At 38.2% G+C, this 72,089-nt stretch overlaps 2 long non-coding RNA genes across 4 annotated transcripts; one reads left to right on the forward strand and one right to left on the reverse strand.

Moving 5' to 3' along the window:
* Positions 1 to 15,696: 15,696 nt before the first annotated feature.
* On the reverse strand, positions 15,697 to 48,087 carry LOC111923406 (uncharacterized). 3 transcript variants are annotated; one of them, XR_015285806.1, is made up of 3 exons: positions 47,984 to 48,087; positions 47,450 to 47,538; positions 15,697 to 15,989 (listed from the first exon to the last, which is right to left on the reverse strand). It is a non-coding gene; the product is annotated as an uncharacterized LOC111923406 (long non-coding RNA). The 3 variants fall into 3 exon arrangements; XR_002861064.2 differs by lacking the exon at positions 15,697 to 15,989 and adding an exon at positions 43,883 to 44,149; XR_015285807.1 differs by lacking the exon at positions 15,697 to 15,989 and adding an exon at positions 43,883 to 45,483.
* Positions 20,812 to 32,590, forward strand: LOC111923405 (uncharacterized). The gene is made up of 4 exons (XR_015285805.1): positions 20,812 to 20,968; positions 27,961 to 28,020; positions 29,210 to 29,329; positions 31,812 to 32,590. It is a non-coding gene; the product is annotated as an uncharacterized LOC111923405 (long non-coding RNA).
* Positions 48,088 to 72,089: the final 24,002 nt, after the last annotated feature.

Consider the following 72,089-nt stretch of genomic DNA (forward strand, 5'->3'; position numbering starts at 1 on the left):
TTCTGATTATTTCTCTTGGTTTTTGCTGTGCTAAGCTCTGGTCCATCCAGGGGTTCTGGTTAAATTAGAAATGGACTAGAAATTTGGATCCATGAAGGGTCGTGCAGGCTCCCTAAATTCAAGTGCTGTAAGGCCAAGATCAATATGGATGCAAGCGTTGCCTTAGAATCAGGAAACAAACAAATGAAAAACCACAAACAATTCACAAGTTCTTTTCCAGGATTAAAAGAACAAAGCCCCTAGCTGGTTTAGCTAAAACCAAATTCCCTCACTCGTAAGGAAAATTTCCCTACAAAAAGTTTCCCTAGATAAAAATAAGTGATTTTTTTGTAAATGTTTACCCAGACTTGTAGTCTCACTTGGCTGATGAGGGCAGGGGTAGAATTAAATCTCAGCACTATGGGAAAAAAAGAGGAAACTTGATAGAAGTCACTTAATAGAACAGAACTGTAAGATAATATCTCTTTGTGGTCCCTTTCCTCATGATACAGATTAAATTTATGGCACCTGAAAGGGATTTCTGCTGAAATATATACGTGTAACACAGAACTGTTATTCATGCCTTGGAATATTTTAGAATATTCACACTAATTATGGATGATTTCGACTTCAAACTTCAGCAAAAACTAAGTAGCATTTTATTTTGAAAGTGATTTTGAAGCTGTAAAGTTGCATGAAGAAACACAAAGTTGTAGCCCCTATTTTTGTTTGACTGGTAGATATTCCATGATGTCTCACTTCTCAAACTCACTGGACAATCTGTGGCATCTGGATGTCATGCAAGCCATCCTCAAGTCTGGCACTGGATATAAACTGAAACAGGTGTCATACTACAAGGTATTCTCCTTTTGCCATATCCTTGTCACATTCTTCCACCTTTAGTCCTGCACTTAAGCTTGCAAGGTTTTCTAGGCTGGGATCATTTTTTTATTTTATTTTGCTTTATTATTTGCATGAGAACTCACCTCAAGTGGCTTCAGCTTCTAGATTTTCCTTTTGTTCCTATCATACATTACAAACAAATTTATCTAAAACTAATACAACTGCAGCAAACTCAAAGCTAGCTCGCCTCAGAACATGGAACAGGTCCCAGGAAAACACATCAGGGAAACAACTTTGCTGGGAACTACTTTGTCTCCTGGATATCTGCCTCAAAATGAAGAGGTGTCTCAACAGGTCAGTAATTGGGGGGAAAATATATGGTAGCTTTCACCTATCTATTAAACCAACATATATAAGGAGCTCATGGCTTCCCTGAGGAAATACCTAAATAAAATACAGAAAGAAAAGGAGAACAAAAGACCACAAAATATATCTAGCCACAAATAAACCTCTTCTTCTTCCTTCTGATGACACAGCATGACTGAAGCATGAAATCTCCTTGTGTCATTGCTTTCCTGAGATCACTCTGAATGGGGAAGCATCTTTGGCAGCTTGGCACAGCCAGTCAACTCTGATACCAGATCAGCTCAGGCATCTCCAAAGGACATCAAGTCTTTCAATAACTAGATTTAGTTAAGGACACAAGACTCAGCTGCAAACATTTCAGTAATTCTCAGTTTGTTCACCTGCTTGAGAATCACAATCATTTGTTTCCCTCTGCCTGCCAAGTTAAGAGCGCTGTGATTGTGAACATCTTTCAGCAGCTCCTGCTTACTCCTGAAGCTGCAGAAACCAAACCCCTCAGGACAACTCAACCTGAGTCTAGTTTTCACATGACAGTGCCAAGATTACCCTCACAATGGACCAAAAGCTTTCAATGGCAAATCAAAGTCTGTAGGAGATCCCCTGTGGCTGTTTGCTCAAGTTTTCTTTTTATGTGGCTTGGAACACCTCCTGACCAATTATCTAGGTACAGGGTCAGCTGCCACTCTGTGAAACCTCTGGAGACTTCTAGGTATCTCCAAGTTACATCCAGGCAGGATATTTTGATCCCACAGCCCCCCTGGCCAAGTGAGCTTTCAAACCTGTACTTAAAGAATTAACTTTTTTCCTTCCAAACATTGGGGTTGGTAAGCTAATACTGAAAATGTTCAGCTGTAGCAGACATTTAGCACACAAAGGAGAAGGCACCTTCTAATGCCTGTTTTGTCCCAGATGAAACACTCAGATAAACATTTTTTTTCAGATAAACTCTTTTGTTTTTGCTAAAGCACGTAGTTTGGAAGCAAGGTGATTTTTTTACACAGGACTCTAAGCCTGTGGGAAATTCACCTGTCTGATAAAAGAACCTCAGTCAACAAGGCTCTGTTTCAATAATCCAGGAATTTTGATTTCCTAGAGGGAGTCTTTGATGCTCAAAGGAAGTTTCATGGATAAGGAAAGTGCACACACAGAAAGAAAAAGTCCAAGTAGTCAGGTTTAAAAAGTCAAAATGGAAAACAAAATGTCATACACCGTACTGTCAATTACTCTAAATTTAATCTATTCCAGACTACTCGAGGTAATTTTGTATTAAAGGTTATCAAAGACATTTAATTACATACACATGGACGAGTGACTTTCTGTTTGAGTCAAACCAACACACATATCCTTACAACAGGACTGCAGCAGGAAGTTCCCTGTGCTCTCAGATTCCTGTGGTGTCTCTTTGAACCCATTGGGCTGAACGATTTGTGTCCAAGCCTACAGAACAACTTGCATGTTAAAGCTTGGACAAAGCCCTTTCACCCAGCCCATTTCATCCTGGCACACTCTGAGCAGGAGCCTGCACCTCATGAGGAGTGACACACGTGTGCTTGTGGGTTCACCTCAGCATTCCAGGATGGTGTTATCAAACACTGCTCCCATTCCACAGAGGCTGCAGGGCATTAACAAAATGTTCTGTAATGTTTGTTGTCTGCAAAAAGACAATAGCAGCCACTAATGTGGCAAATACAAACTCCACACTGCTCCAGTCAGGTTGGTGAAGGAGCCCAAAATCAGTATAATGTCACTTCTCTGATTCCCATACAAGGGATTATGCTTATTTAGGATAATTTTAAAGCACAATTCAAGCCAGGTACGTCATCGTATGGAGCTGGAATAGGTTTAGAAAAAAACTAGCTGACAGCAGTATTTTAAATTCTGCCAGTAATCAAGAGAAAAAAAGTAGAACCCTCAAACATGCAAGTTACTACAGGCCCATTTAAAGAACAATCCAGGCTTTAGAAGCATTTATAAGAAACAGAGGAGGAAAAAGGATTATGTAAAGACAAATATTTAAAGATAAGGCACATGGAAACAGAAGGCTAAATTATTATGCTCATTCTCAGGAAATCCATAGCAGACCCAAGAAAGCAAGCAAAAATTCTTTTTTTCCACCAGACTTTTTATTATGATATATATTTTTAAAATATACATAGTTTTATGAAGTGCATCAAATTTTATTATCCGGTACATCAAAAAGAAACACCTTGAGAGCTCACATATTCTCCTGATTTCCAGTAAATTTTAATACATTTCTTACATTTAAATATACAATACTCATTACGTAGTAAAAACAGTAAGGACTTCAGCTTAGTGTATTTAATGAAACACACACACATATTCCACACTAAAATTCCTGTTATAAGTAAAATAAGAACTACCTATATTATTAAAGTTCACTGAACATTGTTTCCCATTACTTAAAACATAAGTAAACCAACTGTTCTGGTTGAAAGTTTCCAGGCTCACTTTCTGCTTCAGATTGACTTTTTGTTTTAGTTAAATGGGAGGGAAGATGTAAGATTCCAGCCAGAACTGCCCAATAATTACTAAAAAACTACAGCAGAAAAAAAAATGAATTATTATTCTTTTTAAGAACAGCTTACTTACCTTCTTCCCCATCAAGACAGAACATTCTTATGAGAGCAGCAATCCTGACACAAAAGAGGAGCAGCTCTTTGCATTAGTCTTTTATTCATGCTCTGAAAAGTCACCAGATTAGACCAGGTTATAGCCATTTGAAAATTCACAGGTAACAGGAGCTCAAAAGAGATTTCTTTCATTTTACCAAATCAGATTCTTAAAGACACACTCTGTTATATATTTTCCAGGTGAGAGAACATGAATGCACCTCTGCTGATGGACTAAATTTTGTTCACCTCACCTGAAAGCTCTGGATTCTTGGCAACCACTCTGTTGCACCTCAGAGCCTGATTTGATTGCTGAGTTAAAGCTGCTCTAACCAGAGAGGAATGAAAAGTGAGACAAAGGAATGGAGACTAAAGAGGAAAACTACACTTGGATATTAGAATGCAAATAAAGAAACTGATCAGAGTTTTGTTCAGTAAAGAGTAAAGATTAAGACAGAGAAGATTGGGAATAGTAGTTATTGGAGAAAATTAAATGAGTTCATCATGAACTGAGGGAATTTGGAGTTCCAAATAAATAAATAAATAAACTGAGGCATTTTGGAATGCACAGGAACACTTGAAAGCAGCAGAAGAGGGGGCAGGTGAAGGTGGAGGGGTCAGTGACTTTGCCTGGCATGCAGAGAGTGGCAGATATGCTACCAGCTGCAGTTTGGAAAAGTGCATTTTCTCTATCAAGCTGCAGAAGGAGTCAGTGAGGAGCAAAGTGGGTGCTCACTACCTCTGGAGAAAGGACTGTGACATTCAGAGACTCTGGCAAGAGAAACTTCAGATGACTGGGCTGGATTACCCTGGCTGAGAGCTGGGCATTCTCCTCCAGAATTAAGGCACAAAGACACGGTAGAAAGAAAAATTACAGAAGTGTACAGTTCATCCATAATCTTCCTGGGGAATTTCTAGGGAAAAGACAAGGAAGTGACATCCAACTCACACACAGGACTATTCTGCTAAAGAACAGACCAGCAACAGTAGTTACTGAAAACCTAAACTGAAACCAGACCTGACTGACACACTCAAAATAGAAAGCTGAGCACTGAATTAAAGTACTGTGACAGTAAAAATGTACATTTTTATAATATTTATACATTAAAGTATAAATCTTCCAAGTATCTCAGAAATCAAACATCCCTTTGCCAAGATAGCAAAAGGTTTATTTTTTCAATTGTTCAGTGAACAAATAGCATTCTCTAGAGAGGTTAGTGTTTTTTGTTGATGCTAAAATTCATTGATATAGCTTAATTATTCCAGTTCCATTTTTCACATTATACACCTAATCTTAATCTGTTTTGTATCTTTGTGTACATGGGCATATATAGAGACATGTGTATATATGTATTCCTTTTACCACTAAGAAGTGGAAATTATTCCAGTTTGAAACAAATGAAAATATTTTTGCTACAGAACTATGATAGGAAATATTTTAAGCCTAACAGCTATTGATTTAGATAGCAGCTTTATCTGCTGAAGGATGAAGGAAATGGGAGTGGTTAAGAAGTGAATAAATGTGAACTCTGTCTTGAAACCCACAAACAAATTCCCTTCCTCCTTTCCATTATCACAAAAGCCTAGAGCATACATCAGCTTAATTCTTTTTATCTTTCAGAGTATTCACATTTAGAATACTTAAATGAAATTTGGAACATGCCACTCCACATTTTTACTCCTCTCTTGTGCTATGTGTCCTTTATTAAAACCAAAGACCTGAAAAAGCTGTTGGTAGTTTACAATACAAAAAAACCCCCACTGTTTTCTCCACTACGAAGCACTTAAATTCTATTTGGGGCAAGCAGGATTATTTGCCTTACAGAAAGACCTCAGCAACCAATATTTCAACAATGAAGAACGGGACAAACTTCTGATACTGACTTTGAAAAGGGAGCCAGCTGTTGAGCAAGTAGTGGAAACAAAAATGAAACTGCAAAATGGTGTGGGAAAAGCAGGTGATGAGCAATGAGCTGAAGGAGGAGGAATGGAGGACAGGAAGGATGGGGGGACAGCAGTGACAGGGGCATCAGAGGTCCAGGCAGAGGAATACCTGAGAGGAGCTTTCAGGATGAAGACAAGATTTAGTGCAAAAACATAGATGCAAGCTGCAAGTGAGCTGTGGAAATGTGTCAGTGGGAACAGGCTGGTGAAATGTTACCCTTGTCCCAAGGGGACTTGGCAGGGAAAAGGGTCAGAATTACATATCCATGTTTCCTTTTGAATTATCAGCACTGTTGGTTCACATCCCTCTCAGCCTACAGGGAGCACTAAACACCTTTCCTTGGCTGCACAAACCCCTTGGTGGCCTCCCCTGGTCCATGTCCTTGCTGTGCTGGGGACCCCAGAGCTGGATGCAGCCCTGCAGGTGGGATCTCACACGACCCAAGTGCATCCTGCATGACATATCCTGCCTCTGGTGCCTGGCAGTGGCTGCTTTTTTGTGTGCAGGTGACAGTCAGCTGTTCTTGGCTTTTTTATTACACAGGAGCACCCTAGGTGGCTTCTGTGGTCCTAAAAAGAGAGAATCACTTATTGGGTACTCCCTGTGTGCTTGCTCACAGCCTTTCTCAACACAGATTCTGGAAAGAATAATCTGTTCCTCCTTTGTTTCATTTCTGGAAGCCTTTCTGAGGAGGAATTTTTGCATCAAATATTGTTTTTCTTCTGGAGAGGCAGGCTGTCTTATAATACAAATTAAAATCTACACTGCAGAGTATTTTTTAACACTAGAAACTGAAAACAAAAAATAAAAGTTCTGTGTGTCTTGCTGTCAGCACAAGTTCCAGAGTCTCACAGTTGTGATTTGGACATAGGAATAATGTGTAGTCCAATGTCCAGAAGGAGGAAAAAATATTCCAAAAACAAAAACCACAATACTTAATTCTCACAATTCTTGGGAGGCTGTAGTAATCCTTTACAGGAGCTAGACTCACAAATGACTGGAGAGTCAGAAGAGTTTAGAGGCTGATATGATGGTTCATAGATGCCTGGGAAGAGCTGCTTTATTGCATTTTTTTATGCATTATTTTTCTATTTGCTTTTAGGCAGGGAGAGCTGTAATAGTTTGCATCTTATCTACTCAGGAGCCTCTTTCTGTAGATACAGCTGTTACTTAGATTTTGTAGGGTCTGAAAGCATCTTTTCTTTCTTATGCTTACATTTTTAATCATTAGCAATCAGCATCAGTAGGTCATTAGCAATCCAGCCAATCCTGTATTTTTCCAAGTGCTTAGCTGCAATTAGATGATATCTCCAGGTGTTTTTTTTATACACATTTTTTTGCTTCAGATGGTTTTGTCTAACGCTTTATCCCAGCTCTTCAACAGTACAGATACACAGCTGGCTGCTCTGGTTACTGTAATAAATGGATCTCTCCATGGATCCTCCTCAAAAATTGTCAGGAGAGCCAGAAAGCTGGCAGAAGAAGTTTGGATCTGATTAAAGCTCATGTGGGTGGCCAATTTTCTAGAGAAAACCAAGCCTAACTCTCAGAACTGAGTGAGATCAGCCTCTAGGGAAATTCAGCCCACTTCACAGTCTCTCAGAATCAGTCAGAAAAAGGTGCTGAGCTTTGCCTGACTTCTTTCATTTCACTCCAGAAAGATTTCTCAGTATTTAAACAATCAGTATAATTTTAAAAAGAAGCAGCACAGGCAAAGAGCCCCTGCAAGTGAAGCTACAGAGACCTCCAGTGTAAAAGCTGAATTTACAATGAGTTGTTCCTTAATAAACAGCTTGGGGAAGGGATCAGACAGGGGCAACCCCTATATGCTCTCACTATTGGCAAGTTCACAGCACACCAAATGATAAGTCAAAGGAAACACAACAATGTTATCTAAAATACACAAAGGGCATGAACTGATATGGATAATGGCAAATAGACTATATAAATAATCTTAAGAAGATGTTATTAAAAGCCAACACTTCTATGCAGCCAATGAAATGTGAGATCCAGTGTTGTTTGCCATTCCCTTTCAATTGTACCATAATGGAAACTTCTGATTTTCCCTCAGCATCACTAACAGAGGTTTCACCAGGGCAAAAAAATCTTACTGCTGGTGCTGGTGGCCAGAGTGTAATCCTCATTGTGTAGTGGAACTTCTGAGTGCTAAAAAATGTTATCTGCCCCAAAACTTGGACATGAATAGAAAGAAAATTGAGCAGCAAGCTGCTCAGCACTTGGGCTGCTGGAAGTAGCAGCAGTTCCTATTTTGTGGTGAGGTTTTTTCAGGTGATCTGCCTTCCCTAAATGCTTTGAATAAGAGTATTCTGACACTAACATCTTAATTTTCCTCACTCTTGTCTTCTCGCCAATAGATCAAGGCCTTAGCACATCCTTCATTGTGTCTCTCCAGGGAGAAGTATGTACATTGTAGAAACCAAGTAAAATTTGAAGCCAGCTATGCTATGATACAATGCTATAAACCCAGAGAGACAGAGGTAGAGATATTTTTGTTCCAGACCTAGCAGAAATTTAAAACATTTTCTCCAAGAGAAGATATTCTATTCCTTGCCACTGCTTCTGGAAAACAGAAATGAAGCAACACAAACTGTTCCCCAGTTTCCTGTCTTTTATATTATTCCTATGAAATTTGACTCTCCAGGTTTCAGGTCACATTTGCAGAAGATATAGAACCCCAGCATTAATTCTCATTTTAAAAGTAGCTCTCAAAACCATTGACTAGACAAAAACGGATGTACAAGTCCCAAGAGGAATATTTCAAGGAATTGCAAACAATTCTTATTCAAATCTAATATGGAAGCCTAGCTCTGTTCATTGTCATTCCTCCTCTGGAGAAATATAATGAGCATTTCTCCCTTCTTACAGCGGCACAAACAAATATGAATAGACCGACATTAGAAGAGGTATTTCCAGGTAGAAGACTCAAATCAAGCCCAGTCTGTGCTCTCAAAGTATAATGAAGTTCTCCTTATTTTTGCCTAGGACATAGAGTATCAATTATCACATGTGATATGAATTTCTAACAATGAGTATTTCCACAAATTCAGTTCTCTCTCCCATTTTATGACTGACAGAGCAACAGTGAGGTGAATAGCAAGAGATTAATTTCCTCTTCTCTCACACAGAAGTCTACTGCTATAGGACAAAGAAACACTACAATCAAGAGGGCCATGTAGAGAAGAAAACGTGCTGGTTTATGTAGGCTTTCTTTTAAAACAAAATGCAACTGCTGTTCTGTCCATGGGTTTTTATTAATAAACTGTGGCTGATGCTGCTGGCACCTTGCTTCTGTTATTGAGATGAGTCCTTCCAGCTTCCAACTGTGCTGGTGTTTTCTCTTGGGATGGGATATGGTCTGCAAGAGTTCCATTAGTCTAAAAGAGAAACATCTGCTTTGAGTGTGGAGCAATCTATTGGCCGAGCTCAGCAGTAGGTTCACTGCAGCTGGTCAACTCTGCCCTATCTTGTGTGCGTCATGGAGACCAAAATGAACCAGCATTTACTGGTTTTCAGTGCATTCCTAAAAGGAGATATGATTCAGATTAAAAAGATGATTATATTGGCTGTTTTCCTTTAATATAGCTTTGAGTTGCGAGAGTAGGTTTTCCAGAAAGACAATACTGCTCAACTAGAAAGAAGGAACAGGCAAGTTGTTATTCCCTTTTTTTTTCTGGATGTGGAATTCTAAGTAATTGCATCCAAACCCAGGCTAGAAAATTACCAGGGTGGGACTACGTGAATGCTGTTTTGGCTTTAAAGTATGGCCACTTGTTGTAACTTTGAAATGTAACTTTGCCAGTAAATCTAGAAAATTCTGTTTGTGTAATTGGAATTGCCTCCACATCATGAGGTGCTTAAAAGGTTCTGTTCCACATAAAAAAAAACCCTCTATGGTCTCTGCTTCCTATGAAACATTAGTCAGACTGAAATGTGTTTTTTCAAGGAGATTCTTTCTAACTTAACAGTAGAGGTAGCCTTGTACGAGTTACATAGAATTGCTGTTCTTAATTCCATAATTCATAATTCACAAATGTGTCATTCAATTTTATAAAAGTGAAAGTCACTAAAAAGGCCAGCTCTGTCGAAAAAGGGCTTGATTCATTTCTCTATTACACTGCTTGAACTGCTCCAGACATCCCTGTGTGCAGCCCAGACTGGTAAATCTGATGTTACCTCCTTAACTTAGGTTATTCCAACAAAATTAATTGGCAAACCTCAACAATTCTCGTTATGTCTGTGGTACATTGATAATGTAGGTTGTTTTAATAAGGATAAAAATGTCTGGGAGAGGAGAACATTCTTGTGTCTACAAGTCTGCTCCACAGTGGTTATCTAGGTGGTTTATGCTGCAGCCCATACAGAGGCATATTTGTTTTGCTACAAATGTATGCTTTTATAAGGTGTTTTGGGATCCACTGGTATGGAAAAAAAAATATTACTTCCTGCATGGCTTTTTTCCAAAACTTAGAGAAGAAAGAAATTTCTGGTGGAGAGCAAATGTGAATTTCCACACACTGCCATCAAAATCCTGACTTTGCTTATATAGAGCTCCAAGGATTTTTCTCCCTGCTTCCTCTCTGTAGGTAAAATAACAGCATGTTATCTTCAGGCCAGCCATGCACAACTTCCACACCCAAATTCTCTAATTCTCTGTCAAATCACACAAAGAATATAGTACTACAAACAAGTTCCCTCTTCTTCTCACCCTGTAAACATTACAGGCCCACTAGGAACAGCAGCAGGCGTATAATAAACTAGGAATTCAAATTCACACATATTTTACAGAAGAAGGTTTTGTAGGCAGAAACTGCAATCAAAACAACCTGTTATAAAAAGGCACTTTGTGAGTCAATCCAGTAGAGACAAGAAAAGCTCTCTGGTGGAAGGAAAGACCAGCACTTGCATTCATATTTTCCCCGTTACTGGGGGTGTCAGGAGGAAAAAGTATCACTCTAACATTGTTTTTAAGGTTAGTGTTAGCCTATTTCAATTTTTTTAAATATTACCTCTAGCAGATGGGGAGTTGCAACACCCTCACCATCTGCTGTAAATTCAGGATTTGGATGGCTTAATGCCAAACCCTCAAAGAGCCATCAGTTTGTGTATCATTCTATAAGATAAGCTTTATAGTTTTCAATTTCAGAACCTCGCTTAAAGCTGGTTTGGATTATTCTTCAGGTCCCAGTGAATTTGCTCAGGCTTGTCAGCATCACATTAAATATGTGTTAGACCAAATCATCCTGTTTGATTCTATCTCCTCTTCAAACATTTATTTTTCTTTTATTTTGTCATGGATACACATGATTCCAATTAATATCTCCTTTAGTGTGTCTTAATAAAGCCAGTACACTGCTGTTGAGGAGTTTTCTGAAAAAGCTCTCCTGTCAGTGTGACGCCCTTGTCCATCCATCACCGCCCTCAAAACTTCAAAACATGTTCCTGCTGGATTGGGATAACCACCCCTACACTCTCCCTGGATTTGTAACTCAAGGCACAAACTCCAGAAGGCTGGACACAACTCTGTTCTTTCACATGTACCAGGAAATTAATATTAATTCTAGAAAGGATAATTTTAAGCAAAGAAATACCAACAAAAACCAAACAAGCACACAGTAGAACATGTTTCAAAAAAGAAAGATCATTTTTTTCCTAGCAATATCTGGGTAAAAGGAGACATTTTGTACTATCCAGCTGGAATAAACAACTGCCATTCTCCCACATGGGTAACCCTGAAAACACTTGAGAGCAAATTTCCATTGAGTAATGTGGTATTTAAGTTTGGGGTTTGTCTGCCTTTTTTCCTTCTCTTCTTGTACAACTCAATCCAACCCATCCAATGCAGTGGATGTAAGAGAAGACTCTCTCACAGATTACAATATAAAATTATTTACCCCTCTAGGGACCCCTAATAGTTTTTGCTCAGCATGCATATAAGCAAGCTCTGGCTGAAAATCCAGTTATTGTCTGAGTAAAAAGTGAGGGAAGGATTCTGTCACATTCTGTTTGGCGTTATTCTTCTAACTAATTTTTTTTTAAACTGTTGAGAATCATGAACTGGACATCAAAAGCTAATTTGTGAAAGCCTCAAGGCTACAAGATCCAGCTTATCTAGAACAATTTACATCCATATTATCAGACTTTCTATTTCTACTTTGAACTGTGAATTTTCTAGGCTGAATAACACATTATCCTCATGTTACACAGAGGTGGAGAGCTGGGAGGAGATTTACCCAAGTCCTCACCAAAAACCATCTTCAGGACTGAGAACACAGGTGGTAAAACTCAACTTTTCTCCAAAAAACTTTTCTCTGCTGTTAATAAAGTTTTGACAATTGGCATCATTCACCAGTCTTGACTTCATTTCCTGCTGGAAAAACACAAGCAAATCATGCTGCTAGCGAAAGTTCTTGGAAAATTAATAAACTCATAAATTAAACAAATGCTTGAAAAACAAACTGATAAAAAAAAATCCTAGGAAGATTAAGGAAGCATGAATTTGCAGGAAGGGAAAAAAAAATAAAGGGTTCTGAGAACAGTCGGTACTTTTTTGCTTTTGTGGCAAATTGTTTATAACCAGAAATGGATATCATCAAATATTATTACTGGATGCTGGATGCTGTGCTCACATGCACTGGATGGCATTCTTTGGCAGGCAGGTCTAGGCAGCTGCCAGGAAGTGTCAGTGCAGTGTGGGTGACAGAAAATGTGAACGTGGGAAGAGCGTGGGGTGGTTCCAGCGCTCCCAGAGACACGTGCCACCTCCACTGGAGACAAACCAGCCCTGCAGAAGGCACCTGGACCTGAGCGAGCTTGGGAATGCTGTTGTGTGCTGGAGTCACCTCTGTTGGAGTCTGCAATACAGAGTGTGGGCCCTTGTTTCTGATACTTAGTTATAAGATCTAGAAAAACACTGAATTTCATGCAATGTGAAATTCATGAGCGTGTTTTCATGGTGATACATGAGAACCAATGTTAAAGTTAGATAGAAAAAGCTAAAAGTGTGAGTGTGTAGATTAGAAACTATTTTTAAATCACAGGGTGAAAAAGTTAGTTTAGAGAACAGGAGACAAGATGGAGGATTTAGGGTGTTGTCCCTTTTCCCTTCTTTCTTCTTCATGTTCTTCTCCTAGAGGTTTTTGGGTAATAGTGAGTGATTGGATAGAGAATGCCACAGTGCATCACACAGGTGATGGGTCATTGGGTCTTTAAGAAAAATAATATACGTGTCTATTGTTAATTGGGTAACAATAGGTATAAAGATAAAAGAACTGCGTATTTCGGGGCCATTTTGTGCATCAGACACGAAGTGTGCCACAAGGCCTTGTTTGTACCATCAGAAGAAAGAAATGTACCAGATTGCAAAGATTAACCTTGTGTAGCCAGCCTGGAGAGACCTGTTAATTTTGGTGATCACCTGTTAATAAACACGAGAAACAAGATTTTAATGAGCTCGGGAGTTTTCTTCGAATCACAAGAACTGAGATAAGCAGGGCTCCCCACGAGGGAGGATCCCAAAAGAATTCAGTCCAAAGGAGGCTGAGAAATCAAAGAATAAAAAGAAAAATACAGAAGAGATGTAGCAGAAACAGAGAAACAGGAAAAGGGCTTTTTAGAGAAAAGTTACAACCTCCACCCCAAAGGAAAAGGGTAGGAAGGCCATGAGAGCCAGCTGGATGACTTGGAGCCCTGGAACAGCAGGATAATGCCCCCTTTCCAGGAAGCCATGCTGAAGCACTCCATAAAAACATGCACTTCACTTGGGATAACATTTGGAGTGTGGGTGGCAATCCCCAGTGAACTTCATAGCTGATGTTGCATTAAGCTGTTTGATTATAAACAGCACAATTAGGGCGAAAAAAAAATAAAAATTGGAATCATTTTAGAGGTGGATGAGTATTGTTAGCACCAAAGAGAATTAACTTTCATTCCTGGAAGAGTGAGTGATATTTAAAACCACGACAGAGTGGCACCTAGAAATCCTACACACACGTGGAGCACAGCTTGTCAAATCTGAAGGTCTTTGGCAAGATACCTAATCTTCATGAAAAAAAGGAAAAAATACCATTTTTTAATGCATTCAGATACAAAAATTTATATTGGTATCTACTGTTTTTGAAGCTCAGGCCACTTCAATACTATATTTGTAATTCTAGTGCCTTAAATTTTATACTTTTTTGCATTATCATCCAATTTTCCTCTTCACTAAAACTGATGAAAATTTAAAAATATATGGCTTTTAGCTAGCAATTGGTGCATCAACATTATAAAAATGGACACTGCAAATGCAATCTAGCAGGATAATCACAAAATAAAACTGTTTCTTCTTGAACATAAATAACACAGAAGTCAAGGAATAAATGGAAAACATGGACTATGTAGTGTCGATGACAACATTCACTGCTAATCCACCACTCTCATATTGACTACCATTTTGATCTCATGAGTAGTTTCATGAATCCAATTAATTTTAATTAATTGTGGGGCAAAACATATTCATGTGACTCACAGTGGCAGCATTTTGCCCCAAGGATGTGAGGCAAAACACACAGAAGCCAGTGGAAAGACCACAGCTGACTTTAATGGGCTTTGGCCTGGTTCCATAGTGTGGAGCTTATTCACCAAAATTAGCTCCAGTCAACTCTGTAAAGACTCTTTGTCTTTGGAGAAGCTGTAGACTCAGCTCTTAAACTTGCTTTTGATTAATAAAAAAGATGAAGACCTTACTGAAAAGCCAAGAACACACACACACAAAAAAAAAAGAAAAACAAAAAAAAACCAAACCCTTGAAAAGGTTTGTCTTCATCTGCCCAGAGTGTGAGGAGCCCTGCCAGGTTTCCCAGTGATAACTGCAGCACAATAAACGTGTTTCACTCCAGAAATGCCGTGTGACGCATGAGCCTTCTCTTTTCACAGGTGTTCCCTGAAAGCCAAGGGGTTCTTTTGATGTTTATTGACAGTCTGTCCAGCTTCCAAATGAAAATATGGTTGTTAGGATTAATAAGTTTGCTCTGCCATAAATCTCTGGGTTATAGGTGAGAGAATGAAATGGCAAACAAATATTGAAAAGGTCAAAAGCCCAAACGGCTGGAACACGTATATCACTTACCTCTGGATTCACATTGTCACCATCTCAGAGTAGCAGTAACTGTGCTACTGCTGTTAATATTTAGCACAGAAATGGTATTTCACTTTTCCTGTGCTGTAGCAAGGGTTCTGTGAGAATTCACCTCCAGAAATGGTAGTCCAGGCATTTTTGGGTTCTTTTGTTTTGTTACCATTTACCTTTTACAAAAACGCAACGACTTTTCAGAAGCCTGATTATGTATTGCCCTGAGTCCAGGAACTTTTTAATTCTGGAGAACAGGAACACCTACAAAGTCCTTAATTAAACAATCCTTATTCTATCATATGGCAAAACCACAGAAACACTGTGGGCACCTAGTCAAGAATATGTGCACAGTAGATTTCCTTGAAAGGAAAATGATACTAGGATCATCCTAGGTTGATTCAAATCTTTGTAAGCTGGCAGCTAAAGGCTGAATCAGGCATTTTATGAGGAAACCCATGTTTTATTCTAGCCCACTATGAATTTTATCAGGGGGAGTTCACATCCTGGAAAGGTATTATTGACAGAATTCAGAAATTTCTTCTCATTTGCCTCTGCACAAAATTTTTCAAATCTTCACGTAATCACTCTTTACCCTGCTGTGTGAAGAAAAGCAATAGAGCAGAAAAATGAAGCTTCTCTTTATCATTCTAGCATGGTTCTGTCACAGACAAATCTATATTTTACAATCACATACTTAATAGTTAACACATGCATCTTGGTGTTTTCCTGCATAACAGGTCACAAAGCAATCCAAAAAAGCCTGAGCTGAAGGAAAGCAATCAGTAATTTGCCTAGTTCTGTCTGTCAGCTCTCTATCCAGGTACTTGGTGTGCCATGTCTGAGCACCCCACAAAGATTAATGTAGTCTTTCAACACTTCTGCTCATCCTGCCCTGGGAGAGGCCTCATTTTCTATCTGCAGATGCAATCCAAGGAGAAGCAAATTGCTCACACCGAGTCGAGAGAGCTTGTCAGAGGTGAAAACTGAGCACAGGTCTCTGAGCTCCAGATGTGGTGCCTTGATGATTCTCTCTTGCTGGAAATTTCTCTCAAACACATCCTTTTCTTCGTGTCAACAGGAAGGGTTCTGCAACATACTAAAACCAAAAAACCAACCAAATTTAAAAATAAACAGCTGCAGTGCCAACAAGCAAGTTCTGAAGTAGGATTAGTAGTACTATACATAAATGCATGGTTAAATGTCTTTTCTTCTCAGTGCTCTGTGCTACCACTGTCAATTATGTGGCTGCTAAATAACAGTGTAAATCACCTTTTCTCTTTAGGAATGTTTTTGTCTTCCCCTACTCTCATCTCCTTCAAAAGTACAAATAATCAGAATCTAAATATCTGTTGCAAGTGCTATTGAAATAGGCATTAATTCAATTAAAACTAAAAAGTAACTGATGAAAGTTAAAGATTCCTAAGGAAACCAGGTAATTAATGAATCCATGCCTTCACCTCTCCTGAGCATTCTCAGAACTGCCAGTTTAAACCTTGGCCATCACAGACAGCAATCAGGCAGAAGGAATCAGGCAGAAGGAATTCACACTGTCAAGTAACAGGACACATGACGCAACACCCATGATGGTCAGATTCTGCTTTTATTAAAGAATTAAAATTTCAGTTTCATTAAAATATCCATTTTGATCCTCAGAACAGTAGAGAAGCAGGCCTCTCAGAGCTGTAATTCCTTACACATTGATTACTTTTCTCCTAAAAGACACAAGAAGATAGCTTGTTGTGGCTGTGATCAGAAAAAAATGGTGATGTATAGAAAACAGCAATAATCAGAGCAACTCAACCTCACCACAGGCTTTTAGAGCTGGATTTTTCAGCTACCCATCCAGATCACAGCTGCTGTGCTCGTTCTGCACTACAGGGAATTCATTCTGGGATTTCAAGTAGAACATCCTTGGCAGGGGCACATTTTTCCAAGTGAAGCTCTACAACTAATCTAGGCCACTTGTGTGACAGGTTATAGTGGGAGATGGAAGAATTAACCCTAAAATCCATCTCCACAATAACATGTGCAAATTTCTCTTTGATAGGTTTTAGGGTTGTTTTTTTTCCTTCTCTCTGGTCTTTTGACAAAGCTGAAAGCATGGACAGAAACCCAATTTAGACTGAGGCCTAACTTTCAGATGGGCAAAGTTAGGAACAACAAAGCCAGTTCAAAGCCTTGGTATTTTTGGAACTGTGGTGAAAAGTTTAGGGAAAATGCCATCAATTCCAACTTTCAAGGCTTAGCAGGAATTGTGTCAGGGCTTTAATGCCAGATTTGGGCTGTTTGAGAGCGTGGTGTAGGCAGGAGGAGTTAATAACATGGCCATGGCATCAGGTATCTTATGGACATAGCTAAGTTAAATTAAGACTTGTTAAAATCTTATTTTTCCTTCTTATTCTTTCCTTCTGTCAGCTAAAACTGCTATAGCTAGGACATCCCACTGGAGCTGACCTCCCAGAAATCATGTCAGAAGGAGTAGGCTCCTTTGTATCCTGTCAGAATCGCCATGTCTTCAAAGGTGACAGGAAAAATGAGAGTTCATTACTGGCTGCTTAATTATGTTAAAGATGCCAATTCTCCTTATCCAATACCCATTTCTATAGATGGTTATTGGCACACCTTCTCAGGTGCCACAGTCTGTTAGCAGCTTAGGTGCTAAAACTGTGTTGTGTTATATAAGATGTGACAAACCATTTTGCAGATAGGATGCACCTGTAACCATTCTAGAATAATTAATTGTAAATCTTCAGGTTTTCTGGCATCAGTTTGAAAATAAGTACTCCATTCAATACATCACTATCAGAATAAGCTATCTAATTCTCAAGTCCCTCACTTCTTGGGAAGTCACTGCTTTTTGAGAATATAGAACAAACAATCTGCCACTTTCTATTACTCTCTTAAAATTTAAATGATTAGATGTTCTCTTAGAAGCCTAAAATTGATGGACCTGAAATTTAATTTTAGAGCCATCTTTGATTTAGTGATGACAATTATGTTTGCTGTGATCCACCATAAAATAACTTTTCCAAATATCATTTTTCTTTTTTTCTAAGAACACCAAGTTGTTTTTATTAAGTTCTAGCATTGTGAGATAAATAACATGCTCTTAGTTCTGTCTATTATTTGAAAGGAACAGAAAGTGCCTTACTGCACTTTTAATTGTGCTTTTCAAGGTTTTCACACATTCCCCTGGTGAAAATACGATGCATTACTTTTAAAAATTTTGCAGATATTTCAGACCAGAAATAAACAGACAGAAAAGAGAAACTAAAGAATCTTTTACTGATGAATATCATTCTAAGAATTATAGGATTTTTATGTTGATAATTTCTGTCTTGCATGCTAGCTCTGTCATGTTTTCCCTGTTCCCTGATCCTGGGCTTTGTTAAATTGAGAAATGTCACTGTAACTACCAATGGAACTGTAGGAAAATGCACAAAATTTAGATGGCATGACTTAGCTTCCATTTAGATAACTAATTCATTGCTTGTGTAAAGCTTGAGTTTACAAATAAATTTGTGAAGGGAATGGTTTTATTGTTCCATCTCAGCTCAAAGCCTGATACCATATGGCAACAAGATGAAGAGAAGAATTTAGAAGACTTTTTCAAAATACAAGAATGGAATGGGCCTGACAGTGTCTCCCTTTCCTGCTCTGCCATCAGAGGCAAACACACACCTGAGCTCTTTCACAAACAGAACTTCATGAAGTCCTTATTAACCAAGAATTAATAAGAATCTGTGGTTTATAAGACAAATATTTTTGCTATTTCAACTGGAAATGTGTTCCATTACATTTATCTTCCCATTGTCTTTCAGTGTCCAGTTAAATTCTAATTACGAGCCATGTGCATTAATTTATTTCTGTTATCACATTTTCTGGACTAACCAACTTTTCCTGGACGGACATCCCCATCTACCAGCCCCACCAAATTCTGCCTTGGATTTAAAATATATGTCTTGTTGAAAGTTTTATTGAAACTGGAATAATATTTCAGAAAAATAAAAAAAAAAGCTGTGATTCTGATGAAGTGCCACTTTCCAACACACACATAAACCATTTCAACAAATAATTCCTGACCACATTTATTACATAACTGAATTTTTAAAGGTACCTCAGAGAATAAGTTAAATAGAGTCCAGTTATGTTTTCTGAGAAATCTCCCAGCTTCCTGATTTTTTCTGTGGTTATATTCCTAAGCAGCATGCAGCACTATATGGGCTATGGTTTGCTGAGCAACTGAAAGCATTTTTGATGTCACTGTTAGTTTGAGCCAATCCATATGAACAAGTTCAAACATTGCTGCCCTATTTTGACTGAAGTAGACTCAGTTCCCTAGGGGCAGGGAAACATTGGGACCATAACAGAGAAATACATGCATTTGGAAAATGGAGACTGTCTGTGTAACTAAAAGATCACATATTTTTTTTCTTTTTTTTTTAATAAGGAAGAGCAAGAATATGATGAAGACCCTATTAAATTTAACCAGACACTGGGCTGGCTCTAGTGCTGTATTTTCCTCGCATCACTTTCAGCCTCCAAGTGAAAAACCAAGTATCATGGCAATAGTCCTACCTGAAAGACTGGATTTACTACCTGGGGAGAAAAACCTGCCCCTTTTCCAGATCTGCTCTCATCAGCTCCTTTACTCAAGCCCAGGAGTGACATGTGGGAGAAACTGTGACCCCATGAGCTGAGGTCTAGTTCTCAAAAGCATTATCCAGCCCCAAAAGGCCTGGTGAGTTACTAGAGAAGTGATGATGAATTTCCATAGAAGTTCCTATGTTTTTGGGGGGCTGGGGATTATTTCCTCTTTCCTAAAGGTCAGCTTTTTTCACAACCTGTTTGCACTGAGCTGCATTTAACACTGGAAGTGCAGCTCAAGTGCACCACAAGAGCAAACAGAAGTATACACTCAGTGAGAATACTTCACTGAGACAAGAAACCTTGAGCTAAACATTTACAAAGTTCCTATCCAGCAATTACCCTTTAAAAAAAAAATTACACTGTGATCAGGGAATGTCTAACTGGGGAGGAAGTTTGTTTTCACAAGCTGTTGAACGTGATAGGGTGTTTTTCTTTAAATCATAAATCTGCTGACTTTTGTGGAAGCTTTTGGAAAGTATGAAACATGCAATTGTTTCAGTGAGGGGTTTGCTGAAAAATGCCTGATGGTTATCTTTAAATTATTAGTTTAACTAAACAGGAGAAGTTGAATAGCTATAGATGGATAGATATTTTGCAGGGAAATACCTGGTTGTATCTGCATCATTCATCTACAGTTCTCAGCTCTCCTCAAAGCCCAACAATAAAAGCTGCTCTGGGAATCACTGGTTTACAGTAGGGGATTTAAATGCATTTAAAATGCCATGCTATGAGGAATCTCTGCAAGTACAGAGTTAATATAAGCCTCTTGTCTGGTCCAAAATCCATGCAGTGAATGATAGCTTTGGCTTATCACTAAACAAGCAATTTAGTGCTTCTCTCTGACTCCCAACATCCCTTAAATGGTGACTGCAAGACCACAACTGCCTTGAGCTTTTCATTGTTTAATGGCAGTCTTTAATGGCATAGGAAAAGTGGATTCATACTTGAGGATGAAGGGACAGATGATCTGAAGGGCATACAAGGCTCTTTTTTCCTCTGCACATCACAGGAGCTTTCTTTGGTGTTACTGCTGGGATCAATTTTTTACTCCTGAGAGATAAAACTCACCTCATCAGAAAGAGTAGGTGAAAACAATACAGCCTCTCAAATCTACATAAGTCCAAAGGGTTAAATTTTATCTTCACTTTCAATTATTCCTATTATCAATTAAGCCAAAGAAATAACAATCACTAATCTACCCTTATCTGACATTAGCATGTACCCAGCTCAGAGTGCTTTATAAGCATGAGCTTTAGCTCACAGCTGCTGTGGAACAGGCAGGCTGCACTTATGCTCCTCTTACTGACATAGAAGCTAAAGCAAAAAGGAAATTGTGCACCTGCTGATAATCCCCCCAAACTCCAAAGAAACATTATCATAGACCTCAGAAGGCAAGAACAGCTGGAAAGGGGAAGGACAGTAAAGGTAAGACCGTGGGGTTTAATACACCTCCCTGAAAGGATGTGAAGGACTCTGAGATATGCAGGCAAAAAGACATTAGAAAGCTGTGGGTTTTTTTGGTTTTGTTTTGGTTTTGTTTTTTTTTTTTTTTAGCAGTCAGGTTGGGAAATCACACTTTCTTTCCAGTAAAAAAGTCGTGCTCAGCTCCGATTCAAGAGAATTTGTAGAGTTGAATTTTGTTGCCATGCAGATGAGCAGAATGCCTATCTGCACTGTAAATTCATCCTAACAGATGAGAAAATTCATCAGGCTGAGCATGCCAAGGGCAGTTCCTGTAGGGAACAGTGTGCAAGGGCCTCATAACTATCATCATGTCTGATCAATTTGAAGCCTCCAGCCCAGGAGCAGCAGGGTCATGTGAGGAGGCTGCCAGTATCAGCCAGGACAGGAACTGAGTGGATGCCTTGGGATCTGCAGCACAGGATTTTTCCTCTTTGGTTGTCACACCTGCCACATTCACCTTCATCTAAACACAGGTGAAAAAGACCCTTCTCAAGACAAGTAATCTGCTCAGACAGCCCTTAATGTACATCACTGAAATAAACATTTCTTGTGCTTACCAATGCTATTCCCAAATGATGTTTTATGAACTTTGGTATAAAATCTATTCCTTTCATGGTAGACCAGCAATGAGTTCAAACTAAATGCATAATCAATGAATAATTTTATGATGTGATCAAAACAATATATTGAATTTAGCCAAACTAGCTCCTGGGAAGTGACCTGAATCTCTGACCAGGATTTATAATTTCTATAAATTGGCAGGGGTAGGAGTCAGTTGAAGAACATGAAACAATTGAATGTATTTGTTAAAAACATTTAACACTTTATTTCTCATTTCAATTAAACAATCATAGCTATAAATTTTCTGCAGGAGGCATTATTTCCCACAGTCCAGAAATTACCTTTGGGACTTCATTTTCCTCCAGACAAAGCATGAATTCTTTTGCAGTGTATGTGAATATCTGTGTGTGAGAGTGCAGTTTATAATGCAATAGATTGTTTAGCCTCCTGCAGTTTACAAATAATAGAGGGAAGTTCCTTTGTTCACTACAATGGCATCTTTCTGTAGTAGAAAAATAAATATATTTACAATTTAGAGAAGGGACCAGAATTTCATTAACTATTTTTCTCAGACCAGAACCAGGAATATTTATGGGGTTTAAGAAAATGGTGTCATGTCATGTAAATGTCTTAATAATGAAACTAAATGTTTCTAAAAGGTAAAAAGATTGTGTCTGAGACAATGGTTTTATTCAGTCTGGTGATTATAAGCGTTTTTCAGTGCTGGTGCTACAGGTGAGAGATGTAAACCATCATAAGGAAATAAACAGCCAATTGTTCAGTTTTTACTGCCTCTCACTTGCTGCCACCTATGGCAAAGCTCCTTAGTAAAAGAGATTATTGTGCTACACCCAGGGACTGGGTCACAGGGTTCAATTTCTGGTTCTGTCCCAGGGTTAATCGGTGATTTCAGTGTGTTTATCATAACTCCATCAGCAACATGGTGACATTGACATTTCTACCCTTTCTCTCTTTTGTTTAGATTGTCAGCTCTTCCCAGCAGAGTGTTCCAGAAAAAAAAGACCTCTCGTAACACACTCAGAATATTTTTTAAAAGCTGAGAGAAGTGGGAAAGGACAGGCTACAGAGTCAGGATGAAATTCCTTGTAAATACAGACAATTTTTCCAAAATTATCTTGCTCACCTATCAGAATACAGAAAAATAATACAAAAAACTCTGGAAATGCTGATAATGATAATTCAATCATGATAATTTAAAAATTATCTGTTTCCCTGGGATAAATTACTAAAATTAACATACCAATTCTAATAAAATTTGAACAGAAAAAACCTTTGAAATGAAACAGTTTTTTATGGCTTGGTATAGCTATTTGGCCTTCCTAAAAAAAGCACATAGTTTGAACTTTGCAATTTTGATCCCTTTTATGCCACCACTTTTTAAAATAATATTATATTACATACAATACAATGTTGAAAAAACAAATCACAATGAAATGTGAGCATATGTAGACTTTTTGTCATTTGGGGAATTTCTACAATTTTACATTTCCCACCAGAAATTTACTTTACTGACTAAGATTCTATCTCAAATTTTTGGTCCTTGGAACCAAACAATGGGAAACTCAAGAAAGTGATAATTTGTGGACTGAGAAATGAGAGAAGCTGAACAAAAAAAAAATCCACAAAATATCACAAAAACTGCACTATAAATATATTGAGACATAGGAAAATTGCCTGGATAACTGTCATAAATTCTTTCTGTTAAAGGCCTGGTGTGGAATAGTTAAAGAATATCCCTCAGTGTGAAGGTTCTTGGTAGAGAGCACAAACCCTGTGTGAAGACAACAACTTTCAAATCCTGCTAATGGTACATGAACATCACCATTTTTCACATCTGTGTGACCACTGTGTTATCACCTACCCACGTCAGATAAAAACTTTCCCAGGACATTGCTGCAAGAAGGAATTACAGAAATTACGAAGGCACATAAAAGAGGGCAGGGAACAACACTCTGCTCCTTTCCTAGCAGCTGTCAGAACCAACTCTTGGAGCAGAGAAATGTAAACTGCAGCTCTGTCACACATACTTTTGAGATGTGATGTCCTGGCCAAAGAAAGATACAAACTTGTTTATCTTTAAAAAGAGACAAGAACACTGACCTTGAAGATCAGATCAAGTATAAAGTGGCCTAAAATAACAAACAGAATGTATGTCATATCTCCAGGATTCATTCCTCAAGTTTACACACGGAACTCATAAGTGATTCTGGAGAGGCTGATCCTGTGAAATGCTTTTGAGGACTCAGAGGCCAAGAAACCAGAATTTTGGATGCTCAGCACCTTCCAGGATCACTTTGATGGGAAAAAAAGAAAACCAGAATGCCCCATTAAATTAAAATCAAAGGGCTGAATACTGATGGCAGGATGCTGCTCTATCTTGCTTTTAATGGACTTCTTTTTGGAGCAAGAAAGATTTGCCCTCAGTTGAGAAGGGCGAGGTTAGGAAGCACTTAAACAAACTGGGCACACAAAAGTCCATGGGATCTGATGGGATGCAGCCATGAGAGCTGAGGAAGCTGGCTGATGGCCTTGCCTGATTATCTCTGAGAGGTTATGGCAATTAGATGAGCTTCCTGAGGCATGGAAGAAATAAAAGTCATCTCTGTCTTCACAAAGAGAAAGAAGGAGCATCTAAAGAACTGCAAGTTGTTCAGCTTCACTTGCATCCCTGTGAATCTGGTGAAGCAAATAATCCTGGAATCTTTTTTCAGACACGAAGGATGTAAAAGTTCTCAGGAGCAGTCAGGATGAATTTCCAAATGGCACATAATGCCTGACCAAGCTGGTAGCCTGACTAGCTTGGTGGGTGACAGGAGAGCAAGGGATGGTGTTTATTTGACTTTAGCAAGGCTTTTGACATTCTCTCACATAACACACCCCCAGATAAATAGTTTAAACACAGGTTAGCTAAGTAACAGGGAAGTGGATTGAAAACTGGCTGAATGGCTGAGCCCAAAAAGGTGCAATCAGCCACAGAAAGTCCAGCTGAAAGTGTCACTAGTGATGTATCTCAGGGGCTGATACCATGTCCTTACCTTTTCACCCCTTCCTAAATGTCCTTGGAAATGGGGCAGAGAACATCTGCAGTGAGTTTATACAGTATATGAAAAATAGTGGAGTGAGTTCTGTATGGGATGGTTGTATTGGTGTCCAGAGAGACTTGAACAGATTTTGGAGATATTGAAAACCTGATTACATCAGCATCATGCTGAGCAACCTGCTCTGGGTGACCCTTCTTGTTCTTTTCTAACTTTACTGAGTCTATAATTTGAGAGTAGTTTGAATGAAAATCCAGACACAAACAAACAACAACAATAATAGGAGAGAACAAGTAAAACCATGACAACACCTTTATCTTCGAAATTGTCTGCAAGATCCAGGCAAGTAATATCTGTTTTCTGAAATATTTGCCTTTTGGTTATTTTTTAATTTATTTATTCCAGCCAGCTTAGTGATCCTGCCATATCCAGCTCCTTAGTAAAAGTGTGCATCTGCAATTCATTAGTGCCAATTTTATTCTCAAGCTTAAATACTAATTCAAAACAAATTTTAAATCTTGCTTCCATGAGCAGTTTCTCTAGAAATATAGGACCAGAGTTAAGTTTGTATAGTAAAGGATATAAAATCTTAGAGATTGTGATCAGTTGTAAAGCATAAACACAGCTTGAATTCCAGAGCTTTAAGATTAAAACAGCTGACGTGGAGAAAACAGAATTCATCCCCAGTAGAGGTGGCTTTCTATGCCTTTAGGAAAAATTTCCATAGGTGCTGGTTTTGTATATTACTTACTCTTTGTAAAGCTGCACAAGCATTAATTAAATGTAATAATTAATTACTAATATTTCTCTATCTGCTGCCATACTAAACACAAATATTGTTATGCCTGTTATTGGACATTTTCATACCTACAGAAGTTGTGACTCTCCTCAGCCTCACACAAACAATGGTAAATCTGCACTAGCAACATCTTGTGTTTGCTCTAGCAAGCCACACTTATTTCTTTTGAACTTCTTTAAAAAATTAGTGTTATGACCACTGGATAACAAGGACTAGATTGCAATATCTGTGCTTGCACTGCTCCCAGCTTAACTGCAATTAAAGTTCAAAGATCTTTACAAATACCTCCACTCAACACAAGGTGTACCTTGAGTTAGGTAAAATTTATCCCCATAAAAAGAAAATCCATCTTTTCAGGATTTATGAGGCACTTAGATCATAATGTTTGTGCTAAACACTGTACAGAGAGTGTGTTTGACCCTTGGTCTGCTCAAGGGTGAGGGTTACAATTCAGAAGTCTCAGGTGAGTGGTGGATTTAGTTTAAGGCCTTATCTGCCTTGAAATCAATGACAAAACACTTTTCTAACTCAGAGAAAAAACACATTTGGTCCCATTGCTGAAAAAATGGAAGAAAAGATAAATGATAGGGTTTTTTTCCATTAGAGGTTCCTTGTTATGAATATCAATGGCATAAGAAGGAGTGAAAAGTACCAGAGCATGGCAAGTTTTGAGGCTCCTAGATCAAGGAGTGCCAGCTCTGTATCAGTCATTCCATAGCCCCTCTTTTGAGGGATACCAAAAATTGCCCTTATGCCTCATATCTGCCTCACATTTCACATCCTATAATTCCACACTATAAAAATTCGACACACAGGAAAATGGGAGTCACAGTGAGAGGAGGGAACAGTGCTCAAGGATTTCATTAGTGTTGTGTTGATTTGATTTACGCAGGGCAATACCAAACCACATGTATTGCTCATCGGTTCACAAAGCACTAAACCCAAACCACCGCTTTGTCAAAAGGAAAAATCAAATGACAGTCAGGCAGAAGAGTTTCACAGTATAAAATGTTGGTAATGGAACTTGTAATTTTCCAAAGATCTTATTTGTTTGCACATATTCCAAACAGAGACTCTGCAGGAAGATGTACATCTTCCATCTCCATAGATTTTCTGTGATGAGACAAAAGCAATAAACTGTAAGGGCCTATAGACTTCTGGGTAGAAAGCTTGCACTTGTAGCACTGAGTGAGGATAATTAGCACAGAAATTCTTATTGAGACCAATCTGGCAAGCTGGGTTGTTGCCAACACCTTTGTCCATTTGTTCCTTAATAGCACAGAATCTGCCTTGTGAAATAATATCCTAAAAAGATTGAGTTTGAAAAAGTAAACTCTAATTCACTTACCACATTTTTAATTAAAAAAAAAAGAAGGAAAGCTGAAAAGTGGGCATGGTTGCTTGCTCTGCTTTCTCATTCAGGTTGATGCACTGCACATTACAAAGAATCAGGAATTGCTTATAGGGATTTATATTTCCACAGAAAGAAATAGTTAATCAGTATTGTTTATCTTGTTGGAGAGAACAGTTAATTGTACCCTTAATTCTAAACCAGACAAACCTCTATTGTGTTCAGCTATGACAAAGTGTATAAAAAACACACCACAAAGTTCAGGCAAAGACGTCAGCAGAACCACTGAGGTGTTATGTGCAACAGATCTGAAAATCAAGAGAGATGGGAGCAAATAAAGCTTCCACTCAAGTTCTTTCCTCAGACCTCATAGTCCAACTTTTAGCTGACTTTACAGTACAGCTGCTCAGAACTGATATAAAATTCAAGGAAAACTGAAATATATTATAGAAAAGTTATTAATATATATATATTTTGAAAGCATTTGTTGCTTCCAAAGGGAAACAAATAATAGTTCAGGAACCATCCCACAAAATTTTTCTGGTAAGAATCTAAACAGATGCTAAAAGATTTCTTACAGCATCTTGAAGGATTGCAGGTGTTAGAACTACATGGTTCAGGTACAGTTTGTCTTACCACTAATTTTTCTTCAAACATTAATTTTTACTCACTTTATTAATTAAATCTTGTTGGCTTAATTTTTAACATAGTTAGGCTTATACTCTGAAAGATTCTAGTGTTTCTTTAAGAATGGTATTTAACATCTCCTAGAAGCGAGTTCTAGATATGTGTAAGCTTTAATGAAGTAGAGACAGTGCCCTGTAACAACAAAAAAGCAGGGGCTGACTCCTGCAAAAATAAAAATTACCCCAAGAACAAGATTTCTCAGTTCTAACACATTTATATTCAATGCTGGCCATCTACAGAATATTCCTAAGGCATACAAAATAGCCAAAAAATAATTGGTCTAAATCCTGCAGGTTTCTACCTCCACCATCAACCTAAATTTTAAAAGCTGAAAATTGAGGAAGAATGAAAAATAGTTTCTTTTGACCTTGAAACTTATAGTTGAGGTGTTTTTCATTTTAAATTATTAACATTGAACTTCACAGGAAAGCTGAAGTCTCTCTGTTAAATTGTTTGTTTAACTCCCAAATTTTGTAAAAAAATGTTTTATTTTTAGGAGTAGATGTCAACTCATATATGAAGCTGAGCAAAATCAAGACCTTTGAAGCACATAAAGGTAAATCTTTCAAAATGATTCTGTTTATTGACCAGGAGAGAGAGACTTTCAGAATGAACCCTGGCCAGCTGGCAAAAAAAGATATTAATTATACTTGTGATTGGAGGGATCTGTACTGAAAGATATTTATCTCAGGTGAGCAAGATCAACTGTAAGGAGAGAGGTAAGGGCTGCAGTTCATAGCAGATGTGAGCACAGATCTTGAATATTTGTGCCTATTTAAGCTTAGAGATTGTTGCACAAGCAGCCCAAGTGTACCTATAACAAGGGGATGCTTTTATAATGTCACAATAAAAAGACTTAGAATTTGATCATTTGGTCCTGCTTTAATATTACATCAGTTCACAGCAAGCATCCCTTCTAAGGTCCCTTTGAACTGCAGGATAGAACTGGGAGAACTAAAGAGCCAGGTTCCAAAGGTTAGCTTGCATTCCAGTAAACATTTGGCTGGCTGGGAGCAGATTACCCTGCAATGGAAGGTGTGAATAGTTAACATTCCCAAAGTGGGTTGAGACCAGCCACTTCCAGTGTTGATAACAATGTTCTCCAGGGGAACAGAGCAGAGTTTCTCCAGCACGTGATGCAGGCTGTGCAGAGGCTAGATAACAGTTCCAAGGGATTTGGTTTAAAGCCAGGTAAGTCTAAATGAGTTGACTTTACCTCTGACACAAGGGTATAGAGGAGAACCATAGCCTGTACAATTCAGTATGTTCAGAGAAACCCAGAATCCCATGGAAATGTGCAGTGGTGTCTTTCATGGTGGAAGTGTCACTGCTCTAACAGCACAGAAACTTGTACAAGAAAGCTTAAGTGTCAAAGATCAGAAAAAAAGCTCGACCATGTCAGCCTGAATCATAAATCCTCTAGCTCAGAGCCCCAGTGAAATCACAGAGAAATTGTATAGCTAAATTGAAATTACTATTGGACATGGTGGTCAATTATTCCCCATATTCACAGTAGATAAACGTTTTCCATTGAAACTGCTCTTTCTACAAATGTGATGCTAGAGATGTGCATTGTGCTGTTTAAATGCAATTGAAATTGATGCCAATAAAAACAGTTGTGCCTGGCTGACATTTGGGATAATTTAAATAGTTTTACTGTATGCCCCAGTTTATTGCTCTGCATACAAAGCCATCCCATGAGCCAAAAGCTATGTTAAACTATAACAACTTTGTATTTTCTGCAGGAGAATAAAAGGTGACAAGGAACCAGAACATTTTTCAGTATTAAAGCACATGATGAGGAACTATTTTCTAGCAGAGTACAACCATCGGAATGCTTTTGTGGTAGAGAACTTTTTGTTTTGGTGAGTTTTAAAGCCTGTAGGTCATCTGGAGACTGTTTCCAGCTCAGGAAGTTTTTGAGCATGTGGTTAGACCACAAAGTGATCTAAAACACTTTAAGAAAATGTGGTTTCTTTTTCCTCCTAAATTTCTTAATGTCACATTTGTCAACAAACACATCACAGCACAAAAGGCATATGATCCCACAGCAAACTGCCTTTAGGAGCTGGCATTCTCATCTAAGACTGCCCTAAACCCCAAAACCTTCCTGATGGCCAGCACATCCCTTATCATGGACCTGCATAAGCTTCATCACTACTCTGAAATCATGCTATTAACCCAAGGGTTAATGAGGCAAAGGCAGCAGGGCATTGTTTCATGAAGCTCAAAATCAGTGGAAGCCTCCTGAACTCACCCACCAGCAGAGGCACACCAGAACTGTTTCATGAATGCAAGGACAGGTAGAATGCTTGGCACAGTGAGAGGGGATTTTTTATTTATCCCTTGACCAGAACACCTGAACTGCTCTAGGAAAGGCTGTCAGTGTTCCAAGCATCCAAAGAAGCAGAAAGCAAGGAAACCTTTCCTCTGTTGTCAAAACAATTGGGACCTCAGAAATATTCTATAATCACTGGTGAAAATTCATTTTGCTAAACTCAGCTACTCCAAAATTATGATCAGGGCTTCTAAAAATTATGGGATTGAAAAATGGCAACGCTGTAAGAAAAACATCTCTGAATGCTGAGGTCATGGAAGTTGGCATTACCAATGTTGAAGTACTGTTTTACAGTCTGAGGGAGGGCAGGAAGGTTGGAGCAGAACAAGTCCCTGCTGCCCTGATCACCATCTGGTTCAGCTTCTGAGATCAAATCTTCTCTACAATTAACTCCTCTACTTTGAAAAAAAAAATTAAAACATTCAAAATAAATTTTAATTGAACTGTAACATTGAAACTAGTGATATTATGCTTTAAAGCATAAATAAGATTACTTTCCAATAACAGGTAAACACAATAATGTTAATTTGTCTTTGCATATCTATTTATACCTATGAGTTACACTATCTGTTGTTTCTCATAATGACTCAAATTAATGATAGACTCACTTTATAAAATGTAACTTAATTCTCTCCATAATAGAAATTTGGTTTGGATGATGGAAGTTGCCAAACTCAGCCGTCCATACAATCCAAATATAGAGTATGAAAAATTGGCTTATTTCAAACAAATAGAAAATAAAACACTAATAGTTCACAGAAACAGAAAACACAGACACTGAGTACACAAATGTATTTTACATCTAACCAGCTGTATAATAATTTGATGAATCCCAGATGCTGCAGTCAAGCAAGAGCTTAACTATGCAACTTATTTGAAACAGATATATATTATTTAAATTTATTCCTGTAATAACAGTGAAATTGACAGGTTATGAGTTTCAGCCTGAATTTTGTACATACACCAGAAACCATAGTCCTGTCTGTAAGCCACCTCAGTGGTCAAAAATGAAAGGTGCTCTGGTATTTACTGTGAGAAAGTAAGACTTTCCCAGATAGCCTACAAGAAAAAAATAATCCCACCTCTTTTCTTCCAAAGAACATCAATTATAAAGGGCCCTGAAGGAGGAGCTGAACTCCTGTTTTCACTCAGGACGCTCTGAGAACTTTCACAGGGTAACCTTCACATTGGAGTTATGTAAACAAATCAAATCCATAAACCACTCCAGGCCTGCCAGGGCTACATGGCACAGCAAAAGGTTTGAGGAAGGATGGTCAAAGATTCACTCCCACTTAAAGCCTGGTCTAGCAGCAAGAAGGCAGGGCAGTACTAAATAGGAGAACACGGAGAGTGGGAATGGGGAAGAACATCAGACTTCTGAGAAGGGGAAGAAATATTTACATTTTCTCCGAGTGACAAGAGTTAGAGACACTGGGCATGTTCTCTGAACATGGCATGAAATGGATTTACAGAAGGACCAGGCTTATCTAATATTTTGTGTGGACATGAAGTCCTTCATACTGCAATCTGTTTGCCTGTAGAATGCCCAGCTATGCACAGAGTTCAGCAGCTGTATCAGAAAAGGGGAAAGGAGAGGCAAAGGAATCTTCTCCTTCTTTGGTTTTGCAAAATGTTCTGGAGGAAAGAATACAGCTAGGGTAAATCTTAAGTCTGTTTTACCTGTAGTGTCATGTAGCTATAAGAATAAGGGGTGTTCTTTAGGCCGCTTACCCTAGTTTTGGGATTGTGCTGGAAGCGGTGCTGGTAGCACAGGGATGTTTCAGTTCTTGCTGAGCAGGGCTCACACGGAGCCAAGGCCTTTCTGCTCCTCACACACCCCACCAGTGTGGGGCTGGGGGTGCATAGGGAGCTGGGAGGGGACACAGCCAGGACAGTGACCCCAACTGACCACAGCCATGTCCCAGTCCATATGGATCGTGCTCAGCAAACAGAGCTGGGGAAGAAGGAGGAAGAGAGGATGTTCACAGTAATGGATTTTGTCTCCCCAGGTAACCATTACATGTGATGGAGCCCTGCTCTCCTGGAGGTTGCTGAACACCTGCCTGCTTGGCATGTGGAGAAAGAATTCCTCGTTTTGCTTTGCTTGTGTGTACAGCATTTGCTCGAGCTCTTAAATCCATGAGTTTTCTCACTTTTACCCTTCCAATTGTCTCCCCTATCCCACTGGGAAGGAGTGATCAAGCAGCTGTGTGGTGCTTAGTGCCTGTCTGAGGTTAAACCATGACAGATCTTTTCTCCTTTAGCCTATTTAATTAAATTAAATTATATCACATGACAAAAAAAATCTAATACCACATCTCCTTTAGGACTCCCTAGGGGAGCAATGTGCTTTTAGTTGTGCTTCCTAACAGATACCTGCAGAGTTGTCATTTCCTCAAGTGCAGCTCACAGATGTTCTCAAACTAACTTCAACCCCTTGCATCACATTTGGCATGGGAACTACAAAAGTCATCACTCCCTGCCTCCCACTTTCTTCTCTGCCAGAGGTTACCATAATCCCAGCAAGGATGAGGCTGAATGGGACATGTGTTGGGCTGCCAGAGTCCAGGGATTATTAGCTGAAAATCACAAATGGTGGTTTTGTGAAAATCATTTCACCATTTGTGAAATCACAAATGGTGTGCTAAATCCAAAATGCAAACTGCAGGTGCAGGGGTGATACTGAGTGTGCCAAAAAATCAGCTGTCACACACCAAACTCTGCACCACCACCACCACTGTTCTGCTTGCACTGCTCTGAGGTTTAAAACAGCAACTGAATACTTCTGTACACCTTCCCAAGAGCTGCTCAAACTATGGATTATCAATTCCAAAGGGGAAAAAAAAAAAGGGGAAATTTAGGAGTGAAAATGTAGGGAACTGCAAGAAATAAATTCTGAAAATTTAGGGAACTGTAAAAAAAACTTTAATTGAAATATAAACATTAAAAACACATAAAAATACCAGTGATTACTCATCATTGCTACATTCTCTAGTTTACAAAATCTGCTGAAAAGTCTCTAGGTAGTTGAAGAATTCATCTTCATAAGGTATAAACCAAGGTCCTGCACATATGTTTATAAGGTAATTTTGGTTGAGAATTTAAATCAAACTTGATTTAAAAATCTATAAATTCTTCCATAATCCAGGACTCGATTATTCTCCTGGTTGTTTGTCATTTTTGATAGGAAACTCATATCATCTATTCTTGTCATTATTAATTAGACAAGTTCATGAAATACTTTTCTTTGTTTCAATAAGCAGACTCTACATAATTTCTAAACCAAAATCATTATAAATTCAAAGCCTTTCTATACTCAAACCTGTCTGCAGACTCATTCTGAGGCTGTCACAGGGGAGCCTCTGCCACAAGGTCCAAAACCTCATTCCCTGTAGTTATCCCATCAGCAGGATTACCCATATTTGTCATGTTATGCACTTGGCTAAGTCTTTTGTAAAATGTGAAAATCCAACATTAAACCTTTTGTGAGAAGTGAAGGGAAAAGATCCCTTCTCAGGTGAGGATGACAAAACATTGATGGATTAGCTAAAAGGGTTAGTGGCAACCTACTATACATCCTATTACCCTAGTTTAAGAACTTATTCATGCTACCATTACTAAAAATAAAAAATAAATAGCCTGCTTTCCAGAAATGATTAATTTGGAGTCTTCAGTGGAGAGGAAAATATTTGCGTATCATTGGCCAATTTTACTGGAATTCTAGCCACAAAATGTAAGATCTCTTCTAATTCAGCCAGGGCACAGAGACTAATCTTACAGGAAATGATTAAGTTGTCAGTTTAGTAATACAATGTGATGGTTTTACAGTGTTCTTTATATTGTGGCATTTGGTTTAATTCCTTATATGTGCAATTTTTAAAGACTTATTGTTGCGGAGTTGGATCTAGAATGTAAAGCACTGGTGGCTTTTATGAGCCTGTCTGGGCTATCCAAACAAAAAAAAAATCCTTGTAGTAGGCAAGTTTAAGGCATTACTACTCATGAATTTTAATGAAAAGGCCAGCATGCATATGTAACACAGCCCTGTGCTGAATGGACTCTAAAGTGTTTTAATGTGTTACCACTGGCTAAATTCTCAGGAAAGACAGAGTGGTTGAGACATGTGCTTTAAATCAGAATGACATGCATTTTCTTCTCACATCCACAGTAGCTTGTTCTGGCCACAGTATTGTGTGTGGAATACAGGGGACAAGGAAATCAAGATGGCCAAAAATCTGACTATATGTAGAGATTGTATTTCACAGTCAGTTTTGCCTTTTTTATTTCCATATTCCCAAATTCTAACTGAGAAATGACTGATGAAAACGTTCTTTTTGTGTGCTGCAGCCAAATGAGCTCAAATGAAAATAAATGTCCATACACTGGAAGTCACATTCATCTAATTCTTTCAAGTGCCAAGTCATCTCTGGTTCCAGAAAAAAAAAAAAAAAAAAAAAAAAGAAAAAAGCTCCATCAAATCAGATAAGTTAAAATCTCATAATTGTTTGTTTTTCAGTGTTTTCAAAAATTCACAAGGTCCTATTTCTAGCATCTTCAAAAATTCTCTGTTATGTATCCATGAAATTAGATATGTGTGTAATAACCACTCCTAACTTAAACATCTTCTATATTACAGAAAAACAAGGTTTTTTACTTTCCTCTTCCTTCCTTCCTTCCTTCCTTCCTTCCTTCCTTCCTTCCTTCCTTCCTTCCTTCCTTCCTTCCTTCCTTCCTTCCTTCCTTCCTTCCTTCCTTCCTTCCTTCCTTCCTTCCTTCCTTCCTTCCTTCCTTCCTTCCTTCCTTCCTTCCTTCCTTCCTTCCTTCCTTCCTTCCTTCCTTCCTTCCTTCCTTCCTTCCTTCCTTCCTTCCTTCCTTCCTTCCTTCCTTCCTTCCTTCCTTCCTTCCTTCCTGCCTTCCTTCCTTCCTTCCTTCCTGCCTGCCTTCCTGCCTTCCTTCCTGCCTGCCTTCCTTCCTGCCTGCCTGCCTGCCTGCCTGCCTGCCTGCCTGCCTGCCTGCCTGCCTGCCTGCCTGTCCAGTGCTCTTTTCCTTTTACCTGCAGCTGAGATGTTCTCCAAAGATACAGAAATTGCTAAAAATGTAAGTAAACCTGAGAATTAAATTGGCCAAGTGCCAATTTTCTAAAGCAATAGGAAAAAACTACTCTGTCAGAATTTTCATGAAAAAAATAAAAATTCAAAAGGAAAAAAAAAAATTTGGTCTGTTTTTTTTTGTTCAAATTTCTCTGATTCTAGTCCTAAAGAATAATATGCAAACTCAAATCTATTTCATGAGCACACTTAAATGAGAGCATGTAGCCTTCAGGCAAAATGTTGGATTCATCTGCACATTCTGAGCTGGTTCCAGCCTGCACAGCAACTTTTGGAGGTGAATGAGCAATCAAGAATCAGGCTGCTGACTGAGGGCTGGAATTCAGGGGTGCAGTGATGGGAGCTCTCAGGAGTTAACATCACATCTTGCATGTGAAAGTCTCTTTCAGATCACTCTCTCATAACTCAAAAAAATGTGCGTGCTGTCTTGACCCTAAGGAAACATGGACAGGCAGACAAACCTGCGGCAACGATACACAACATAAATTAATTTATTCTTTTAAGTCAATTCTTGTGCTCATCTCATCATTAACTGTTTTTGTTGCAGCTTTTCCCACCACCTCCTTTTCCTCTGGAAACAGGGTCAAGTACATATCCAACAAGCAGCTTATGCTTGGACAGCTGTAGAAGTCATCAGGGTAGAGATGTAAGTCAGGCTGAATGTCTCAGGTGGGGGCACAGGAGAAGATACCTGTCTTAGCAATCATACATTGAACCCTAAGCACTGTATAATTCAGTCCACATGGCTCACTCCATCTCTCTGCACCACTATCTGTCATGTTAATTAGTGGGGGAAGACAAGAGAATGTATACAAAGGATGTCAGAAAAATGTATTTTCTGCCTGCTATCAGGTGGGAGTAGAGTTGGAGAAAAACTTCAGGGGATACAGACACAGCTTCCTGGACAAATCCTCCAGGTTGCTGGGGAAATTAAACAAGGAAGACACAAGCTCACTAAACTTCCTTCATTTGGTGATTAGGTAATTTTAAATCTCTCAGGAGATTCCAGAGCACCTAAATGCAGTGTGATGAAGAGCAGTTAGTGGTTCTCTGAGAGTGTCTGGAATAACAAGCAACAATTACTGTCATACTTATCTGGATACAGAATTCTGGTACAGAAGAGGGAACAGAGAATAGAACCATACTTAGAAAGAGGAGGAATGAAAAGTGGTTTTATTTCCCTTTGCCCCTGGGAAAGAGCACATCAGACCCAGCCTAGGCTAGAAGAGCAGTTTCAGGGGCAGAGTTTCTGACACTGAAAGGGACTCCAGGCTGTTTGAAGACACTGGAAAAAATAAAGCTACAAAAAGTATATAACCATGAGAAAAACTGCCCCTTAATAAATGAAAGCTTGCCCTGTGGATACCTTGCCTGAGACATCTCTAAGTGTGGGGGAAGAGGTTGATGGTGAAGGAAAAACAAACAGGAGAAGATGTCTGCCTAGAAATTCCTCAGTATGCTTAGTTATAGAGGATGCCTCCAGCAGGCAGTATACAGTAGCCTAGGTTGACTACAAGCTTTTTCAAAGAGCAAAAACTTGGTAGACAATCCAATCCATATGTACCCTTAACTAACTCAAATTCCCTTTCCACCCTGCTGAACGTTCAATATGTACTGAATTTAAGTTCTGCAATAAATCAAAGCAATTAAAAATAGTTAACAGTTGCGTTTACATGAGAACAAGAATTTTCAGATAATTATTCTGAAAGCTGGAAGTGGAACCAAGCGATCTGTCTAATTAGCTTTAAACCTACTCCTGCTTTTTGGAGTCAGATTGGAAAGGATTTGAGGGATTCGAATTTCAGAAAGTGTTGCTCAAATACTTTAGCTCTAACACTAGTCTGAAAGTTCAATATGTGTCACAAACCACTGTAATAATAATGATGGTGATAATAAAAGTTTGATAGCAGCCATCTGCCCATTCCAGACAGCTGAATCATTTCCAGAGCTCCCTGAGAGCCAGCACTGACATGGATTTTTATACACTATATCACAGACAGTATATGCAGGGTCTGCAGCCGAGACCTTTCTGCAATGACGTCAAAGAGGCCGGGCAGCCAGCTTTTAAAATTGCTGCAGGCTCGTCCTAATGACATTAGGATATAACAAATGAGGAAAGGAAGATATGTATATCAATGTTACAATAACAAGGAAGGACAGGACACTCATCTCAGGAGGCAGCACTTAGGTTATCCTCCACAGAGCTGCTCTCCAAAGTTTGCGTCAGTGGAGGGGTTGGAGTGTGAATTCCATGACTAAGGGGCATAACTCAGCTGGAGAATGTTTCATGTGAGGCCTGGGAAAAAAATGAAAAGAAAAAGGCATTGGAATTGTTAAGGCAGAAGTTAAACAAGGAACTTTAAAGAGAAGAGGCTCTAGCAGGTTGGTTAAGTGGTCTGCTGGTAGACATAGGGGTAAAGTATACGATTTAAAACAGGCTATAAGACACAGCTAAGGAGATTTTCCAAAACCAAACAGAAAAAATAAAATCTTAAAATAAATTAATGGAACAAAATATTCAGTGATCACTCATGTACTGCTGGCAGGGATGCACAATGAATCAGTTTTTTTCACCCCTGGTGATAACCTACATAGAGCTGCATCTACACATGACCATATCTGAGCTAGAGATTGATGGTATGTAAAAGAAGGACGTGGTTTTTTTCCCCTAGAATCTAAAAGCTGCATCTCCTCTGTGATGTATCAGGACCTGTCAGCCCTCTGGGTAAGCTGGGAAGCTCACATCAGGTATTTATAAAAAGGCATGCAGAAGGCCTGTTTCTTATCAGAGGGCAGGGAAATCTACCTGGACTTGTCATCTGCCTGGATTTGTGCAAAGCATTTGACACTGTCCCTCACGGCATCTTTGCCTCCAAACTGCAGAGACATGGATTTGATGGATGGACCTCTCAGTAGATAAGATTTTGGCTGGATGGTTGTCCTCAAACAGGTCATGGTGAGCAGCTCAGCACAAATACAGGCTGGGCAGATTCAATGAAATAGCAGAGTGAGTCCAGCTGAAGGTATTATAGGGATTCATTTAAAACAGGATAGATTTTAGGAAGTTTTGATGGAAACCTTTGTATTTTAAAAGTTCAAGTGGTTTACAAATTTCTAAAAAATAATGAAAAGGTGAAAAACCCACAACAATATACTGAATCTCAACCAGTGCTTAAGATGTAAGGTGCAGATGAATTCCTAGTGCAAGGGAGTGCTCTGTTCATTGCATAAAATACAGTTTGTGGAAATTTGCTCATTAGATACTCATTAGATACTCATATTTATGTAAATGAGACTACTGGTATTAGTATGAAGTATGCTAATAAATATGTTATTTTCTCTACCACTGAAATATCCTGTGACTTAACCAGTCATGCTAATAGCTTAATGTGAACATTTAGACTTTCTTTATGCTCTTATTTAATATTTCCTTCATATTTTCACTTTACTTAGCAGTACTTGCAGTATTCCAGCTGTAGCTCTCAGAATAGGTATACAGTTTAGCATAATTACACCCATCTATAATTATCAACATTAAAAAGCCTAGGTTTTACTCCCTGTACCTTTACTTTCATCCTATTTTCTGCAAGCCGTTGAAAAGAACACCTCTAGTTATATCTAATTGCATCATAACAACATGCTTTCAAAAGTATTTTTATTTACTGTGGATTATTGGTCTTGAAAGTACAATTGTGGGGACTTTTAAAGTCTTTAGATCTTCAGATCTGAGGAATGAAGAATGAGGCATTACCACACTGGGAGGTACCAAGTGTCTCCAGGTCTGACATTTCAGTGTATGGTGCAATAAGACAGAAGTTTCAGAGGGACAGAGTATTATGAATATTCCTCTGAGGTGAATTTAAGAGTGAGAAACAAAGGATCTCTTTGGAGGTAATCAAGTGCTATGATTACCTTTGATTTATTACACTATGATGACCACGTTACCTGATGGAAAGATAATGTAAAAAGAACTGCAAAAAAGTCAGAAAATAGGTAAGTAAAACAGCCCAAAGGTAAAACCTTCCTAGGATTTAAATCCTTAACTTTAATCCTAGTTAAGTTATTGCTAGTTGTTCTTTGTCTATAAAGTCATTTAATTCATCTAATTCAAACACTTTGCTGGTGATAGGGTTGTGTGGTATAAGACAACCCACAAAAAGTCTTCCTTGCTTTGTGATTTTCCTCTGTTTTAGCTGGGCTTAGTCACAATTTGCTAAAAGAGACAATTCAGGAAAGCCTTCAGCCCCCTGAGTCTGCTATTTGTTGAAAGGCAGCAAACTTAGACTGAGTTCTTAGATAAACTAGAGCAGCAGCAAATTTACAGTAAGCAATGATTCTGATGGAGAAGAATTTTAAAAGTCATGCAAAGATACAGAAGGATACAGTCTAAAAGCATCAGACTTCTGGGTGAAGATTTTAATTGCTTCATTCTGGTGAGAGGTTGTGCCTACAGAAGAACTACCCCCAGAGCTGTGTGGGAAAATGAAAAAGAGCTGAGGATCAATATCCCACATTTGGTGCCTGGGGACGGAGCCACAGCTGGGCATGACACAAACCAGGAACTTCTGTGAAAGCATTTTCCTGAACCTCTTCCAGCCCTTTGCTGAACTTGATAAAGTGACCAAAAGGATGAGCAAATGCTTCCACAATGATCCTTCTACCAAAGCTCCTTAAAAGTGACCCACTGGGAACTCCAGGAACAGAGATAACCCAGCAGTTGTGGTGCAGAGGACTCAGACAAGTACGGAGCTGCTGGACTCAACACTTCACTGTCAAGTTTCCAGATGTTCTCAGCATGCCTGAAGCTTTTGCTGTCACAATTGCCAGACTTTCTTTCTCAAAAGAGGGACAGGAACTAAAGGGATTAAGAATTCTGAGCAGAGGAAACATCTGAGCAGGAGTATAAATACAGAGAGTGAATGGTGCAGTTGCTGACCTAAGAAACATTTAAAAAAACAGGATCACATGCTTCAAATACATTGTTCACATGAAATGCCCTCAATTCAATGTGCAGAAATCAAATATTATCTCATGAGGTGCAACAGACTGGAAATACAGGGTATACACTATTTTCAAAATTTCCAAAGGAGCAACAAAAACAGAAAAGAAAAATCTGATCTTTGAGATAGCCCAAACTAAGACTTGAAAGGTTTCTGCATTACTCAGAGGAGAATTTTTCCAAGTTAGACAAAGTTGAATATTTGCCTACTCAGATCTTTGATCACTCACTGTTCATGTGGACACAGGCTGCTCATATGGATTTGAATGATCTTAATATCCCTTGAACCCAAAGTCTAATAAAAATTGTGAAATAGTCTCTACAATATTTCCAACTTTGCAACAGTGATCTGGCCTTTTAAGTGTTAATTCAGGGATACCTTGAGAAACATCTATAATTTTTTTAATAAATTTGAATCAAGATCTTGAATCAAGTAATTTTTGTAACTAAAAGCTGTCTCTAATAATAATTGTTATAAATATTCATGTGATCAGTGTTCTTTTATTTCTCTGCCCATTTAAGATTCTGATCTCTCTCCTGGGATCAGCTGCCTACTAGGATGAATTCCACAAAAGAAATCTAAAAACAATGATAATATCTAGGGATGGGATTGCTCAGGTGACTTTATTCAGCACATTTCAATATTAGATGAGCACGAATTTTATGTTCACCCTTTTACTATGTCTAAAAAAGCATGTTTTAATAAAGATAGCTGATGAAAAACATTTCCAAATTTCAGAAACATTTATTATCCTCCATTACCCAAAAAAGTAATAAATATGAAAAATGAAACTCCTATCAGCTGGAGTTATGACAATTCTTAGACAAACATTTATTTATGAACTTATATAGCAGTTTTACATGTTGCAACACTTTCCCATGTAGAACGACAGCCAAACCTCTCTTTTTGTTCTCCGATTTTCAATAAACAACTCTTTTTTCAATTTGGTATCAACACCACATAACTGGCACAAGTTTTTATGCTGAACACATAATAGCAGGAATGATTCTAGTCTCATTAATTCTCCTTTTTTCATGACCCATTTTCTTTTCCTTCCCCTGAAAATCCATAAATCACTCCTGCTTGATTTTGTTATTTTCCTGGAAAAAAAAAAAAAAAAAGGATATTGGATTGTATTTTTTAAAAGTACATGTCAGATGAAAGAAAATTCTCACATACTCCATGCAGGAGAGAATTCAAATCATGCAAACAAACCAAGCTTCTTAAAGCTTGATTGAACAAAAGTAAGCTTGTTTTCATGGGCTGAAGAATCCCACAAAGGGGAAGGGAGACAAATGTCACCTAATATACATTTTCCAAACTTGTTCCAGCCTGGAGAGCCATATCATATTGATCCATTTATTGGACAGAAATTTTTGCATAGTAGAAGGCATGAGTTTATTTTATTGGGAAGCTCTTTTACTCATTGTCATTTCAGACTATTTCCAAAAGCCAGACAAGTCTGAGTCCATTCAGCACCACCATTTCATCATGAAGTACAGTTATCTGACTTTACATATGAATAAACCCAAATATAAGCCTATGTTAATCCTACCTAAAATTAACAGTTTCAATCTTAGTCATCTAAGAATGATGTCCCCTTCAACACCCAAGAAAATACAATAAGCTTGTCCAGGGAAGAATTTGTTCAGAAGTGAGATCAGTGGCTGAGAAAGAATGAATGATCCTCTGGAGAGCTGCCTGGCTAAAATGAGGATTTAGTCATGTAGCTTACAGCAGAAACCCTTGGCTCCTGGGCAGCTGAGTCCAGATGAAAGGAGTTATACCCATGGGGCAGCTGGGGGACAGAGGGAGAAATATCACATCCAGGTTTGGGCACCTAACCTGAGGTGTCCATGGTGTCAGTGGAGCCTCCCATGAGCTCAGAGTCAGCACTGGGGGCTGCACTCTGTGCAGATGTCACTGATTCAGACAGAATCTCACACAGCAGGACTGTGTCTCTTAACTGAGAGCTCTCTCTCCACTCCCAAAACACACAACAGGCCATGTACTAAGGCCTTCCAGAGGATGCCTGTTGCCAAGATGGAGTGCTTTGCATTTCCAGCTCCCCAAAGGCTCAGCTGAACACCCACCTGGCTTCTAGGCATATACAGGGATGTATCCCGTTGCAGTATTAACAAGAAAATAAGGAGTGAATTCAAAAAAAGTGTTTCAAATTTTTGAACAAAGCTACAAAATAAAAGGGACATCAACATCTTCATCACCTGTACATTCTAGAGCTGTAGAATGATGGAGTAAAAATTATTTCCAGAACAGGTTATCTTGAGAGCTTCTACCACTATGCTGGAGGAAGGGGCAGTTCACAATGACAAAGGGGAGAAATGAAGGTCTGAGAAGATGGGGTAATATTTCACAGGATTTCACAGTTTCACACCAAATATTTTACAGTTGTCATTTTCTACATGACTTTTCTGCTGAAAAGGCAAACAGGAGGGAGGAAACACTGGCTGGGTATTGTAGAGAAGCCACAGAGGCTGTCCTTGCCATTCCAGCTGCATGTCATCAGGGCAACACTGCTTTGAAACAGAAGTGCAGTGTAACAAGGTGTGCAATCAGAGCAAAAGCACAATGGCAATCTTCCCAGGTTATTAAGGTCCAGCAGCCATTGTCCAGTGCTGAACATCACACCTCAAGAAAGAAGGAGGCCAAGTGAGGAGGCTGTGGAAAAACACCAAATAGAAACCTAAGAAAATATATCATGTGGTAAAAAGCTGAAGCTTTCCACCTTATAGAAAGAAAACATCCCAAACCCACAGGATTACTTTTTTCATGGCTCAGATTTATGGGTTTGAATGACAGTGAAAAAGAATATTGGGGATAAATAAGAAAGTAGCATATAACTCTGTGTGGGGATTCCCACCTTTGGAGATCTTTAAGAATTAGTTAGATAATCTTGAGATGAGACGAAGAAACAGATGAGACAATTTTTACAGTCCATCAAATCATTTAGGTGCCTGTGCTTAAGCAAATTTTGTAGAATATAATAGGAGTATCTGTACCATGAGGAGCAGCAGTGGTGGAGTAAGATCAGCACAAGATTTTTTTCCCCAACCCCTCTGATTCTCTCCCTGAACTGGACAGTGTGACCAAGTGGTTTTCTTTCCTTTACATGTTGGTTTGGAGCTGTCAGCAGCGACTGCCTGACTGAAACTGATGCTTCCAGGGCTCATTGCTTAGGGCTATTTTCCAGCATTACAGTACTGGAATATATCATATACCATGAAAATAATTCATTTTATCTTATCCAAGTCAATCTGTAACTCATTTTTATCTCTTCACCAGCTAGATAATTGGTTCTGGAAGTGCTTCAAAAAACCCATTTAATATCTTGGCCCATGTTATGATAAAATCCAGATGAATACCAGCTCCTTCTCAACACCTTTACTCTTGGGGAAGGAGGAGAGGAAGAGAGCAGATGCTCAGCATGTTCCAGCCAGCTCAGGATGCTCAGCAGATATGAGTGATCACCAGGAGCCCAGGGCAGCACTCTGGAGCCTCAGTGAAAATATAGGGGCCCCCCTGGTGTCCTTCATCAGACAAATGGCAGCTTCAGCACAGAGAGGGGCCTTTTTGAGCTCCTACGCTTCTTATCTCCTCCAGTGAGTCAGTGGCAGAAATGTGTATCCATTCTTAGAAACTTTCCCATGAGAAACTCACCTGGGCTTACCTGCTTTTGGGTGTCCTTTTTCTTTTTTTTAATTTTTTTTTTTGTGTAATTTTTTTTTACAATTTAAGTATTTACTGGGAAACAAACAAAGAGGAGAAATAATATTGTATTATAGACTATTAGCAAGACAGCTATAGCAAGCAGCAGACCAAAACAAGTTTATAAAGAAATATCTTTCATTAGAAGAAACTTTACATGACACACATCAAAGTGAAAAACAGTAAAAAGTTGGTTATAACTCTAATTTCATTTTCTCTTGTAAAGAAAAAATGAGTTCATTGAAATTTCTGACTTTATTATTTCTTTATTGCTTTCATATGGCACAAATTCTCCAGTCTTTTAAGAAGAAAAAACACTAATTTATAATTAGAAGCAAAAATCTTATTAACTTGTCTCCATATTTGCAAAGGCAACAGGGATCTTCTAAAATTTTTCTGTGGTCTTGTGGGCATGTTATGGTAAAACTACATAAACCAGATGTTCAATATGGCACATGATATTCAGATGAAAAGATTACACATTAATTCTCAAAACATTTCATAGATGAAGATCTGTGAAAAGAAAAATATGGCTAAGAGATTTGTTATCTGTATACTGCATTTCCTGAAAGGCTACAGAGGGATTTTTTTTTTTTTCCCCAGTCATAAGAAATCACCAATATAAAATATCCTTTTTGAAAAACACCTAATTATATTAGAAATAATTTGAAGTTGTTGCATTCTCTGTTTTTGTTCAAGGGGCACTGAAGCAATAAAGATGAATTACTGATTACTGGGACTGAATTATCAAGAATGAAACTGAGGGGACTTTCCTTCTGCAGAGGGAATATTAATTGTTGGCAGTTAATGGCAGAATTATAGGTTCATTTTGGTTTTATATAAAACTTTATTGAATTAATTGAACCGTGTGCACTGTGTCATAATGGGAAACATCCATAAACTCTAAGGGAAATTTCATTTCTGCACTGAAGGTTGTTGTAAGAGCTTGCATTATTCAGTTCAGATACAGCTACACAGTGTTTGGCTGCTTTGCCTGGGTTTGTTAATCTTGTGCCAGGGAAAAGAGACCATTATCCACTAACATTTTATAGACTGTTTGTACTCCAAATATTCTATGTCAAAACTAATTTAGCAAGCTCAGTTCAGAGGGAGAAGAAAGCTAGTTCATGCTAGGAGTGGAGGTTGGCATTTGGGAGCCTCAGATGTCTGTACAGGGCCAGGGACAGCTGACAGGGGAGACAGAACCACCAAAATCATCTCCTGAGAGTGAGCTGCTTCTGGGCTCTGGGCTACTTTCTCCTTCCTGCAAGCCCTAGTAGGAGCCTGAACCTAAGAGCTCTGCTGACCCCATCTGCAAAGGCATTTAATGATGAATTATATAATAATTGAATTAAGGCAGTGTTTGCACATCATTGCTCTTGTTAAATGTTCTCTCTCTTTCCCTATTGCACTTGAGAAGCCTGACACAGACTGAGGCCATCCACAGCACGTGAACTTTGCCTTTGGAGCATCACCAAACAGCTCCAAAAATCTCTGTGAATGAGGCCCTCCTGTACCTCAGGCTGCTGCTGCAGCAGTAGAGACAGGGAAGGACATTCATAAGCTCATTAACCTTTTTTTCATCAAGATAAAATCCTCCTGCACGTATCAGCAGAGCATCACAGTTGGTTTCTTGTCCTGTGATCCCCCTTGGTGCATAAACCAAGAGACAGCACAGTTATCTGTCGGTGTGCACTCCTGCTGTGAGCTTTACAGTGCTTGACACTTTGAAAGTCTTCCTTCTGGTAAAGACTTCTGTAAGTTTGAGCAAGGTTGTATCAATAAGAGTCAAAGAAGTTTAATTTGGTCCAGTTTCACAGATTCTTGCAAGTCTGAGTTGGTTTACTCTGCAAACCGAATTCAAATTCAAATACAAATACAAATACAAATTCAAATACAAATACAAATAAAAATGCAAATTCAAATACAAATACAGATACAAATAAAAATACAAATACAAGTACAAATACAGATACAAATAAAAATACAAATACAAGTACAAATACAAATACAAATAAAAATACAAATACAAGTACAAATACAAATACAAGTACAAATACAAATACAAATAATACAAGTACAAATACAAATACAAATTAAGTAAAATTATAGAGGTGAGTCCTCAGCTTATTTTTGTCTGTATCACAGCATTGAGGCAGAAAGGGTTGACAGAACAGTTGTTTGGCTCGACCTGTCCCAAGTTTAGCTCATCTGGGCTCACTCCAGTAGTTGGACAAGAGTGACTGTTCTAACAAATGAGGAATAAGCCTACTGTAATCCTTTTTCACATCTCTGACTGAGCCATTTGATTCAGCTGCTTCCCTGCAAAAGGCATGATGCAGTAGGAACAGTTCAAACTGGGCAACTTTGGGGAAAGCCCTTTGATCTATCAGAATTGATGGCAGCTCTGGTATGAAATACAGCAGATTCAGTAGTTGTGACAGGCAAATAGCTGTGATGAGGCTGCTGAAATAAATGTTCATGGTGACAGTAAAAATCAGTTCAAGACAATTTGTAACACTCAGGAATTCTTTCAAAAGGAGAGGGCACTGAATTTGATTTGTGACCACATCCCAAGGAAACACTGAGCTTATTGGTGAGTGACACATTCAACTGTGACCATCACAGCACTGATTCCAGAGCCCCACATGCAACTTCTGGGAAATGTTTTCAGATGCACTTTATCTGAATTTGCTACAGATTATGTAAGTGAAACAAAAATAAACGCTGATTTCCTGTAAGAACAGCAAAATAAAAGGTTTTCTTCATAAGCAGACAGATCAGAATTTTGGAATAAAAGTTATTTCAACTCTATTCATTTACTCTGTTGGCCAAACTCTTCCTCTCCACCCGGCCAAGATCTCATGCCAAGCTCTGGATAAATCATTGGCAGTCATTTTCATGACATGGTTGGCTTGGAAAGGCTTGGGAGGAATTCCAGCACTGAGAATTCAGCTGCAGGTGGAGGAGCACAATCTGGAATGCACAATGGCAGTCATCTCCACACACTGGCATTTGCAACCCTTTTTCCTGGCTCACAAAAACTTGTGCAATCACAAGCACTTAGTGTAACACTCCATTACTGCTTACAAGCATCTCTATCACTGGATGCACAGCAATGTGACTGAGGCTATTGGCTTCACATTGAAGTAAATCCTTAGAAGAGGCAAGCCCTTAATCAATTCATATTTTGTTCAGTTGGTGTCAGCATTCCTCAATAGACAGAAAAAGGTGCTTCAGTTCCACCTCTTAATGATCAGCTGAGAACGGCTCCAAAACCACAAAAAGATGCATAGCTCGTAATCAGCAAGACCCTCTGTTCATTGTGATGGATGAATGTGGAGCTGGACAGCAGTTGCTCAATATTTTGGAATGTCTCTGTATGCTGGCAAACCCCTCTCTTAGGATCTTCCTTGCTAGCAGGCAGCAAGGCATTTTACTTACTGCTGACTTTTCTAAACCACTTTTTGCTGTAATGGTTAGAGTAAAAGAGGGGAAGGCTCCCTTCCCTCACTCTGCTTCCACTCCCACCAGTACAATTCAGATACAATGTGTTTGACCTTTTTTGCAAGATTACACTGCTGATTCCTGCCCAATTTGCTGTCCACTATGACCCACAGAGGGGTTTTTTTTGTGGTTTTATTTTTGGTTTTTTTGCAAAACTCCATTGGCCAGTGACCTGTACAGCTGTGTGGAGCTTTTCTATCTACATGAAGTCAGCATCTTTAAATCTATATAATCCTTGTTTCTCGTGTGCTACAACATGGTATTAAGCTCCTAATGTTTTGGTATGTTGGCAGATGAATATCCTACCTCCAGGTTTGAAAGGCAGCATTCATCTTGCTTTGGTGTGCATCATCTTAATACATATTCAGGCTGTTTCCATCCTTAGGCCCTTTCCTCTGCAAACATAAGCATCAGAGAATTGATTTAGCAAAGAGATGGCACTGAAATACTTTGTCTTGATTTTAGCCTCAAAGCACTTCAGTTAAAATGCTTAGCAACAAAGCACATCTCAGCAAAAAAGGGAATGACACTCCCTAATTTTCATTTGTGAAATTGAAAACTCTGGACAATGAAAAACAGTGTAGGCAATAAAGGAGCCTTCAGCAGGACTATGATTTTGTTCTTGAGCACAGCAGGCCCATGGTGACAGTACAATGGCACATGTATTGGCTATTTTCTGTCTGGGATTTCCTGTTTTCTTAGCTCCATGATAAAATGAGTGTCCTCATGGTTATGATTCCCACAATCCTGACTAACTTAAGGGACACTCCTTAGCATGTCCCCCTCAATGCTACATGAACTGTCATTCAGATCACCCATAAAGGCTTTTTATCCAGAAACCTTAGAGCTGCACTGAAGGAGATATCTCATGTCAGGAGCTCATCCACACCCTTCCCATGACATGGGTGCTTGGGTGCATCCATCAGTGAAGGAGCCTGTTTCTCACCACCAATGTGACCAACAGCACAGGGACAGGGCCCTGCTGTGATGCCACAACTGCTGCTGCCCTGCAAGGAGACAGTGGGAGGACCTGGGTCTGCTCTGCTCTCTCCACAGAGTGAGCTACAGCATCCTGGGGGCACAACAAGCACCTGGAACAGTGCACACTGAAGGCTTTCCAAGCCTTTGTCTCGTCTTTATTGAGGATACAAGCTAGCTGGGCTTTCACAGGAACAGCAGTTCTTCTCTTTCATGCCTCACTCTCTGAAGTGAAAGCCAAGACATAGAACTGACCGTTCTGCAAAGCAGAAAATGTTTGCAAAAGAGCAAAAAGGCTACTCTGGATCAAACCTTACTGTCCTTGGGCTTGCAGCTACTCACCAAAGAAGCCCAGAAACCCAGCTGCTGAAGGAGCTGGTGGCACATTAATGGCTACACAACCTAGAAAACAAAGTGACTTGGTAGAAGAAGAAGATCTGAGTGCAGAAATCAGCCTTCATTACTGTCATGGTTTTAAAGCACTAGCTAAAAAATTACCAGAAAAATTTACTAGAAAAAACACGACAATCATGAAGGTTTGTCTAACTGGGAGAGGTCAGTGAGGAAAAAACATGCCAGATTGCTACCCACCATCTCTAGCTGTGAGATTGATGGGACAGAAGTCATCAGTAGGGACCTGTCCTTGATTAGGCTCTACATGGAAATATAATAGCAACAGTGGAAGTTTTTAGTGCAGAATTAAAACCACTTGGGTTCATGTCTAGACAAATAGAAATACCTTAGGGTTTTTGTTTATCTTTTTCTGAACTGTAGAGGATTAAGAAGGACTGTTTTCATGTCGTTTTGGAAATAGCAAATCTTGTCAGATCTTATCTAGACTGCTGGCCAAATATATAATGTTTGCTGTGCTTAATGTGTAACTTAAGAACTTAAAAAGGGGTATAAGTGTTTGAAAACTAATGTTAATCTAATTCTAAAGTAAAATTGAGTAAACATTGAACAATTTTCAAGTCTCACTAGCATCTCAATCCTTAAAATGTCCTTCAAATTAAAAGAACTTTAACTGCACTACCAAGCAAAATGCACAGGAATTTCCCTCTGCCATAAGAAAAATAAATTCTAACATTTAAGAGGAAATACTGAGACCTAGAAATGAAACAGCAAAGAAATTATGTTATCTCTGATAGGAAGAGCAATACAAGAGAAGACCCTCGGTACAGTTTATAACCATGACTAAAATAAGCATAAGAAATGGAACATGAGAGACATAATAGTTCTTTTCCAGCTATACATCCTGCTCTGACACAAAATTGATATGCCAGACTAAAGTACAATTCAAATGAATAATTTCCAACTGCTGAGGAGTTACCATCTTTCTAGCAACTAATATTTTTATTTCACCTATTTGCCATGAGCCATGACCTTAACTCTTTCATCTCTTACATACTTCCCTCTCTGTACAAATGATAATCATCTCCCTTCCCATGAAAAATGGACTCTGTCCTCTTAGGATCATGCAACAGAGATAGGGATGAGTAGCAGTCAAAGCACAAAGCAAAACCCCCCAGGCTCAGGGTCATGTATTTTTTGATTCATTGTGATTCATACTGCTCAAATATCATATGAATATATAAGAAATAAAAGCAAGGAAGTAGCTACCATAGGCCAAAACCAGGACTCCAAGAATAAATTTCTCCACATTATTCAGATTCCAGTCCCTGAATCATAAACCAGATTCATGGGTTTGGCCCTGGCCCCTGTGCAAACAATGTGGAGGCCCCTCTTCCAGTGAGGTTCAGCTTCTGCCAAAATCTTTAAGGAACAGTATGTCACTTTGTTGAGACTGAGATGAGTGACGAAACCTTCAAAAGGAGCAGCTGAACCACATTGCTCAAGAGGAGCGCTGTCCCTGGAGAAGATGAGCAAAGGAACGACACTCCATTTTGGATGAGACATTTCATCAAGAAATTTGCCAAGTTCTTTGACTCAGGCAAATCAGAATCTGTGGCTGGCCCTGACCTGGCCACCAGACCCCCATTCTGACAAATGTTTAATGCAGTGCTGCCCACTGATCCTACCTTTATGCAACACTTTTATTTAAGTCTCTGGTTAAGCTATGGGAACACAACTGTGCTGTTTCTTTCCCTTGTAGATAAGGCAACAAAAAAGGATGGCAAAAAGAGTCAGAAATATGTTCTGGCTATAAATAGACTCCTTAATTGCTTAGCACGCTTCAATTATTTCATTGCACAATTACAGTTGTCAGTTCTTCACTCCAAAGAATCCTTCTTAACTGCTAATCCAGAACTATGATTTAAACAAGGCTGCATTAGGAATTTCTGTGTGCAGCAAAACACAACCAATTATAATCAACACTGGCAAATTCTAATTTGACATTAGACATAATTAACTACATGAGAAATTACCCTTATAATAATATTCAACAGGAAGAAAAGGCATCTTCAGTAAGTCGTGCTCACTATTAGGTGTAGTCACAAAGTTCTTGTTGGCTTCTTGATAAACTATCTGATATCAAGGATTTTTGGGTGGCCCAGGTACTTGTGGTACTAAATTCTTCCCAGTAAAAGACTTTTTCTATCATTTCCTACTGCTGCAGAGCCCAAGAAGATCCAGAAGATTCCTAGAATCCTGGAGGAAGACTGAAGAGAGCCTGTTGTACAAAAAAAGACCTTTCATTTTGGATCCCTAAGCACTTGACACAAAAGAGAAAGGTTTATTCAAGTATGCTCTCGAAGTTCTGGCAACCTTTCAGCATAACATCAGGAACTGAGTGTTCTCTTCAGAAAATTCTTCTCCAATTTCAAGGCCATCTCCTGTTTTGCTTTACTTCTGACAGAATGGTTTCATCTTGGTTCTCTCTGCCTGAGGATATGGTCACTCACAGGCATCTTGTCAGAGCAGCTTAACAAATGGCAGCTTCTCAGCTGAGGTTGCTAAATGAGGAAATTGATTTTGTGGAGCAAACAGTCTCTCTTGTACCCAGGCCTTCTCCCTGTTGTAATCTTAGCTATCCTTGCAATAACAAGAATGGGTTAGAGGTCTTATTTTAGGTGAAAAACGTAGCATGAGACAGGAACTCTTCAATTGGCTTGTTCAACAACTGAACTGTTCAACTGTTCATTCAGCCTTGAAAAGTCAGGTAACCCAAATCAAAGCCCAGAGATATTGTTGTAACTTGTGGGTTGTCCCAGGCAAAGCCAGAACAAGGTGGAGAATTACATTCATTAGACAAGGCAACAAAGAGGGAAGGAGAAAGGATGCAAGCGGCAGTACTGAAACCTGATATGCCAGATTTCACAATTGTCCTTGCTTCAAAGAGTTGAGTGTGACAGAGAAAATCACTCCCATGTGGCAAGTCTGGTGACAGTGACTCACAGTGTCACAGAGAAATCTTTTTGAATTTCATTAAATACATCTTGGCATCCTCCACTTTTGTATACCATGGATAATAGTAGATAATAGATAATTTCTGCACACTTGCATTGAAAAATATTATCAGAAGCCTTCAGGATGAAATCCTGGGCCTAATGAGGTTAATTAGAGTTTAGCCATTTGGTTTAGGAGAGCCAGAGTTCATATTTATAATCTTCTCATTTTCTGTTATCATGCATTCTTTTTCAAACTTTCCTTTTTTCCATTTAGAAAGTGCTCTTAGGATAAAAAAGCAAACATCCCGTGGATACAGAAACCTGACAAGGAATGAGCCTCTTGTGCTAAAAGCAATCCAGACCACTAAATTTTTCATTAATTACTATTTCTCAGAAAGTTTCTGATTAGCCTCCCAGCTGTTTCCAACACTCTAGCCTGAAACAGCCCAATAAATACAAAAACATGTTTTCACATTTTTAAAAGCTAATGGCTCACAGCTTCTAGCTTTTGCATAGGCCAAAATGACCAGAAATAAACTGGGCAAGAAAATGAGCAAGAAAAGCAAAGACAAGTTCCATGAGGAACCGCTTCAGAAACCAGAAATGAGAAAAAACAAGATAGAAATTAAAGCACTGTAAAACTGTGTCCATCATCCTTGATGAAAGACTGCTTTTTACTGGCACTATTAATTTTTCTAAGGTTAAAATATTGTTAGTACCATATATACATGTCCATGTGATATCTTCAGTGTGGCTACTAAAGGTAAAAGATAATCTAGGATGCAAAAAGCATTTTGGACTCAGAAATTCACTGGTAAGAAATGTCTTTCTGTAAGAACAAATGTAGAAAAACAAAACATTGAAAGAAGCTGTGAAAAAAACATTTGATATTAAATTGCTCCTACAAAATGTTAATTTTACTCACAATATTGTTATTTATAATCAGGGTTGAGGGGAAGTTGCATCACAAACACTAACTTTTTGGTCCAAAATTAAGGCCCATTCCGTGGCCTTGCCTTCTTCAAAAAATACACAACAATATTCATCTTTAAAATAACAAATTAGTGGGACACTTGAGTGCACACACTTCCATCCCTGGGGAGAAGAAGAGAGGACAAACAACATGTGACAGATGTTAATCACATAACTTAATGCACTATTGAAAGTGGGTCAGCAATAGCAATGAAGAGCAGCCCGTTGGAACCATAAAAGGATGGAATAGAACTCAAATAAATTATAAAGAGCTATAATATGATTGAAATGTGAATAATGAATTTGGTTTGATTCTGATACATGAGAAAGTTTGTTTTGAACACGTGTTTGCAGTGGAGGGTAACCTCTGTTATCTGGACAGCTAGTGTCAAAATCAATATTTAACTTTGGAGATGGCAATTAACTAGACATATCTCACATGGAGATGTGGTTAAAATCAATTGGAGAGGGAAAGCAAATAAGGAATTAAGGGATCTTTTTAATTACATTTTTTCAAACAAATGCCCTTTGTATGGTCATTTTCGTAAAGTCATAGACCAAAACCAGGCAGTATCTTTTCACAGGGTAAGGAAGACCTTAACAAAGAAACATCTGACTTTTTGTAATGATGAGTTACATGTACTTTTCTTTTCACTGATTCAGCATTCAAGAAACAGGAGTTCATACTTACTACCAAAATCTTCATATGCAACATTAAACCCCTTTACCAAGGAATTAACAACAGAGTATGGCAGGGAGGATTAGAAGGATGAGGTTTTTGCATCAAATAATTTTGGTCAAAGTAGAATTCTAGGCAGCAAAATTCATACTTGCTAATCTCATCACTGTGATTCCAGCTGCATTGAGATAACTTTGACTTTTGCTCCACTGATTCACTAGAATTTTAATTCAGGTATCAATCTTGTTTCAGGAATACTTTTTGCGCTGTCTTTTTGCAGTGAAGATGGAATTCAATCTGTCTGCAAAAGACTGGATAAAATATTTTATTCTCTTTCATCTATTTGTTTTTCCTCCTAAATATAAGTTTGCTGAGCAAGAACTACTTCTATGTATTAAACCAATGCCTAGAATAACATGACTAAAATTTTGACCAGGGTCTCAGTCAACTGCAACAGAAATAAGAAACAACCATAATAAGTTTTTTGGAAGAGCCCTTCCTTTTGCAGTCTGTCCTGAAGGAAAAAGATTGTGCAATTAGAATGACATTTTATCCTTCATTTCTGTAGACAGGAAAAAGGAAAATAATATTGACAGAAACACTGGCTTCCTAAACTAATTTTGATCTGACTGCAATTTTTCAGAGTCTGTACAGCACTGATATTACAAGATAGAGATAAGTAAATTCCTGTGAAATTTGACCAAATAAAAATTGCAATTGTTCCAAAGTTAGGAAAAGGAAAAGGAAAAGGAAAAGGAAAAGGAAAAGGAAAAGGAAAAGGAAAAGGAAAAGGAAAAGGAAAAGGAAAAGAAAAAGAAAAGGAAAAGGAAAAGGAAAAGGAAAAGGAAAAGGAAAAGGAAAAGGAAAAGGAAAAGGAAAAGGAAAAGGAAAAGGAAAAGGAAAAGGAAAAGGAAAAGGAAAAGGACGAAAAAGAAAAATAACAAGAAAGAAAAAGAAAAAGAAAAAGAAAAAGAAAAAGAAAAAGAAAAAAAAAAGAAAAAGAAAAAGAAAAAGAAAAAGAAAAAGAAAAAGAAAAAGAAAAAGAAAAAGAAAAAGAAAAAGGAAAAGGAAAAGGAAAAGGAAAAGGAAAAGGAAAAGGAAAAGGAAAAGGAAAAGGAAAAGGAAAAGGAAAAGGAAAAGGAAAAGGGAAAGGGAAAGAGAAAGAGAAAGAGAAAGAGAAAGAGAAAGAGAAAGAGAAAGAGAAAGAGAAAGAGAAAGAGAAAGAGAAAGAGAAAGAAAAAGAAAAAGAAAAAGAAAAAGAAAAAGAAAAAGAAAAAGAAAAAGAAAAAGAAAAAGAAAAAGAAAAAGAAAAAGAAAAAGAAAAAGAAAAAGAAAAAGAAAAAGAAAAAGAAAAAGAAAAAGAAAAAGAAAAAGAAAAAGAAAAAGAAAAAGAAAAAGAAAAAGAACCAACTAAACAATAACCACGTCTAATTGCAAGAGGACTAAAAAAGAGCAATCTAAACATATCAATTCAATAATGAAACACAAAAAGACAAGTGCATAACTTAGGAAATTAGGGATGCATTTTAGAAATTATTTTATTTGAAGAATCAATCAACAGGTGACTTATTAAATGAATGATTCTTTCCTCAAACAGTGTCCCTTTAATTAATATGTATTAATATTTAATTAATATGTATTGTTTGTAAACAAACTTCTGTGAGTGGAGCTCAAGAAAAAGAATGTAGAAAACAGTAAATTATATTTAATTATAGTAAATTATAAACATTTATAAACATTATAAAATAGTTATAATAAATTATAAACAGTAAATTATATTGCTGGTTCCTGCTTTGGTGAAAAGTACGATTTGCAATCACATGCCTAAATCCTTTTTCTCACCATAATTCCTGCAGGAGTTCCCCTGAGGGGATCAATGCTCCATAGAGTAATTTAAGGCCAAGAGACCTATGGAGGTCCAACATTCTGTTTAAAACACAGTTGATGGCACTGTTTAAACTGCTCCAGCTTATCAATATCTCATTTACAAAGATGGGCTCTAAGCAGGATATGGTACCTCAGATGGAGCTGCACAAGAGCCAAGCTGAGAGTTGTAAGTACCTTCCAAAATAATATCCAAACAACTTTCCTGAGACTTTAAATATGAAGGTTTTTAAACAAGGGGATTATTTTGCAAAGGGCTAAAATGCATTGAAGCAGGGTTGTCCACAAGCATCCATTCAGTCTTGACTTGGATGCACTTTCAAAATCTGCCCATCAGGACATCTGGGCACAGCTCTCTGTCTTCCACAGGAAAATGTCTCTGAAGGGATACAACAACTGGGGGATTTTATCCAAGAATTTTTTTCACAATCAACATTTTTAGTCTAAGTGGTGCAATGCTGCAAAGTGAGAGCAGGCCTCAGGCCTTGTGGAGGACAAAGCTGGTGCTCACTGATGGGAGAGATGGGGATCCAAAAAAGCAGATGTCCTCCCACAGCCACTTTAGGGTGGCAGCTGCTTCCCACTCCCATGTTTGAAGTGCCAGCCCTCCTAAGGCAGGGAATGTGGTAAGTCATGAAGAGGAAAATGTGGCTTGGCTACACAGCAAGGGAGCCTGTGTTTTGCTGGCATGATTTGGAAAGATTAAGCAACAAAAGAAGTCTGGGGGAGGGAGATGCTGGGGGAAGTAGAAGGGAAAAGATACTGGGTCTTCTGGTAAAACTACCAGTTGTAGACAGCTTTTCACCACCAGGGCAGCTGCTGGTCTTCCCCAGAATAAACAAGGTGAGACTGATTTCAGCATTAATCCTGAACAGAGCTGAATGTGGTGGGATCTCCCACATGGGCTGCTGTGTGGAGAAGAGAGGAGCACAAAGTGCCACAGTGGCACTTGTTCTGTTAGAAGAGTTCTTGAAGAAGGGTGGCCCATCAAAAAAAAAACAACTTTTTTTTTGTTATGTTGTCTGAGTATCAAAATAAAGCATTTAAGGATGCCTTGTACATTCAGTGTTTTATGCTTCATGGTCTAGAATCATTACTTTGACTTAATACAGTGTAACAGGTAGCGAAGAGGAAGGCCACTTCATTTTGAAAGTCCCCAAGCTCTCCTGCCATGACATAGTTAAGTATTCACTACATGGCTGTTTGAAATCTTTGGTGTATTTTATTTTGTATCACAGTTTTGGAGTAGATTGAAACTACTCATATTAGTCTTGGTAACTATTGAGAAAAATGTCAAAACAAACTGTGCTGGAATTCAAGAGGGATTATAAATACACAGAGGGATAAGATAGGAACTAGTTAATGCTTTAACTGTTATATGTCAAAAGTTATTTTCTAATGGGTTTGAAATACACTAAATTTTTTATTTCTCTTTTTTCTTAGTCCAGTATTGACACAAGGAAAGTGTCAGAGTGTAGGAGCTCCTCAGGTTGTTTAGTGGTTCCCTACATAAAGGGAGAGAATGCATTTACTAGTAAAAAGCCTGAACCCAAAATCTCAGACGATATCAGGCTGAATTCTGGAGAGCAGGTATGAAATTTAAAACAAAATTTGTATCCAAATTCTTCCTCAGTTCTTCCTCAAAGGGAAGGATTTTTAATGTATTGTGTGCCAAATCCCTTATCGACCAGTATCAGTGGATGCAAGCTGTCAAATGCCAAGCTTGGAAGCTACTAAATTACTACAGTTCAAAACTTAAAATATTGTCTTTCTTGAGACTGTGTGAGAAAGTGCTTAGTGTTTAGGCTGATATATGTTTTTTATGCTTTTATTCACCTACATGAATCCCAGACAAAACCCAGCTCCCATGCAAACTTCCTGGAGTAAAAATCCCTGAAGAGATCTTTGCTGGCTCCAGCACTTTGGGTTATGTAATGAGAGAGGCTGGAGCTCTTGCAATAAAGCACAGTAAAGTCTTGCAATAAAGCACATTTTCATGCCCTTAGCAGGGCAATCTCATAAATCACTTTCTTTGAAACGACATCGAAAAGAAAACCCCTGTGGGAGACTAATTGTGATTCTAGATGAGTAATTTGGAAGAAGGGGGTCTTAATGGTGAGAGAAACATTCCAAGAGATGATAATAGCCTCAATTCCACCCTAAATTAATTGCAAGAAAAGACTCACCCAAGAAGAAATAACTTCTACTGTTATTTCACTCTATGCTAAAGAAGCAATTTAGAATGAAATCATGTGGTTCTAAAAGACAGGCAACATTTTTACTGATCCAGATATTTCAGTTGCAAAAGATACTAGCCTGTGTTTTTCTTACTCTGGCATTCTTATGAGTGGTGTTGGTAGAGTCTTCAGCAAGTGGTTTTCTGTCAAGAGTCTCAAGAAATCCAAGAAAAAATTCATAGAGAAGAAATAATGTTAGAGGTTGGAGAGAGAAACATGAATGAGAGAGTTCAACACAGAAATAAGTGAGAAAAGAACCTCAAAACAATATGTCTGAGGTGACAGCAGGGGATTTATTCACAGGTCTTGGCTCTCTGCATCAAGAAATCATGGTGGGAGGGACTGATAAAGTAAGGGGTAAACTGAGCTGGGAATCATGACCTTAGTTGTAAAAACATGTAGTGAGTATACTTGAGCACATTCAAATCTCCTCTGCTCTCAAAACAGAAAAAGAAATTGTGGAAACAATGAAAATATGCTTTTACTGAAGGTGCCAATTAATAAGAACCAGAGTTTCTCATTTTACATATTGATAGGAAGTGTTTCCATCATATCTTAAGCATTTTCTTTTTGCCTCAAATATCACATAAATTTACCAGCATCTAATAACAAATACTCCCTGAGCTAACTTTGTTAGGTGTTGTGAGAAATTCTCTTTCCCTTCTCTTATCACATTACCTTCTTTCTTATTATATTTGAAAATATTTGTTCTTAAGATTTATTTTCCAACTCTCCCTCAAAAAAGGAAAGATCCATAGAATTGTCTGCAGTTCAGGTAAGTCAAATTGTTGTAACTTTAAACAAATTATCTCCAGTACTGTAAATAGAAATTTTTGCAGAAAAGAATCAATAGTGCCTGCACATTCATGCTTACCCAAAGTTTTCAAATGGAGGAACCATTAAATAAAAATAATGTATTTTGTAAATATGCCCTCAAGTTAAATGGAAAAAAAAATATCAAAATATGTAAAATCAGATTAGGAGTCTAAATTCTCCTAATCTCACTTCTGTGACAAATCCCAGTGGTTTCTGTAGGTCTGTCAATGTAACTGAGAATTGAATATGCTCTGAAGTCACACCATACTTTTACTTCTACATAAGATTATTTCTTGGCCAGTTTTTTGTACCTGTAGGTACTCTTTACTTGCTCATACCATGTTTTAATTCGTGCAAAGCCCTTGATTCAAGTCACTGAGTCAAATTCTGCAGAAGAAATTAAAGGCTAGCAGCACTAGCCTGAAAAGATACACAGCATATCCAGAGGAAAAGCCCTTCAAAAAGAGATCTCAAGTTTGTATGGCCTTTTTTCCATTCAACTCTGAAATTTGTCTTGAATCCTGACCCACAGAGTCCTTGTTCAGTTTCCATATCTGAGTCTAACTTTTACTTGTCTGGAAACAAGCCTCATTTTGCTGTTTTCTAAAAGGTGTTGGATCCCAACTCCTTGGCATACAGGAGAGTTACTAGTGAAACATATAGAAGGCTTATTATCACTGAAAATAATGCAAAATTTGGCTTTACATTTTTAATGAACTCAATAAATGAAAAATTATATATTATCAGTTAAAAATGTACTGTTTGGCTAACTGTTGCTGACTTTTTATCTTTGCTTCTGCAGGGAGACTTTACTGACCATCTCCATGGAGAAACTGAATGACAGAGATAAGAATCACATAACTGAAAGGCAAAAGTCTAGACTTTGGCCCCAGTTTGTTTTATTTTAATACAGTTATTGCATAATTGCTTGAAAATATCTTCTCAGTTCTCACAGCTCTAAGATTTATATCACCCCAGCTAGCTGACATTCACGAGATATGCAGTGCTCATAAAAACCAATAATAATATGAACAAAAAAAAAATGCTGGGGGGAAAAGATGATTTGCAGACACTATCTGAAACTATTGATTAATATCTCTGTATTGATACCCTAATACTCAAGAAATATGCAAATTTTGCACAGCCAGGAAATGACAGGTTTATTTTTAAAGCAATAATAATTTCTGTAAGGGGATTCAAAGCTCTTCTCTCTCACAGCTCACAGGTGAGCTCCTTGAATCCCAAGTGGAGAGTAGTACAGTCTAGTGATGCTGAACAAAGTGTACTTTCTCTCCTTTCCAGATACAAGATATTTGCTGCCCTTCATCCTCTCTACCTGCTGGTTTGAAAAGCACTGGCTGCTTTTCAGTTCATGCAGAAGCACCAACTCCTCCTTTGGATGTTAGACATGGAATGGGTGCACCTTGGACTCTCTCAGAAGAGCTGGATGCCTGATGTGAGCAAATCCTTCGTGGGCTTGTGTTTGAATGTGCACTAAACTTTCTCAAGACTGCAAATAAACAGCTTTGCTATTTTGGCACCAGCAATGGCAAAGTGCGCTTAGTATGGCCTTCTGAAGGCAAGAAAGTTTCTCCATGATGGGCTTTTGATCAAATTCTGTAACTATTATTAATATTAAAACCATTAACTTGTTATTTTAGACTAAAGCTAGAAGATTCCAGCTTTCACCTATGTCCATTTATGATGTAATTTATGGAGGGGAAAGCCATTGAGGTGAAATTAATTTTAGAAAAAAGTCTCATATAGTTACAACCAAATGTTTAACCAAGCTCAGATGGCCTGATGGCAGTAAAATAAATTTAAAATGTGCCATGATTGAAAAGCTCTGCTATAATTTTAAGAACACCAGAGTGGGGAAATCCTAGATGCATCTCCCACAGCTGCAGGACCTCATCTCTGCTAGACACGTGACAAGGGAGCACAACTCCCACTGAATTTATCTGCACTGCATTTTCCATCTCTGTCTGTGACAGGTCAGATTCCCAACTGGTATAAATCAACCCATTCCATAAAAGTCCATGACAAGCTGGACAGATTTACACCAGTGGAATACTTGGTCTGACCTCTTTCCTGTCCTGCAGCAGTTGCATGACCAACTTATAATGGCTCTTGGAAACCAGTTGCCTTTGTGCCTTAAGCTTCTGGACAATTGTGGAACTCCTCTGCCCGTGGAGGCAATGGAGCAACAGGTCTTGGAAGGGGAATAGAGGCAATTTGTGCCCCAGGTCTCTGCTCAGACCCAAGAGAAGGCTCTGTTCTCCCATGGAAAATATAAGAACTCCCCATCAAAGGGCAAAGGCAGTGCAAGACTAAACAAACATATGATAGCCTTCACTCTCTCTCCAGCTCTGTTTTCTTGTATTCAGATAAACAAATGGCTGCAAGAAGGGTGAAGCCATCTTTGCCATTTACAGTTTGCATCTCCACATTGCCAGTGCAGAGCCATTTGTAATGCACAGGCTGTTTTGGGTAATGAATCATTAATTGACAAAGTAAACACAGCATTATTATAAGTATGCTGGAAATGTTTTTGCTCATGTTCAGCATCCTTTGGGAACTTCTTGTACTTTGCTCAAGATTGCATCTCAGGAGGATTTTTTTTTTTTTCCCCCTTAAAAAAATTGGAAAAAACCAGTCATTTATTTTGAAAGCTACACTTTATTGTGTAGCTGCTAGAAAGGAGAATGCTGTCCCTTTCCCTTCTTTCCTGTTTCTTTCACATAAAGAGCAAACAGCAGCATTAGCAGCAGAAATACAAGCACAATTAATTCTATCTCTCTGAGCATGAGTCATTGGCAATGTTTGATGGGAGCTCACATCCCTTGACATCACACAGGGACGAAGGGGATGCTGAGAGGGCTGCACTGTAAATGTGAACACCCAAAGCCTGATAATGTGACATTTGCTCCACTTTCAAGGCAGCCTTTCCTTGTTATCTGAGTAAGTTTTGCATGTAAGAGACAGATATGTTCATCCCCAGTCATCTTTCGTGGCTCTGTTACTACAAAAAGAACTTTACATGTGCAACAAAACAGATATAAGGAAAAATATTCATGATGTGACCAACATCTTCATGACCATACCCTAGAGAGGCACTTTTTAGTGGCCATGCTCATCCTGCTCTTTCCCCTGCAGCCCCCAGTTTCTTTGGCTGTTACCCAAGGCATGTGTTTGCAGACATATCGTGACACACTGAAGCATATCACGAGCTGCCTCTGCTCCTGACACAGCCCTCTCCTCCTGCCAAAAAAGGCTTCTGAGCTATGACATTAAAGGTTATGTAGGGAGGCAAGGCAAAACAGAAAGGAAATTAAGCCCAGCTGTCTCCCTCAGAATGGATCACACAATTTTAAATGCTATTTTTGTCACAGGGGGTTGTTTAAGTGGAGAGCTGGAAGAAGAGAGAGGGGAGAAAAGGGAAGTAGGGCTTTGTTTTTGTGAAAGTTGCCTAATCAATCTCTCTCTTTCAGCTTGCAGGACAACATTCTTCACAGCTGTGCTGCAGCATCCAGCTCTAAGTGCAGGGGGAGTTCCCTTGAAACAAGAAGTCCTATAAGTATATTTTAAAAATATAACACTTAATAATACCTAAGTGCTAAGCATAATTAGGATTGAATATTTTTTATGCAATGAAATTAAAATTATTTTCTGTAAAACAGATTTACGCTTTTATATGAGACTGTGACAAGTAAATTAAAAAATTTACCTGAATTTTGCTCATATCCTCTTACAAATCATATTGCATGTTTTTAATGTGATAGGCTGAACAAATGAAATCATTTCAAAGTATCATGTTAAAGTCAAAATTTATTTTGTTCATGATATTTTTACTTTTTTAAGATTAATTCAACTGTTTTTAATTAAAGCACTGTGCTTTCAGAAGGAGTAGGATGAATTCCAAATTCTATTGGAATATTCTATTTCTATAAAAATACTCCACATTTTTAGAAATAATTTTGAGATTTACAAAAATCTAATTAGAATACCTACAGTGAAAACAAATACATTCTTTTCTTAAAATCCATTACACTGCTGTTCTCATTTTGTGAAAATTTTAAGTTAAAATTTGTATTTCCACTCTGAAGATTTAAACTTTATTACCAGTCCAAGTGAAAAATTTATCACTTTAAAATATGTTTCACTTACTGTACAGCTATGTCACAATGGTGCTTAAAAACCTAAAACACTAGTAAAGCAAAAACCAGCAAATCCTATACTAATTTTCAATTTAACAAAAAAGTTCTTTATAATTTTGCTTTTTCTAATAGAAAATATGCTTCTGGGTTAGGTTGATTTTGATGTTGAATAAAAATGAGCAAACCCTAAAATCAATCTTTTGTAGAAACTCACTATTTAGGGCTGTATTCTGTAAAAAATTGGAAGACTATAGAGTATTGCACTGCCCCATATGTAATGGGTGACATTTTACTCAGAGTTTCATAAAATCTGTTAGTTCTGCAGGCTTCAAAACATGTTTAGTGAAACAGGAAAGAACCTTAAAAGAACAGCCTTATTACATGTAACAAGACCTCCCAATTCTTCATGTTATATGCATCAACCAAACTCTTATACTATTTATCACCTTACTTAAATAACCACAGACTTTTTGTAAACAAAGAGCCTATGACTTGATAGTTTTCCCCATTCTAAGGAGATCTCTTGAATAAAACTGCTCTTAGATTATTTTTTTTTTTCTTTTTGCTCTCTTACAAATACTTGCATATTGTGGGTAAACAGTCATGTATTTATCTGTGTTATTATAGCCTTTTACCAGGCTATAATTTACTATAGGCCTATTTCATTGCTTGAAACTTGCAGCATTGCTTAGATTTTGAAGTATCTAACCTAGTACCTGAAACCATATTAATTTTATAATCACAGTGAAGGCAAACCAGACACAAAATTGAAAAGCTGTATTTCCAAGTCTTGCAAAGAGCTGAGTTCACGTTGTCTGCCCAGAAAAGCAGAACTAAGAGAATTTTTAGTCACTGAAGCACTTTAAAAGTGCAGGTATATCCCACCTTGTGTTCCTCATGCTGCAAAGATCTCACACATTTGTCTCATTCTTTGGGGATATCTGCTTCATCAGCACATAAAAGAATACTGCCAGTTTGTTCAACTTTAATATAGTAAACCTCACAACTGGGAATAAAATGGGAAATCCAAATCTCTGAAGCATCATTAAAAGAGGCAAAACCCTTGGAAATGGGAATAACGGTTGTGTGTCACTCTATCTGCTAAAACATATTTAGTCCAAGTGATTTCTGCCACATTCTGTCTCATAACCTCCTCCTCAAATACCACAGATGCTTTTCTATGATGTTTCTGATACACACAACAGAAGGCTCGCACAGAAGGCTAAAAGCAGTCCATAGGAAAAAAAAGTATAACCTAAAAACATATTAGAGTTGCTACTTTAGTGCTAGCAAGAGCAAAAGATCTAAGTTTTATTCACGTGAAGCTTGTGACCAGGAGTGCCTGCTCTTCTGTGTGAACAGCCAACACACAGCACTGTTAGCACCAGCAACAAATGCAGGAGGCTTCCTTAATCAAAACAGAGTTTAAAACTGTGCATTTTCAGTTTTTTGCACTCAGAACCAATACAGCAAGAGCCTAACAGTTAATGTCCATAATTTTGGAGGTAATTTCAGAAAACAATTGAAGTATTAAAGGGCAGTTCACCTTTCATGAAGATGCACCAGCAGTATCTGTTCTTTGCTGAAAGATTAATTTGTGTTTGTCTTTCTCTTACTGTCTTTTATTGGGGGTTTATTGTCTGGGTTTTGGACTGTTTAAGGGTTTTTTTAATGAAATCTGAATTTTCTATAAAAAAATTACCCAACAGGTAACCTAAACAATATTGGCAGCTCTACTGCTCATGTACAGAAAGCAATCACTGACAGATCTTCATTGTTTCTTCTTGTGTTAAAAAACCAAGAATTTTCTTAAGAATCCCCTTAATTGGGCTTCCCATCCACCTCTTGTTTAGGGATATTTAACACACACTCCAAAGAACAACCTGATTATCAAATCTCTGCAGGGAACCACGGCCATCTATTCAAACACCATCTGGAGCCCAAGCTCTGTCCACCAGCATATATTATTGCCATGAGGCCATGCTGTCAAAATATCTCATCAACTTCCCTTTCACAGGTATTTTCATTGAGATTGTTAAATGGGAAATTATTTACTTCCCTTCAAAACCACCACGAGCCAGGAAAGGGTTACTAGAATGATTTCTTTGCCTGCAAGAAAAAGAAATTATTATTGGGGATTACTTTTAGCATGGAACTGGTTCCAGTAGATTGACTCCAAAAATAGGAGGTTGATGCAGCTGGCCTGCTTTTTCCTCTCAGTTTGTCCCTGAATCAGAAAACCTGTATCCAGGAGCATTAATGCTTGATTCAAGCCTTCTGAAGAGGTGCTGAGCACAGCACAGCTGTGCCCTGCTAAGGACTCACCCAAAAATGGCCTGAAAAACACACAGGGAAGGATGCACGAGCTCCATCACTCAGACCCACCTGCTCAGAAGCACCTGCAGGTCTGCAGATGTTTGAGCAGAGCAGCAGTGCTGGGAAAGAGGAATTTCATGGCTGTTCAGAAGGTTGTCTAAACCAGATGAAGCTGTGAAGACTGAATCTTCCCTGTGTGTGAATCTTTATCAGAGTGCCTTGCTGATAGAAAGCACTCCTGGTGCACTGACCAAGGAGCACAGCAACTCACTAAAACAGAGAAGACATTACTCTGTTCCCTGTGTGAAAAAGGGGAGAGCTTGGAAGAGAAATGTGCAGACTCTGTTGCTCAGTCAGCAAACAGAAAATAGAATTTCTGCCCTGGAATCAGCATTCAGCACTTACAGGAACATAACAATACATAACAATGACAAAGACATCGAAATTATTGTACAACAGTAAAAATAATTGTGGAAAGTACAAGACTGGTTAACATTTGGCAACAGTAAATTAATGTTATTGTTTTAATTAGTTCCCTTTTCAGTTCATGAGCTGACTTCATAAAGCTGTTAATCTGTTTTGATAGACAAAAACGTTCACAAATGCTCACGTTCTGCAAAAGGAACAGAACACTAAAAGTCTTTTCTCTTAAAAGAGATGGGTTTATTCATCTAGCTATAAACCAGCATATTAGTTTAAAAATAACCTAGGAAACTATGTCTTTCTGAATTGTGATTTTGCCAACACAAAGAAATAGCTCATATATTTATCTATCATTACAGCCTGGTTATGGGAACTAGAAAAAGGAATGTAATGATAGGAGCATTAACCTTTAACAATGGTTGAGCTATAAGCCATCCTTGTTCCAAGAGTCCAGTTGCACAATGGGCCTTTTTATGATAGTTTAAAATGTCTTTTCTGATAACAATGTTTATAGAATTAGCTTGAGATGACATCTTCTTTTCTATTTCTCAGGGCTCTAGTAAAGCAGGGGAAAGAATGCCTCAGCATAGGGAAAACTCGACAGGAGCAAGCCCAAGTCTATCAGAGAAATGGTTTGCCCAGACATTTTGTCAAGATTTCCATTGAGCAAGTCAGCATTCCCTGTCATCATCTCCTTTCTGAGCACAAACACTCACTGCAGAGCATTTGCTTCCCCACTCCTTGGGGCAGAAAGGACTTTAGATATTTTTTTCTCTCCCACTTCCCATTGCATTTTCCCCATTTGGTTCTTCAAGAGTGTTGCCCTTCACACTTTTATTTCAATTCCTTTCCACTCCCACTCATAATTACACATCAAGCTCTGATTAACAATCTTCATACAACATACACATTATCTAGATATTTTATACCTGTTTCCACACGTGGCAACATGAAGAACTCATTGCTGAAACAACAGCTCTTCATTTCCAAAAGGTTGAGTTGTAACCATTTCAGGAGAAGAAAATCTCTACTTGTTGCAATGGGAAATGAAGTTGCACAAAGTAAAACAAAAATGGTATTAGTTATGCCAATTAAAATAATTCTTTGCATGCATGATCATTTGCATTCAGAAAAGTGAAACAAAAAAACTCTAAGATGTAAATTTTTCACAATGAGGTAGGTCTTGTGATTTTATTTATATATGAAGTCACATTTGAGATTAATTGGAAAAGTTTTGCTTTTTTAATGTTTTTGGTCATAGGTTTTAGCTGGGAAAGCCTGATGTGCTCAGAGTTAGATAAAACTCATCTATCCTGCATGTGAGTCAATCAAATTAAATGCTGGTTTTCAAATTAGCTATGCAGTATTGCCTTAAAAAAAATAATAAATCTCATTTTCAGTCCTGAAGACAGAACTTCTTTACCAATTTACCAGTGCAAACCTGCAAAGAAGATATGATACCTACATTTGTATACACATATATATACATTTGGTTCAGAGCTGTGCTGTAGTTTTGAGTTAAATTCCCCAGTCATGGCCACTTGCTGGGTATTAGTTGGATTTACAGAGTTATTTCACCACACATGGACTAAATTCCTTAGGAGGAAACTGAACATGGTTGCAGATGTGCACCAAATGTCCACACCAGCTTCCACCAGGAGCACAGGCCCTGGAGGAGATTGGTCCTGTGAACAGCTTCAAATGGAGCTGAGCTGCCTTCTGCATAAAATTTTAAGATCTTTCTTACAAATCAAAACTTTTATACAAAGCAGCACCAACATGCTGGAGAGCTTCTTTCTCAGGATCGAGTCTCTGTCAAAAGGGGGTTAATCATCTTGATTACAGGCAGTCATTGAGCTCTGTGGACTTGTATTACTGACAATCATAAACTCCTACCTTAAAAATGATGTTATACGAAATAAATTGGTTTTATATATAATACAGTAGCTAATATTCTAGGACTGATTTACTGTACTCAGGGTTGCTAATTTGGAGCATAGATAGATGTTTGGGATAGATGTTTACAAATCCAGAATAAAATTAATTCTGTGACTTTTGTACTAGATATACTAGCCAAGAAATGTCAAGCAGAAACAAAAATTCCCTTTAAATGTTATTGTGCTTTCACTGGTAATATCTCAAATAAGTTACATTTAGAAAAATAGATTCTAAAATCATGTTCTACATCTACACACCCCAAGGTCTCTTGTCCTCTTATTGGATTCAGCTGGAATAGCTTGGAGTTTCTCACAGGAAGTCAGCTTTCGAAATAAACCACATCTCAAATATTTCTTGATTTTTTGGCATCATACATCATCTCTTTTGGTACTGTATCAAATTTTACCAGGGGACATTTGACTACCTAGTGGTATTTTACCTAATTTGCATACTAAGGTTCATATTTGATCTGGATTCAAAGTGTGTCCATGCTCCAAATATGACTCTAAAAAAATCCACATAGCTGCAGGTTTATAACCTGGAGAGAAATTCACCAGAAAATCTGCCCAGTTTCAAAGGTGATTTCTTCCTGTCAGCATTTTAAACACATCCTAAGATAAAAATACACTGAAATTAATGAGCATAGTAACAATACACATTAACAGAGAGTGAAACATTACTATGACTTGCGTTTTTCCTCCATGCAAATTACTTTGAAAAAATTTTAAAAAGAGAAACCTATCCACTTTAATGTAATTAAATAATTAATTAATTATAATTAATTATCAATATTAATTAATATAATTCACGTTTTTTCTTGACACACTGATACAGAACAGTCACCTAAGACTGTTTATCATTTGTTTTATTCATGCTGCAAGTTTGGTGCATTAACAAAGAATCAAACTACACAAAACAAGCAAATTATACATCAGAATCTTTCTGCTGGTTGGCTGGTTTTGGCCATAGCTATGCTTAAATTATTCTGAAAGAGAATAAAATCTGCTGTTTTTTTCAACTGGGGCTATTTGCTGTGACAGCAATACTTTTCTGAGCATAGCTGTGATCCTACATCTATTTTGTTGTGATTTATATTTTTATTTCTCAGTGGTTTTGTAATTCATTAATGGAATAATCGGAGCTGTCTCTAGTGTACAAAATTCTGGATATAATTTGTATGTGTAGACATTAAATCCAAATTATTAGCTATTTAAAGTGTTGAAGAAAATGGCAGGTTTCAGGATCAAGGCCTTTGAGTTTATAATTTTATTTTACCCTGAACAAACTCAGTCCTTCTGGGACCCCTCATGGTGCTGACCAGCACAGTTCTGGTGGTCAGCAGCACCATGAAGTCTTAGACAAGCTGAACATCTTGCACCATTTTTTTTTTCCCCTGTGTGTACCATTCCACTCCACCTTTTCAAATATAAATTTTGGCCCCAGAAGATACTGGCTGACTCACAAGGAAAAATACAGCTCTTAAATACAAAATGAGAAATTAAATAGCTCAATAACCCCCTTTTTTTTGGTTCCTATATTCATCTTTTTGTGATGACTGATTTTTTCAGTGGAATGTGTCATGCTGTAGAATATGTTACCTTTGCTCTCCCTGCATTCATCATAGAGTGCACAAATTAATGGCATTCATAACGATATTGAGGTCTGTTAGTAGTAGCAAACCTGGAAATTAATTTGAAGGTACAGGACTCTTTTCTAACTAGGTGGAACCAAAAGAAATTTGCAGTTGCTGGAAATCTGCATTTAAATATTTCAAACAAAGGACTGTGTTGATTTTAAGGGTTGAAAGAACAGTTGCAATCAGCAAAAATTGTTCATAATAGGTCACAAGGTATATTTTGCCAAACCATAATATGGGTTTGACAAAGTGTTTGACAGTGTCTTATATTTAATCACACTTTATATCATTTTGCAGAATAGTTGTATTCAAAGGCATTGGAAATCACACTGTGACTTGAACACTAGATCAAGTTATCATTTAAACCATGAAATCAGACTTGGTCGTAGTTTTGACAACATTTAATTGGACTTGTTTTGAAATACATCAGTCCCTTCTCACTCCTATGGCGAGGGAAAGCTGTGCTGAGGGAAAGTAACCCAATTCCAAGCATAAATAAACAACCAAACTGAGCTCCTCCGCACATGGATCTAAATAAATGATGTTATGGCATTACAAGGTGCTGCTGTGAGAGCCAGGAAAAGCCTGAAATAGTAAAGAGGGAGCTGTACCATCCATTACACAGGCAGCCAGGCAAATGGAAACTTCCTGGCTCTAAATCTTTCTCCAGTGAAAATCTGAAGCAAGCCCAGCCTCGTAACCAGTGCCAGTCCTGGTGGCAGCTGCTTGGACAAGGCTCCTGTTGTCCTGCTGAGGTCAAAGTCAGCTTTATAAATTTGATGTATAATGTATTGAGCTGAACTGCTTGTTCCCATCCCTTCAGAGCGCTGTCTCAACCCATCCTGTGACACAGTCTCACCTTTCCTAGAGGACTCTGTCCAAAGTTACTTGTCAAATTATTTTGTGCAAAGAACAGACATATAATCTGTCTGATGACCCGAGGTGAAGCAGGCAGGAAAAAAGCTTTAATCAGCTAAAATAGATTTCTGTTTCTTTTCGTTTGAAGTAAATTTGTTTCTCCCAATTTGATCTCAAAGCTTCAGGCAAATAAAATCATTAGATTATTTTATATGTAAAATTATATCTTTTTCTTATTTAAACAGCATCAAAACAGATTTTTGACTGCCTTTGAGATCTTCTTCCTTACAGTCCAAGGATGATTACATTGTTTTATGCCTTACATTCTGAGACATAAAAACAGAGACAAAAAAGGAGCAATGGCCAAGCAAACCCAAAATTGTAAATCCTTGTCTACAGACTTTAAAAGTACAGGGGAAAAAACGGTCACAGGCTCTGAGCCAATTTAAAACATTGTAATACAACTTTTTGTGAAGCTTTCTGACATGTCCAAAATAAAATTAAAAGAGCAAGGCATATTTAAAAGCTTCATCAGGCAAAATGGTTGCTGTGTCTTCAGTGATAGTGAAAGGCTTTGATGTGCAGTTTCATTGGATTGGTCAGTACAACCACGGACTGAGTAAGGCTTAGCAGGGTTGCCTCACCACATTATCCAAACATCAGACAGGATGAATTTAGGTAACATATGCACCTGCCACACTAATCCAAGATCTATGAAACTGATGAGTTTGGCATGATTTCATCTTGATCTTTGTATCACGATGCTTATCCAGAAAATCAGCTGGAAGAATGCTGCTTTTGACAGCGCAGGTTGCACAATATTTGTAGCAGGAGGATGGCTGGCTCTTTCCACACCAGGCAAAAAAAAAAAAATCCTTGATCTCTTCCAGGCTCTTCCATGTGATTCCCCTGATTATAATTCATGCCAAGAGAAAATGCTTGAAACCCAAGTTTCTAGATTTGCTGTCTGCAGGGTCCCACAATAATAACACCCAGCACCCCCCAGATATTTGCTCACTTGATCACCTGCTGCTAAGGAAGCAGCAAGCACTCCTCTCCATCAGCCCTTCTCCAGAACACTCATAAATTTAATGGAAAAAGCCCCAGAACTGTTTGGGGTTTACAGCTGCCCATAAAGAATTCAGATGCAGAGCATTTGTATCCCCTCACCCTATGTGTAGAGCAAAGTCACTCTCAGAACTGAAGTCTAGGTCTATGTGTATCTCACCTACCACCCAAACAACACAAAGCCCAAGAATGTTTGGGCGCTGGATCTTTGCATGGCACGTTCTCAGAGAAAGTACCCATTGCTCGCCACTACGGAAATGTAAATTTCATCAGATAAAACGGTTTTCCCATTCAACGCACAGAAAAGGCCTGAAGGAACAAAACAAAAGCTTAATAAAGAACAAAAAGAAAATGAACAGGAATTCCTCTAGGCTGAATGTTAGAATACAGCCAAAACTATTGAAATGTCCGGAACCCAGGCAGCGCCCAACTAGTTCACAAGTTCATTCCGGGTAGGGAAAGGGGGAAATGTGGTCAGATGCTTCTGTCAGTTTGAAGAATATCTGTGGGGCTTTGACAAACAAGATGAATGTTCTCATTCAAATGAACCACCAGTTATTTAACTTACTTCCCCTGAATGTCTGGACTTCAACCACCTGAAAGACTGAAATATTTTGTCCCACAATCATTTCTGGTTTACTGATTTATTTGTCCTCTGTCCTGACCCCTTCTCAAAGAAATATTCCTGTTTTCAGCATCCATGTCTGTACACAAAGCAGGCTGTCAAAGCATGTTTTCTCCAGAGCCCTTGCCACCAGGTACTTCTCCACATCACCAAGTGGTTTATATTTGTTTGTATGCTTGTTGCTTCTCTTTAGGGAATTTCTGAACTGTGGGCTTTACTGAATAACAACCTAAGCAAAACTTCCCCTAGCCTGTCTCTCCTCTTTGGTTTCAGCTCTTAAACATAAGACTTCTAAAAAGAACCTGAATGTTTTCCTTGCATAAATATGTAATTCACTGTCTTTTACTGACACAAAGACAATTGAATATAGAAAAGAACAGAAAGAGTTATAATTTCAGAAAGAAACGTTTCTAATAAATGATGTCTCATTGTCAGATTAAGCCCCTAACTTTTTAGGGGTACAAAATATTTATATTCTAACCTAGTAGCAATTTTACTAACACACGACTCTGAAAAATGACAATTCTTGTTCGTTTTCATCTTGTTCATTCACCCTTCTCTTAGCAAGGACTGTCCTGCCTCCATCTAGATTCAAGGCTCATTTTCAAGTACCAGTCACATCCCAGACCAGTGAATTCACTTGGAAAGACAGACTGACAGAACAAGTTATACCATTAATCCACAACACACTTTTGCAGACAGAATTACACAGCCAGTGATGGGACAGAAAACAGGCTCCCTGCCTTAACTTAGCCATGAAGTTGAGCTTGGCACAGAAAATCCTCTGTTTTTAATCTCCACAGAGGAAAGCCGACACCATCTTTCACATGGGCTCAGTGTTGTGAGAGTTCTCTTTTTATGAATACCCAGAGTCACTTCAGGGTTGGTGCTAAATAAAGCAGGCAGAAAAAATGTAAACTACTGGCTGATGTTTTGTTTTGCTCCATATAGCCACCAGGAAAAGTGAAATGTTTCAGAATCCCCAGAGTGCAAGTGGAAAAGACTATAG

This window comes from Cyanistes caeruleus, chromosome 4 (assembly GCF_971803275.1).
Source record: "Cyanistes caeruleus chromosome 4, bCyaCae1.hap1.1, whole genome shotgun sequence".
In the NCBI taxonomy this organism is placed as follows: domain Eukaryota; kingdom Metazoa; phylum Chordata; class Aves; order Passeriformes; family Paridae; genus Cyanistes; species Cyanistes caeruleus.